Below are 70,757 nucleotides of genomic sequence, written 5' to 3' on the forward strand. Positions count from 1 at the left end.
AATGAAATCAACATTCAGAACACCATCGTTGGCATGCAAGATAAGTTCAACAAGAACTTGGAACTTTTATTAAATCAACATTGTGACGAGATGCAAACCCACAGTGGTGAAATGTAGGCTCTCCATTTGCAAATGTCATACTACATCAAAATCAGACTACACACTAGTCCAAAAAGTAATTGCAACCACAACATACAGAGCAGGTCGTTGAGTCTCATTCTATTTTCCTTGATAAATTGGCCGAGGATATGGGTCGATTAGCACATGGTTCTTGACGAAAAAGGGTAACTACAAAATCATGCACCCAATGGATTTAGACTAGAAGTTAATCCTGAGCTCCCGACAAAACTATCAACTTAGCACAATCGGTAGGTCGGATCCAAGGGTCCACCACACACAAGGAATCACGAGCGTGAAATCAACATATGTCTTTTAAAGTTTTGTCGATTCCCTCATTGGATGCAAAAATGTGAGCTAACTTAGCTGATTTCACCCTTTCACACCCGAAGTCATGAAAGTTCGACTCCCAGACAAATGGAAGTGGTTCTGTGTTGAAAAATACTTGAACCTAGAGGGACATGTCAAAGCCTATCTCACCCAAGACAACCTTTTCTGAAGAGTTGTTTCTCACTACTCTCAAGAGACCAACCCTCGAATGGTATTACTCTTTGCCTCAAAATTCCATTGACTCATTTGATACTTTGTGCATTAGGTTCTTAACTCGGTTTTTTTATTACAAGTTGATGGTCACATGCTCACCCTCGCTCCAACACATCACTCAAGGAGATGTTGAGCCCCTACGACACTCAATTGTCTAAGGCATCCACTAGCATTCCCTATTTCATCCAGTTGTAGTGATGCATTCTCTATTAGTATGACTTTATCCAGAGACTTTTATGGACTCTTTGTATGCAGACCCACCCGCCAATATGGATGCATTTTGATCCCGCAGAACCAGTTATATCAATATTAGCGATAACTCATAAGCCAGGAAAAGGGTGAAAAAAAGCATAAGTACAATAAAGGATTTATGATATTTATAAAGCGAAGGGTAGATGAAGTGTTTAAAAATGCTTTGTCTTTTTAAACGTGAAACATTACGACTATAGAACGTTGTGTTGTAGGGCAACATGACAAGTTAAGTAAAACATCAGAACATCAACCACCTAAGTGACATAAAGCTTCAAAACCATTGATATTCATCATTAAGTATGAAAACCCCTCATTAATGCTTATAGGGGTTCATACGGTTTCAAAATAGGTTATAATTAAACCAAGATAGACTCTTTGAACTATAAATGGTTACAAAGTTCAACTCCAAAGCTAATAGTGAAAAGATGTCTTGAAATAATGTTTCAAGCTCATGGGAAAAAAATGACCTTTGAGTTGAATGAATTCAAACTAAAGTCCGATCACCCTTTCAATTGGGTGACGAGCTTAGGGGTTTTGTGCACCACCCAATATTAAAATTTAAAGAGATTATATTACTTGCTTGTGAGAGTCAGAGTAAAATCACTTGGAAATTCAAATAACTTAGATTGACTTAGACTAAACAACCCGATAACTAGTAACGACTTGTATTTGATTTGGATACTAATCTAGGCTAAAAACCTTATAAATCACTACATACTTTTCATATATTACTCTAAGTTCTTACTAACTTGAATGTCAAAAAAATTTCTGCATGAAAATCTCCACTTGGTGCTTCACTAACAAAGCTCGACAATCATTCTGAAAAAGAATTAACTCAATTTTCTCAAAATCTCTCTAATTCACCTTGAACGATCTCAACTCAATTTCGGTATAAGAAAATTACTGAATAATAAGTTTGAATAAATTTTTTAAATATCATGTCTAGATCATAAATTTCCACAAAATTTCAAAATAAATCTTTTAAATAATATCCTGATTTTTTTATACAATGCATGTCGAGAATTTGTGACTTTACATGTGTTATTTCTCTCTCACTCAATTTCGCTAAAACAAGCAAAGATAGTTGTAATGAAGAACTGTAAATACACAAAAAGAGTCCAGACTATAAAAAAAAAAACAGAAGAAATGAGATCTAAAAGAAGATGATCAAGTGGGCTACCATATTTTTAATTACTAATTTGAATAATAATTTATTATCTTAGCCGTTGAAACTGCTTTTGAGGGTGTTTATGGCATTACCTTGGTCACTCCAATTCTCACTGATTAGAACAATGTCTCAGTCCCTTTGATTTTCCAAATACTATGTCATCACCACCAAGAATCGAATCAGAATTTGGAATAATCAGTGAATTGAGTTTTCATCCCTCTCATCTCTGCCTTTCTCCGTTGTGTTTAGAAAGAGAAAAAAAGACAGCCTCAAAAAGCAACACGAGCATTATTACACAGTACTTGCTCGGTTGCTTCACACTTTCACAGTCTGCCTTTTCTTTTGGCTAGATATTATAAAAACAAAAACACCCTCTTCACCATATATATATATATATATGTATGTATATATATCTGATTGAATAGTTACGAAAAGGATCTTTTATATAGTTCATTCTGAGTCTCTGAACCAAAAACAAAAACCACCAACTTTGTAACTCTGCAGAGTTTTCTCTTCTCTCTCCCTTCTGCTTTGGCAGTCTCTGGGGGATTTTGCTTTGCAGTTTTTGTGTCAATTGGTGGGGGCTTTATAACGGTGACTATTTTATTGTGCTGAGTTTTCGTGTTTTTGCAAGCTCCATAGGGCATGGTTTAAAGTTTGGCACATCCTATGAACAAGAGATTCATATCATAGTCATCATCACTACCCATCACTGGCAGCGAACTAAGCTCAATTGAGAACAAAGAAAAAGTAAGGTGGGAAAGAAAATAAATAAAAAGGGTACTAAGAGCCAAGACATTCAGAAGAAGGAGGATCTGTCATCTGAATTTTCTTCCTTCAAGCTTTAGGAGAAAGAGACATCTCTGCCAAGGTTACTAGAAAGCGATTATTATTATTATTCTTATTATTATTAATATTGGATTTTCTTCAGCTTTTGCTCTCTTATTAGTGAGTAAAACGTATATGTAAGGAGTCTGTGCCCACTTGTTTTTCTTTTTCTTTTCTTTTCTCTCTTGCCAGCATCTCTTTTCTTTTGGATTTGTGTGGGGGAGAAACCTGAAGTTGTTCTATTTTTGTTATTATTTTTTATTTGGAATTCTGCAAAGGAATTTCGAGTTATGTGGATCTGGGGTCTTTCTTGGCTTTCGTTTTCTGGGGCTGCGTTTTATATCATGATTTTTGTCTCATTTAGTGTCCTTTTATGTATTTCAGATCTAGACACTGCTTTTGTGGATAAGGGAGACAATGTTGTCTCAGAAGCAAGCAGAGGAAGCAATAGTCACAAACCTCAACGAGACAGAACATGAAGTGGGAAGAACAAGGGATGAAGAGAGGGAGCAAGACCACTCCATGTTCAGCCTCAAAAGCATCCTCTGGCATGGTGGTTCTGTTTGGGATGCATGGTTCAGCTGTGCCTCAAATCAAGTAAATCACCCCATTCATCAGACCCAAATAATTAATATTCATCACCAAAAACAGCAAGAAAAGTAGTCCCTTTTAGGCCATGTTTAACTCAGAAAATTTTCCATTTTATAGGTGGCTCAAGTGCTCTTGACACTCCCATACTCCTTCTCTCAACTTGGCATGCTTTCAGGCATCTTGTTTCAGGTGTTCTATGGAATCATTGGAAGCTGGACTGCTTATCTAATCAGTGTCCTCTACGTTGAGTACCGCACCAGAAAGGAAAAGGAAAACGTCAGCTTCAAGAACCATGTCATTCAGGTTGGTCTGTTACCACTGGTTCCTAATCTGTATAAAGAGAAACAACAGTGATTAAATAGAATTGAACTGTTCTGGATTGCAGTGGTTCGAAGTCCTTGATGGGTTACTTGGTCCATATTGGAAAGCAGTGGGGCTAGCCTTCAACTGTACTTTCCTCCTCTTTGGATCTGTGATACAGCTTATAGCATGTGCAAGGTAACACCTTTGCTTCCATTTTTAAGGCAACTAGAACTAATATAAAGTGGGTCTAAACTTTTCCTCTATTTACAACATTGTTTTCTTTTTCTTTTCTCATACAAACAGTAACATCTATTACATAAATGACAAATTGGATAAACGGACTTGGACTTATATTTTTGGAGCTTGCTGTGCCACCACTGTGTTCATACCTTCCTTCCACAATTACCGAATCTGGTCATTTTTGGGCCTTGGAATGACCACTTACACGGCTTGGTACCTTGCTGTAGCATCTATCGTTCATGGCCAGGTGATACACAATTCACCAAATCACTCCTTCGATTCAAACGACCATAACAATTGGTCAATTTGTGTGTCGCATAATAATACCCAACACTTGGAAATCATGTTTTTAGGTGGAAAATGTCACACACTCGGGTCCAGCAAAGCTAGTGCTCTACTTCACTGGAGCCACTAACATACTCTACACGTTTGGAGGACATGCTGTGACTGTGTAAGTTCACCTTTTTCTCATCACGATCTACCTTCTGTCCTCTTTCCCTTGTTCATCTCTGTTTTTTTTTTCACACTGCTTCTCTTTGCAGCTTTTGCCGGTTATCTTGGTTTTCGAGATCTCTCGGCAAAAACAAAAAATCATGCAAAATCTGCTTTCCATTGTGTTGCTTGTTTTTTTTGGCTTCAAAAGTGTTACTACCTCTGTCCCTCCTTATCTCTGGGAAGATTCCACAATTCAATGGCCATTATTTCCATTTTCTGATTCAATGTATTCACTTTCCAAATTAATTCAACTTTGAATTATGTATCAAAATTTACAGTTTTATTGGGTCGTGTTGGTCGGTCCCCTACCTTCACAAAGTTCTACTTGTAGTTAAGTTCATGTCAATAAAGTAAAAAACAAACATACAAAACATCACATTTTTAACCAAAAAAGTGTATTTTTAGTACTTATTTCTTTTTATCAAATTTGGTTTTGATACTCAATAAGTAAATGTAATTTTTTAATATATATATATATATATAAATTTAATTAAAATTATTTATTGTTACAAAATTAGAAAAAAAAACTAATCTTGTATGTGTTTAGAGTTAAAAATCAAGATTAAAAAATTGGGATTTTTTTTTTAATTTTAAAAATACATCTTTAATAACTTTCATTGTCATGTCATGATTTTCATATAATGGGAGATTTAATTAATGATGTGATTTTTATTTAACACTTTAAAAAGAGTATTAATATTATTATCTGGAGGCATATTATAGTATTAATGGCAGTGTCCATTTTGAGAAAAAATTGAGTGTGCAATTTATTTGTGATTATATATTTTTGCTAGATCTTCTGTTGATAAAGTGATAATGGTGACAAATGTTGCAGAGAGATCATGCATGCCATGTGGAAGCCGCAAAAGTTCAAGTACATCTACCTGCTGGCCACTTTGTACGTTTACACACTAACGATTCCCTCCGCCGTCGCCGTCTATTGGGCTTTTGGTGATATGCTTCTTGACCACTCCAACGCCTTCGCTCTCCTCCCCAAGTCTGCCTTCCGTGACGCCGCCGTTATCCTCATGCTCATTCACCAGGTAAATTACCGACGCCTACCCTTTCTCCCTCTTTCATTAAAAAAAGTGCAAGTCACTTCTTAAAACAATTTTTATTTTTGTTTCAGAAAATAATAATAATAATAATAAATAACAAGTAAAACAAAACAACCTAATGCCAAATTTTAAAATGGGTTTAAGCATATTAAAAGTGCTTTATTTTGACGTTACTGCTGACATGTTTTGTCAACAACTTATTTAAATTTTAATAATTATTTATTTGAGAAATTGATATGATAGTTAAATATTTAAATAAATAGATTAGACAAACACATAAAAAGTATATTATTTTATTAAATAAATAATTTTTTCAAATAAACACAAGCAAACGTATTCACTATCATAATCATTTTTCATATATAATAGCTTATTATTATAATATGCAGCAAATTCATATGCTTTACTTTATTAATAAGTGTATATATTTTAAATACATATCAACACATCATTAATTAGAATGGAAAATATTTTAAGCACTGAATTGTTTTTTAATTTAACTCTGATTTGATAAGTAAAACGTATGAAAGGATTTTGTACACCAAAGTCAAAGCTTTCATTTTATTGTACTTTGATCGTTAGAGTGCATGTGCGTAGTTTTTAAATTATTTTTACGCGCAATTTTTTATAGTTCATGTTATTTTTATTAAATTTGTATATAAATTTATACTAAAAGAGCATATTAACATTATTTTAGTTCCAACATTATTTATAGAAATATCAATGTAAAAATAAATATTCTATTTTCCATTTACACGTCAAAAAAATTTAAGTTTAATTGTATATTATTTTAATCTTTTTAAGAAAACATCCACCAACTAATTGTATATGCATCTTTTGTATTAGGTGGAATCAATTTAAATATACATTCATACTCTTTTTACACATTAAATGTATATTTATCATCAAACTCTTTGAATATGACCAAATTATTTAAGATATAATTAAAGTAAATTTGATTTAATGAAATTTGTTGAAATTGTTATCGATTTTTTTTTTTCTATTCTTACATTTGATATCCTTAACATGAATAGATGCCTCGAAAATATTATAACAACTAGATTATAGTTAAATTATAAGATGTAGATCAATGCAAACTTAATTAGTTTTTTTTTATTTAAAAAAATTAAATAAAGGTATTTAAGGGATACTAAATCCTTATAAAAAAAATATTTATAACTTCCTTCAAAACTATGACTGCACAATTACAACACCATCCACAGAAGAACTTGGAGTAAAAACTCTGGACCAAGCAAATACAAAAACATAAGCTACTGACTTTTAGAACAATGCTGCATTGATTACACCAACAACATGTTATAATATCAAATTTTCTCATCAATTTGGTTGGAGATACCGTATTAATTACAATTTGATTTATATATTCTCATGGTTGATGTGATGATTTGTTTTTATGATGGTAAATTATTATAGTAAGTTTATGACTGAGGTAATGGTGAATGATGCAGTTCATAACATTTGGGTTTGCGTGCACTCCGTTGTATTTTGTGTGGGAGAAGGTGATTGGGATGCACGACACAAAAAGCATATGTTTGAGGGCACTTGCACGGTTGCCGGTGGTGATACCTATATGGTTTTTGGCTATAATCTTCCCTTTCTTTGGTCCCATTAATTCTGCTGTTGGATCTCTTCTAGTTAGTTTCACTGTCTACATCATCCCTTCCTTAGCCCATATGCTCACTTACAGAAAACCCTCTGCCAGACAGGTAAATCTTCTTCTTCACTCTCTTCTTCTTTCACAACCATCTCAGATACTCATTAATGTACCAGTGGTAACATTGTTATTCTTATAAAAACTAAAAGATAAAAACTTCTAGTAAGAGAGTTGGGTGGGAGAGTGGAACGTAGCAACAAATGTACAAACGCATTTAAGGCTTGGATTTGGAAATTATACGAGAAGTATTGGAGCTGGTGGTGGGTCATTTTCGTACAGTTGTTCACTGCACCTTCATTATGTACTGTCCTACACCTTCCTCACCAATTCACTCATCTCCATCCCTTATAACTAGAATTACAGGAAGATAAAATCATAAGAAATTCAGTATTTTTTTTTTGTAAAATTGAAGTAAGAACAAGTTACCTAAATTATTGATGCCAAAATTAGTCATTAACATTTTTTATACTTTGATTCGTTTAATAGTTTCACATAGTTCACAAGTTTAGATTAATGATAATTTATATACATATTTCTCCCTTACACTTTAAGAAAATTATGAAATAGAAACCAATTTTAGAGATAAAAAATAATTAGTTCTTATAGTGACTAAATTAGAGACTAAAAATATTTTTGGTTTCTAAATTAGTTTTTACTATTGTTAAATGATTTCTAAATTGATATCTAATTAGCAACCAAAGTTTTTGCTACCAAATTTAGAATCTAAAAATCGGTAGTTAAAATTTTGGTTGCTAAATAAATACCAATTTAAAAATTATTTAACCATAATAGAAACTAATTTAGAAACCAATTTTTTTTAGTTTCTAAAATGGTCTCTAATTTAGTCACTATAACAACTAATTATTTTTTATCTTAAAATTGATTTCTATTTCATGATTTTCTTGTAGTGTTAGTTATTCATATAGTTTAGAAGTTAAAATCAATTACAATTTATATACATATTTTTTCATTAGTCATTCGAGATATTTTTAAAGAAAAAATCGTGACGAAACTCTGAACTTTAGAGCATATAATATCTCAAATGCTATGATTGTTATGATTGATCTTAGTAACGTTATTTCAAGGACCTTGAGAGGGTTCAAAATGATGGTTATGAAAATGATGGAAGTGACAAAAATCCCCATGGGTTTGGACATGGTATTTGGGGGGCCCTCCCTAAGATATCTTAGTTTATCTTCGTACTATATTTGAAAATCTTGTTAAATCTCTTCATTTGCATTATTGTTGGCCCCTTTTTGGGATTTTTGTGAGGGTTACAAGAATAGTAGTGTGGGGGCACCCTAACAAGTATCTAAGTACTTTTACCCTAATTTTGCAGAATGCTGCAGAGAAGCCTCCTTTCTTCATGCCAAGTTGGACTGCAATGTATGTGTTGAATGCATTCATTGTTGTGTGGGTTTTTGTTGTTGGATTTGGGCTTGGAGGATGGGCCAGCATTACAAACTTCATAAGGCAAATTAACTCATTTGGGCTTTTTGCTAAGTGCTACCAGTGCCCTCGACCAGCACCACATGTTGTGGCAGCAGCACCCCCTCATGCCCATAATTAGACCCAATTAAAGCTGACTCATTCACCTCAACATAGTAGAGTTCAGCAACAATCACAATTCCTTTAATACTTTGTATTATACATGGGGAAAATGGTGAACATATACTTCCCCTTCGTATGATGTGTGTGCTGGCTGGGTTTTGCATTATTTTTGTCCTTTTTCTTTGTTATATAGTATTTTGTCTCTCCCTTCTTGTAAGATTAGTTCATTAAAAATAGTGTGTCAAATGTTATCATTCCTTTGCTATGAAATGCACAGCCTAATTAAATTTAAATTAAACACTATGCTTTCGTATCTTTCTTTTACATTTTTTCCCCTTAGGTTAAGACTTTCTTTTTCATTTCCTTTTATTCTCATAGATTGCAATCTCATTATCAGATTTCATGTTTCTGGAATGTTTCTTTCGAAATAAGAGTAACTGTTTTAAATATTTGTTATCTTAAAAAGGTCATTTGGCTTGAGTTCAGAAGGCTCTCACTGTTCAATGGTTCTCTAGCATTTATTTGATTATAATGTTACTTCTGTTATAATGGAAATAAATATAAAGAATAAAAGAAGAAATAAGAAATAATTAAAAGAAAAGAGGTTATTTGATTAAAATGAATTAAGGGAAAAATATGTTTTATTTATTTATTACTAACCATTTTATTTATTTATACTAATATTATTTATTGTTATAATAATAAAAATAAAAAAAAATATTAAAAAACACCTAAGAAAACAACTATAATAGACTTCTCAAATTCACATGTTCTCCATAATAAAGCACTAATATTATTTATTACTCCAAATTTTGGTCTAAGTGGGTGTTTGTGGTGTATGGTTAGTGTCTCGATTGAAAAATTAAAATTATATTACTTTAATTCGTTGTAAGTGGAGTAATTTTTGTCTATGTTAGTAGAGTTGGAGGATTTAGAGTAATCCATATTTTGATAAAAAAATAATCAAGCTATTATTGTTTATTCAACAACATTAATCATTATTAGGATTAGTTAAAATATTATTCAAACAATAATAACAAGTAGTCATGATGCATCATCAATCATGTTGAATATCATTCAAAAATTGATGATAAAAGAAGTAGGAAATGATCTTTTTGTTCTTCAACATTTACTTCAACCTGGTTTTCTTCTTCAACATGGTCTTCAAGGTTTTCTTCATCTATTGTTGACAAAAACGAAATTATGATAACTATTATTTTCAAAATGATAAGGAAGTTAGAGATGTAAACTAATCCAACAATAAAAATCTAAATTTATGACTCATTATTTATCAATAATTAATATTTAATATCAAGTTACATTACATACAATTGCATATTTCAATTTTAAATTGTATAATGAAGGAATGTTAAAGCACTGCATGTGAGTCTAAATATTCCACTTCATAATGGGTTATGACGAGAAGGGTTAGTATGACATGTAGATGAGCTAAATCAGTTTATATTAATATTTCCAAAAGTTACCTTTTTATTTAATTGTTACAAACTTTATTTTCAAAGTTCTTCATCCATCCTTTTCAAATATGCCATAAAATGCTTGGCTAATTACTAACATTTTGCTAAAGAATTCGTAAATACTATAATAGCATTTGTTGTTAGTTTTCTACAATGAATTAAAGGTCTTGAATAAAAGAAACGAACAAAATAAAAGAAAAAATTAAAGGAAAGAACATATGTTTGGAAACTAGAGTAAGTTTTATGGTGTAAAAATTGTTCAATTTGATAAAGTAACTCATCAGAACACATGGAAATAAAATCTTCAATCAAATAAGAAATAGGAAAAGACATATCACGAAGATAAATTAAAGAATATAAACATGTAATAAGAAATACTCCCGCTCTTGCATGACAAAAGAAAAATAAAAAAGACATAGGTTAGAATAATTAGTTTTAGCAATTTTCTTCATAATTTTATATGCTTGTTTTCTAGAATAAAGAGACTGTGTTAAGAGAAGTCTCACATTCAATTTTAGGGTGGGAATGTGTGGCACATAAATGCTATATAAGAAAGTTTTCCCTTCATGTAAAATCACACCATTGAAATAGAAAACAAGTTTAATCTGAGTAGCTTTATGAGTTCTGTTATTGGAGTTGTGCTGACTTGGTTGAGTTTTTCTATGTTTTTTTTCATCGGCAAGAAAAAATAAATAAATGTGACCCACTTAAGAGGTGATCCAACCATCATACAGATCACAGGAACATACATGTCTCACTCTAGGCACAACAAACCCCACAATTTTATCACTAACTACCTACACAGCAGCACCAGCCAAAACACCCTACTACTCAAAGCTACTACAAAGCTAGAACCCCTCAAAGACGCCAAAAACCATCCTACCTACCTAAAAACATCATAAGTTTTTCTATGTGGCCTCTCCTTTTCTTGTCTTCTTCGAGCATCAGACAAGAGACCCTCCAAAGGTCCTAGCCATCCACATTAGTGTATACACTTTGTAAGGTAATCACCACCCTACCTTATTCCTCTTCCCATTTACTTGTTTCATGTTCAATGTCTTCCATTGTCTTTTTCCAATCCATTTATTTCAACTTTAGTTCACCCTGGTCTAACCAAGCATGAACCAACCTAAGACATTCTGATCCTAGCTCGACCTAGACTAACCAAGACTCGACCCAAACTAACCTACAGTCAACCCAAATTGATTTGGGTTTGACTTGACTTAGTGCCATCCTGACCTAGTCTAGACCCAACCCATTTCAACCTGACTTAGGCCCAATCCAATCTATCCTGATTTTGACTCGACCTAACTCAACCTTCTTGAGCTTAGCTTGACCCGGACCTGACCCAATTCATCTTGGACCAAATGCAACTTGACCTTTCTTACCTAGGACCGAACCTGACCTAAGCCTAACTTGACTTGGTTGATTTTGGACCTAAGACAACATGGCTTGACCTTGGTGTAGCCCGACTCAACTTCACTCAAGCTTGACTAAAGGTGGGCTATATAATAGTTGGACCTGTCTAAACCTAACTCGACATTGCCAAAGTCTGACTGAGGCTTGACTTGACTCAACATGAAGTGGACCTAAACCTAAACGAACGAAACCATGCCCACTTGAACTCAATATGACTCAGTTTGACCCAATCTAACCAACTTAATTATTTTAATGAATGATTATATATCCATATATATATTTACCTTCCTGATCTGGTTGAGCAGCATCTTCAGGAGATGTCTCCTTGTATGTGTATCTGAAGGAGTAGTAGGCATAAACTAGGAGGAGGGCAGCGTTCAATATGGCCAACATGAGATAGAATCTGTCTAAATGGCTAGTGTTGATACTCTCCTTTAACCAACTGCCACCCAAAGCTAAGACGAGTGGAATAAGGAGGAGTTTGCCAATACCATTCACCAATTCGATATACGAATCCACAAAGCTCCACATTGATTTTGCTACGTGGGCATGAAATAATTTCTTTAACCCCCCTTCAACAAGTGCGTCCGTCATTCCCAACAATATAAACTGCGGAACTAGGGCTGCCATTTTCACTTCTTTGTTCTGATTTAATATCCAAAACAATCTATGAAGCTCCACCTTCCGTGCTACGAAGCAGCAAATTACGGCACACACCATTCCAAAACCAATCCTTATAATCGAAGTTGTCACTACAAATGTTTTCGTCGTAGAATATGTGGTTCTCATACTTAGCAAGCAGGCCATGATCAAAAAGCAGATGAATCTCGACACTTTTTCTGCGGCAACTTTGATCAAAAAGAGTTTAGAGATATCATAGCCTTGGGTAGTTGTCATGCTGCCTGCTTGTGCGACAAAGAAAGTGTTCCCAGTAGCCACGAGTAAACTGTAAGCAAAGAAGGAAAAGCACAGGTAGTTCATAGGAACAAGGCTCTTCACTTCCCTCACCTCCTTTACCGAGCAAACCTTCCCATCCCTTTCTTGCGTGTCCAGACTCACATCAGGAACAAGTATAGCTGCTTTGTCCAACCACCTGAAGAGCCGTGGAACTCGTGGCTTTAATCTCACTCCTTTACCATAGACATAACATAAATTGGTCCGCACATTACCTTTCCAGTAATAACCATTCTCTGAGGCTGGATAATCTGATTCTCGTCTGCCACAAGCTGCTTTGCAGATTCTCAAGATCTTTCCTAGATTGCTTTCATCACATACTTGTTCGTGTCTATACTTCGTACTACCAAAGAGGAACAAAAGATAACACCCTCCCATCAGAACTGCTGAATTTCTGAAGATAATATTGTAATCTTGATTGAAAAAGTCAGTAAATACTATTACCACGTATCCAACAACCAATGGAGCTAACAACCACGTACTTTTAAGAATTATACGTATGAGGTCATGCTCATTTTGTTTTCCTGTTCTTCCATCGTTTATTGCGATTTCTTGTCTTGCTTCAAGTATTTCTTCCACCTTATTTTCAAGAAAACTTCCTAAAAGCGTTTGACCACTTTTTCCTGCTGCAAGTAACAATATGGCTGCATAGAGTGCTCCATATGATTCTGAATAAGCTGATATCCATATTAGCATTAAACCCTGCCATTAGAATAAGAGTTTTTTTGTTTTGTCACGTGTTGATTTCTGATAGAAACAGGAACATCAAAGAATATATGATCAGTAATTCGAAAATCTCTAATACACAAGATATTCACTGCTTAGGTAGAGTACAAGATGAATTTAACTCTTGTTCTATTTCTTCTGAAGATTGACGCATGGAAATCTCTGATGTTATCAAGCATTACTCCGATGCAGTAACTCTTTCTCCCATCTTTGGTGACATGGACAACGTCAAACTTCGTCGGATCCTCGTCTCGAATTATCGGACCAAACAAACAAGGAAAAAGAAACAGAGTTTGAGACTTCTTGAAGAGAGAGAGAAAAACACTCTTCTAAAAGATTTCTAACAATAATTCAGTCTAATTCTCCCTACTCTTCTCTCTTCCCAGATTTCGAACTTCTCACTACATGTCCATCATGTCACCTCACTCATTTACTAACTAACTCTTATTCTCTCAACTTGGAGACTACTCTTATTCAGTTTTTTTAGAGTATATTAGGCGCATAAGCATATTGATAGCTAGGAGGTAGGCATAAAAAATTATATATATGCATATATTACCTCGATGGAAGCTGCAGCGCAAATACTGATCATAGTGACGGGACCCGTATATGTTTCTGAGATTAGAGAAGCAAAAATGAACAGTAGTGACGATAGACCATCTTGTAGATTTGTTAAAATAGCACTTCTTCGTAGATCCTCCATCAGACCTGAAACTTTGTAGTAATCCATCATAGTAGAGAACACCGAGAATTCCACAATGCTGTAGCATGCAGCCAAAGCTGAAAAAAGTTAAGGGTGAAAGAGTTAAGTTAAAATTTAGTTTCCATAAACAACACAAATAGTTGCATATACTTTAATGATTACCGCCCATGAAGAGAAGGGTCTTAGAGTTGACTAATAGATGACTGAGTTGATGCAAAAAATTCTTCATTAGAGGAAATGAGAATTTTATTTCTGAACTGTTTTCTTTGAGCGCCATGGAGATGATAGCATGAAACTAGTTACACAACAGAGCTAACAGAACAAATAAACTTATTGAAAGAAAGAGACTTCTTTTATCCAATATCGAAGAATTTGAACAAAGATTTTCAGATGTAGGATAACATATATTCGTATAGCTCAATTTTTGGAAACAAATACAGACATAGGCAAGAAGACAAATCAAAACACATTAAAATTGGCATCGGGTATATTGAGACATGATGTAACTTAAGGTAGAGAACAAGTGTGATCATCGTAGTTCCTTCCTGGTGGATTCTGAGAAAAACAGAGGAAACTGTCATGTTTTTTCTCTTGAGTGGATCATATTCGAGAAAGACGTGTCATCAACTCAGACACACATAAGTAATAAATTCTACACACGTTTAGTCTAAAGAAAAGTATTATTTGTAGATTTTAAAAGTTGACTTAAATATCCTTTTAGTTGACTAAATCTTTCTTTTTTACAGTAGGGCAGCATGGTTACAAAAGTCATGAGACCATTTCCAACCATCATCTAAAGATTTTGGTATATTATGATATATTTAAAAATGATCTAAAGTAACCTTTTAGTTCGATAATATAATGATAACACCAAAAATAAGTTTATTAATATAGGTTCAGTTTAAAAAAAGTTCACTATTTTTCATAATTTTAGGACAATTCTTGAATTGTTTTTATTTATTTAAAATATGATATTTATAAGTGTTTTTTTATCTACAAAAATAAAATAAAATAAAAAAAATCCTTTAAGACATGTTTGAATCCTTGTATAAAAGTACAAAGAAATATCTCTAAACTTGACTTTTGCATTACTTATTGATAATACCTCAATTAAAAACAACCTTAAATATGTCTTACCTAAAATAATCAAAAGTTAACATATCTCAACAAATTACAACTACTACTCTTTAAACCTGCATAGATAGACAATCACAACAACTTTATATAGAACATCACAAGAATCTTCGCAAGTGTTAATTTTTAGTTAACATATATTTATATAAATTATGATATTTTTAACTGTGATTTAAAAAATAAAGATGACAATATTTTTTTATTTTATGCCTCAAATTTCAATTTCAATTTTCCTTCTTTTCAATTTTCGCTCCAAATTTAGTTAAAGAGAAAATACACTCCCTTCCTAATATTTTGAACTCAAATTATCACTACAACTATAATGTCGTGTAACAATAACTTGTGATGACAATCATTCATTCATAAAGTATGATGAATTGTATAACGCAATTGTAAAACTAGTCACGATCAACAATTAGTATATAATTGTAAGAAATTTTGTGATGAAACTATATTGTCGCTAAGTTCCATTAAAAAATGAGTTTGTGCTATGTTAATTATTTAGATTTGATTCGAACGACTAACTAAAATGATTTGATATAATTTTTGTCAATTTCCTTATAGCAAGAATACGGTCTCTTTAAGCATTATAACTTGAGTAATATCATTCTAAAAGTAGATACAAGTTTGTGACACAAACTTAAAAGGAAGGAATGATTACAAGAAATCGAGTTTATGTTAAAGGGTAACAATATCATTCATATCAAGTTAATTATTGTGGAATCTTAATAGATAAAGGAAGGGTGTACATATTGGTCGAATAAAAAACACTACAAAAAAACGTGTATAATGTGGCGGTTATTTTCATAAAAACTAGCGTTTTTAATCGCCGCATTATACGTCTGTGGCGGTATTGTGTATCGCCAGAATTCTTGCCGCCACAAAGTTTAATGTGGCGGTCAAATGAGAACCTTTGTAGCAGACGCCATAGTATGCATTATATAATGTGGCGGTTTTAAGTGTGCAATTGACGTCAGTTATAAATGTCGTAATTTTAAAACTGGGTAAACCAATTCTTACGTAAATAGTGACAGTTTTAACCACTACTTAATACAGTATAGTATGACATTTATAATACACTTTATAATTGATATTAAATATTTAATTTTATTTTTAATATTTATAATAATTTATTTAATTCTATTTTATAATTTGATTTCATAATATTATTTAATTTGATATTATAATTAAACTTTAATTTCATTTTTAATATTTATAATAATTTATTTAATTCTATTTTATAATTTAATTTTATAATATTAATTAATTTGATATTATGTTTCATAATATATATAATTAAGTTATAACATAAACTAATTTCATAATATAATTAAAATTGAGAAATATAATATTCAGATGATTTCATTGATTGAAATAACAAAGTTGATAATATGAAACTAATCCTGTTATACTTTTCTTTCGAGTAAACGTGTCTAGAATTTATTACTTTAGGTGTGAGTTGTCGAAACATGTTTCTCGAATTTATTACTCACATCTCACAATTATGATCCACACACTATTCTCATGAGAAAAACATAGACAATTTCCTCTGTCTTTCTCAGCTTCCACCAGGAAGGAACTACGATAAAAATATCAAGTGGTGAACAAATCACACTTGTCTCTAAAAGTTTATTTATTCTGTTAGCTATGTTGTGTAACTAGTTTCAGACTATTATCACTCATTCTTCTATTCCCGTCAAACTTTCATCTCCATGGCGCTGCAAGAAAACGGTTCAGAAAAAAAATTCTCATTTGCTCTAGTGAAGAACTTTTTGCATCAACTCCGTCATCTATTCGTCAACTCTAAGGCCCTATTCTTCATGGGCGGTAATCATTAAAGTATATGCAACTAATTGTGTTGTTTATGGGAACTAAATTTTAACTTAACTCTTTCACCCTTAACTTTTTTTCAGCTTTGGCTGCAAGCTACATCATTGTGGAATTCTCGGTGTTCTCTACTATGATGGATTACTACGAAGAATCAGTGATGGTAGAGGATCTAGGAAGAAGTGCTATTTTAAGAAATCTACAAGATGGTCTATCGTCACTCCTGTTCATTTTTGTTTCTCTAATCTCAGAAGCATATACGGGTCCCGTCACTATGATCAGTATTTGCGCTGCAGCTTCGATCGAGGTAGTATATGCATATACTCTAAAAAAATTGAAAGGCTCATAACAGGGCAAGTTTACATTAAGGGAAAAAGAGTAGTCTCCAAGTTGAGAGAATAAGATTTAGTTAGTAAATGAGTGAGGTGTTATGATGGACATGTAGTGAGAAGTTCGATATTTGGGAAGAGAGAAGAGTAGGGAGAATTAGACTGAATTATTGTTAGAAATCTTTTAGAAGAGTACTTTTCTCTCTCTTTTCAAGAAGTCTCAAACTCTGTTTCTTTTTTCTTGTTTGTAGAGTCACCCAAACTCACTGAGCTTTTGAATTACTAATAATATATATAGCCTCTGGTATTCCTTTTTCTGCATGTTACTAATAATAAACTGGTTAGGCAATGGTTTGTTAGATGGAAGGGAAAGAACCTTGTTCCTATGATCTACATGGAGGATGAAGCTCCGTTGCATACTCAGTTTCCTGATATTAGCCTTGAGGACAAGGCTGCTATCTCAGGGAAGGAAATTATAAGACACCTATGCATCAACAAGATGGTTATGCATTTAATATACTTGGGAAAAATGAAAGACCCAAAATATGACAAGGGTATCCTAGGAGAAAGAGAATGAGACACACTAGTAGAGAGAATGAGTTAGTTAGTGGAAATCAGTTAGAAGAGTATTGTACTCTTTTGAAAGAGTTTTAGACTCTTTTTCTTTTTCGTATATCTCACTGGATTCTCGAATTGCTAATTATATATTCTTTGATATTCCTTTTTCTATCAGTAATCAACACGTGACAAAACAAAAAAACTCTTATTCTAATGACAGGGTTTAATGCTAATATGGATATCAGCTTATTCAGAATCATCTGGTGCACTCTATGCAGCCATATTGTTCCTTACAATAGGGAAAAGTGGTCAAACGCTTTTAGACAGTTTTCTTGAAAATAAGGTGGAAGAGATATTTGAAGCAAGAGAAAAAATCGAAATAAAAGATGGAAGCACAGAAAAACAAAATGAGCTTGACCTCATACGTATAATTCTTACAAATACGTGGTTGTTAGCTCCATTGGCTGTTGGATACGTGGTAATAGTATTTACTGACTTTTTCAATCAAGATTACGATATTATCTTCAGAAATTCAGCAGTTCTGATGGGAGGGTGTTATCTTTTGTTCCTCTTTGGTAGTACGAAGTATAGACACGAACAAGTATGTGATGAAAGCAATCTAGGAAAGATCTTGAGAATCTGCAAAGCAGCTTGTGGCAGACGAGAATCAGATTATCCAGCCTCAGAGAATGGTTATTACTGGAAGGGTAATGTGCGGACCAATTTATGTTATGTCTACGGTAAAGGAGTGAGATTAAAGCCACGAGTTCCACGGCTCTTCAGGTGGTTGGACAAAGCAGCTATACTTGTTCCTGATGTGAGTCTGGACACACAAGAAAGGGATGGGAAGGTTTGCTCGGTAAAGGAGGTGAGGGAAGTGAAGAACCTTGTTCCTATGAACTACCTGTGCTTTTCCTTCTTTGCTTACAGTTTACTCGTGGCTACTGGCAACACTTTTTTTGTTGCACAAGCAAGCAGCATGACAACTACCAATGGCTATGATATCTCTAAACTCTTTTTGATCGAGGTTGCCGCGGAAAAAGTGTCGCGATTCATCTGCTTTTTGATCATGGTCGGCTTGCGTAGTATGAGAACCACACATTCTACGTCGAAAACATTTGTAGTGACGACTTCGATTATAAGGATTGGTTTTGGAATGGTGTGTGCCGTAATTTGCTGCTTCGTAGCACGGAAGGTGGAGCTTCATAGATTGTCTTGGATATTAAATCAGACCAAAGAACTGAAAATCGCAGCCCTATATCCGCAGTTTATATTGTTGGGAATGACGGAGGCACTTGTTGAAGGGGGATTAAAGAAATTATTTCATGCCCACGTAGCAAAATCAATGTGGAGTTTTGTGGATTCGTATATTGAATTGGTGAATGGTATTGGCAAACTCCTCCTTATTCCACTCGTCTTAATGTTCCGTGGCAGTTGGTTCAAGAAGACTATCGACACTAGCCATTTAGACAGGTTCTATCTGATGTTGGGAATATTGAATGCTGCGCTCCTTCTAGTTTGTGGCTACTACTCCTTCAGATACACATACAAGGAGACATCTCCAGAAGATGCTGCTCAACCCGATCAGGAAGGTATATGTATATATATATATATATATATATATATATATATATATATATATATATATATGGATAAATAATCATTCATTAAAATACATATTGATATTTAATTTTTTTTACCATCAAGAAAAGTTGTGTGGAGGCGGGTAAGGAGGAGTCTAGTTTAAACATAGTCAGGTTGGGATGAGATGATGTCAAACTATCTCGAATTAAGTCGAACTACACTAAGCTAAATCTGGTTCGGTCCAAGTTAGCTTGAGTTAGATCTAGTTGGTCCTAGATTAGTATGAGCGAGTAAAAACATATACTTCACACACTTTAATAAATTAATATTTTATTCATTTAAATTTTATTTTTTAATTAAAAATATTATTATAAATGTTAAATATATTTTTTTTTACTGCGTTTATGATTTCAAGGAAACTTTTCTCTTAATACAATCAAGAAAAGTTCGTATAATATAAAATTAGAATATTCTATTAGTTTTGTTTAAATTTAGTGAATGGTTTAGGTAAGTAAGCATATATTTGATATGTAATAATTGTGTGTTTATTAAAAGGAAAAATTAACATTAATATATTAATATGTAATTAATCTTTATAAATAGGTAGGTTAGAATGTGGATTTAGAATAAATATAAGTAGAGTTAGGATAGGTCAATTGCATATTAACCTTAAATTTTTCTTTAATAGGCACACATATCCTCAATTATCTCAACTATTAACTGAATTCAAGCAAAACTAATGGAATTACAAAATTTGTAGAAGACATTTTTTTCATATATATGCAAAACTAACATACCTAAAACTTATTGTTCTTTTGTTTGTGTGGAGGCGGGTCAGGTTGAGTTTAGTTTAAGTCAAGTGAGGTTGGAATGGGATGACCTCAACCATTGTTGAACTCAGTCGAACTACACTGGGCCGAATCTGGTTCGATCTAAGTTTGGTCGACCCCATATTAGCACTTGATTTGGACCTAGTTGGTCCTAGATTAGTATGAGCGAGGTTAGGTCGAGCCTATGTCAAGTTTGATTGATTCAAGACCATGATAAGTTGGTTAGGTTGGGCCCAAGTCAACCTGAGTCATATTGAGTTCAAGTCGGCATAGTTGTGTTTGTTTAGGGAGTTGGACCAACCCACTTCATGTTGAGTCAAGTAAAGCCTCAGTTAGACTTTGGCAACATCAGGTTAGGTTTAGACGGATCCAACCATTGTATAACCCACCTTCAGTCAGGCTTGGGTCAAGCTGAGTCAGGCTAGACCAAGGTTAAGCCATGTTGTCTTGGGTCCAAGATCAACCAAGTCGAGTTAGGCTTAGGTCAGGTTAGGTCGGTATGAAAGGTCAAGTTGCGTTTGGCCCAACTTGAGTTGGATTAGGCCTGGGTCAAGCTCAATTGGGCTGAGCCAAGGTCAGGCCAAGTTGTCTTGACCCTAAGACTAACCGAGTCAATTAGGCTTAGGTTAGGCTTGATAAGGCCCAAATTAGGAAATGTTAGGTCAGGTTAGGCCCAAGTTATGCAATGTTAGGTCAGGCCAAGCCTAAATCAAGTTGGGTCAAGCTAATTAAGCTCAAGAAGGTTGGGTTAGGTTGAGTTAAAATCAGGATAGGTTGGATTGGGCCTAAGTCAGGTTGAAATGGGTTGGGTTTAGACTAGGTCAAGATGGCACTAAGTCAGGTTGAACCTAAATCAATTTGGGTTGACTCTAAGTCGGTTTGGGTCGAGTCTTGGCCAGTCTAGGCTGAGTTAGGGTGAGAATGTCTTAGGTTGGGTCATGCTTGGTTAGGACAGGGTGAACTAAAGTTACAATAAATGGATTGGAAAAAGACAATGGAAGACATTAAACATGAAACAAGTAAATGGGAAGAGTAGTAAGGTAGGGTGGTGATTACCTTACAAAGTGTACACACCAATGTGGATGTCTAGGACCTTTGGAGGGTCTCTTGTCTCATGCTCAAAGAAGACAAAAAAAGGAGATGCCACATAGAAAATTCAACTAACACAACTCGCATAAAAGAACTCAAAAAGCTATTCAAACTAAACTTGTTTTCTATTTCAAAGGTGTGATTTTACATGAAAGGGAGACTTTCTTATATAGCCTTTATGTGACACACATTCCCATCCTAAAAGTGAATGTAAGACTTTTCTTAACACATAGTCTCTCTATTCAAGAAAACAAGCATATAAAACTATGAAGAAAATTGCTAAAATGAACTATTCTAATATATGCCTTTTTTTATTTTTCTTTTGTAATGTAAAAGTAGAAGAATTTCTTATTACGTGTTTATATTCTTTAATTTATCTACTTAATATGTATTTTCCTATTTCTTATTTGATTGAAGACATCATTTGCAACTAATGAGTTACTTTATCAAGTTGAACAATCTTTACACAATAGAACTTACTCTAATTTACAAACGTATGTTCTTTCCTTTAATTTTTTTGCTTTTATTTTGTTAGTTTATTTTATTCAAAACCTTTAATTCATTGTAGAAAACTAACAACAAATGCTATTATAGTATTTACGATTTCTTTAGCCAAAGTTAGTCGTTAGGCATGCATTTTATGACATGAATTTGAAAAGGATGGATGAAGAACTTTGAAAATAAAGTTTGTAGAAGTTAAATAAAAAGGTACTTTTTGGGAATATTAATATGAACTGATTTGGCTTATCTACATGTCATACTAATCTTTATCGTCATAACCTATTATGAAGTGGAATATTTGGACTCACATGCAGTGCTTTAACATTCCTTCGTTATACAACTTAAAATTGAAATATGTAATTTTGTTTTAATGTAACTTGACATTAAATATTAATTATTGATAAATAATGAGTCATGTAGATTTTTATTACTGAATTAGTTTACATCTCTAACTTCCTTATCATTTTGAAAATAATAGTTATCATAATTCCGTTTTTTGTCAACAATAGATGAAGAAAACCCTGAAGGCCATGTTGAAGAAGAAGAGAACCAGGTTGAAGCAAATGTTGAAGAACAAGAAGATCATCTAGGCCATTTTGAAGAAGAAGACCAGGTTGAAGAAAATGTTTAAGAACAAAAAGATCATCTAGGCCATGTTGAAGAAGAAGAGGAGCATCTCCTACATTTTTATGATGAATCTTTGAATGATATTCAACATCATCAATGATGCATCATGACTACTTGTTATTATTGTGCAAATAATATTTTAACTAATCATGATAATGATTATTTCTTTTATCAATAAAGAATCAATTGAATTAAAAAAAAACACTTCAGGGATATCCAACCCTTATACAAAATCCCTCATCCTTTCTATCTCTTACTCTAACTAACACTACTAACAACCAATACAACACTTCCATTGGTTGTCCTGTTGAATAGTGTTTATGGATCCTTTGAAGCTCAACACTTGTACACCCTTGCATACCATATAATTCAGCTTCAGACTTACTAGTCTCTCCAGCACCTACATCAGTCACTGCTCTTGAATATAAGCCCCTGCATGTTCACACTTCCTGAACCAAATATCATTCACTTGCTTCTTCATTTGCCTTGACCAAAAGTAATTCTGAAATGCACAGCCTAATTAAATTAAAATTAAACACTATGCTTTCGTATCTTTCTTTTACATTTTTTAGGATAAGACTTTCTTTTTCATTTCCTTTTATGCTCATAGACTGCAATCTCATTATCAGATTTCATGTTTCTGGAATATTCCTTCCAAATAAGAGTAACTGTTTGCAATATTTGTTATCTTAAAAAGGTCACTTGGCTTGAGTTCAGAAGGCTCTCACTGTTCAATGGTTCTCTAGCACTTATTTGACTATAATGTTACTTCTCTTATAATGGAAAGAAATATAAAGAAATAAGAAATAATTAAAAGAAAAGAGGTTATTTGATTAAAATGAATTAAGTAAAAAAATATATAAAAAAACACCTATAATTAACTGTATTGCCTTATAATCATAATTAATCATGAGTGTCACATAATCATTGATTGAAATAAAAATAATACATATTTAAACTAAAGCTTTTACTATAAAAAATTATAGAATATAAATTAATTTAAAGATAAAATATAATAAATTATTATATAGATTAAATTAATTATTATTTTATAATAAAAAATTATAGCATTTACAATAATTTCTACTATTGATAAAAGTTTATAATAATTTTTAAATTGATAAGTTAGTAATTAAAATTTTAGATAAAAGTTATTTTATAAATTTTTATTAATGATAAAAATTATTTTAAATATTAATAATTTATAATTTATAAAATAATTTTTAACTTAATTAACTTAATTAATTTAATAATTACCAAAAGGTAAGAAGGCAATTGGGTGCAAATGGGTATTTGCAAAGAAAGAAGAATTTCCTAATAAAGAAGATGTTCGCTACAAGGCAAGGTGGTTACAAGGGCCAAGTTTGAACATTATTTAGACTTGGTTAATATTTTGCACATTTGAAGTTGGCGCCCAGAAGGCGCAAATTTGAAGCACTGCAAAGTTTGTTTTTGTTATGTTTTGAGAAGATTTGTTTTAGGTGGGACTTGAAATTAAGCCAAGGTGGAGATTTGTTGATTTTGGCTTAACCCAAGTCCTACATCGGTGGGTTCATTGTTTGTGAAGGAGGTTTGAGGGTTATATATTAACATCCCCTCCTTCACTATTATATATCCCAATTTGTAATATCTTCTCTCATAATAATAAAAGTAAGTTGTTTTTGCTGTGCTCGGAGATTAGGCTAAACTGGCCGAACTCCGTTAACAATTTTCGGGTGTGTTTTTCCTTCTTTATCTCTTTTATTATTCCGCTTTATTTATTCAATATTATTTGTCGGGTAGCTCTGTTAGGATTTTGTTTTAGTGGGAAAATTACCCGTTTTTCCCAACACATACTACAAAGGAACAAAAGATAACACCCTCCCATCAGAACTGCTGAATTTCTGAAGATAATATCGTAATCTTGATTGAAAAAGTCAGTAAATAGTATAACCACGTATCCAACAGCCAATGGAGCTAACAACCACGTATTTGTAAGAATTATACGTATGAGGTCAAGCTCATTTTGTTTTTCTGTGCTTCCATCTTTTATTTCGATTTTTTCTTTTGCTTCAAATATCTCTTCCACCTTATTTTCAAGAAAATTGTATAAAAGCGTTTGACCACTTTTCCTTATTGTAAGGAACAATATGGCTGCATAGAGTGCACCAGATGATGATTCTGAATAAGCTGATATCCATATTAGCATTAAACCCTGCCATTAGAATAAGAGTTTTTTTTGTTTTGTCACGTGTTGATTTCTGATAGAAAAAGAAATATCAAAGAATATATATTAGTAATTCGAAAATGCACTGAGATAAAGGAAAAAGAAATAAAACTTTTGGTAAGTAAATAACAATTTAAAAACTCTAATTTAGGAACAAATAATTTTTTTTAGTTTATAAAATTCTCTCTAATAACTTCAGAAAATATTCGTAGTAACCTTCATCCATCGTAGAAGTTTTCTATGCAGATCTTCATCCCCTATTAGTATCTGATGGTACCGGACTTCAAATACAATTTTAAAAAATAAGATGATCTATGTAACTCATCCAACAACTGCTCAACAATGCGAACCATATACTTATCTGGTATAATCACCTTATTTAATTTCATGTAGTCCACACACAAATGACAAGAAACATCTTTCTTCTTAACCAAAATGATCAAACTGAAGAAAACACTAGAGTTGTGCTTGACGATACCATGTTGCAGCATCTCATCCACATGTCTCTCAATCCCATCCTTATGGTGGTACAAGTAGCGTTAAGGTCGAACATTCACTGATCTAGCTTGCTTATGCAACTCAAACGAATGAACAATGTCTTAGGGTGGTGGTAAATCATCTGGCTATCTAAATACTTTATTGAATTTTAGCTTATTGCCTCTCAGGTAGTAGTTGTTCTTCCCTAGGTTCAGAATCCATCATATTGCCCTGCATCAAATTGTAGAACGATGTGGATTGGAACCTTACAAGCTTAATTAGATTCCACGAACCCAAATAAAACCATACATCTATAATCCAAACTATCTTCGTCCTCTTCCTCCTTAACTTGAATTACAATAATTTCACCTTCTTTGTTCACCGTTTCATTGTCTTCTAATACCAATGAACGTAGTTGCTTTTTCGCACACTGATGTAAGCGATGATAGCATTCTCCACAACTAAAGCATAGGATCTTTACTTTGTGATTCATTAGCTCCAATATGGGAGATATTTAGTGCCACAACTCCATAGCGATCAATCAAAGCACTTTTTAGCTTCTCCCTACTCTAATTATGCTTTGTTTCGTGAAGGAAATTGAACAAGTGGATGGTTGCTCCTTCCAATAAATCTTGTACTTCGAAATACTTTCCTTTAATGTGATCCATTTGACTAGATCATCACCATTAAAAGGTGGCATAAACATCTTAGGAAGAAGGCATAAAATATATATATATATATATATATATATATATATATATATATGTATGTGTGTGTATATAATACCTCGATGGTAACTGCAGCGCAAATAGTGATCATAGTGACGGGACTCGTATATACTTCTGAGATTAGAGAAGCAAAAATGAACAGGAGTGACGATAGACCATCTTGTAGATTTGTTAAAATAGCACTTATTGGTAGATCCTCCACCACCTTTGAATCTGCGTAGTAATCCATTATAGTAGAGAACACCGAGAATTCCACAATGAGGTAGCTTGCAGTCAAAGCTGACAAAAGTTCAGGGTGAAAGTTAAGTTAAAATTTAGTTCCATAAATAACACAATTAGTTGCATACTTTAATCATTACTTTTTTTTTTTTTTTTTTTATCAGCAACTTTAATCATTACGTGTGAACTTATAATTTTTCAAATAATAATACAATCTCTTTAAATAATCTTATAATACACTTCTCAAATTTATCTTTTTTTCTCATAAAATCTATACTATAAATTATATTTAAAATTATAGTATAAATGACATTCAAAATTAGAATTAAAAGTAATAATTATTGGTTATTCAAATTTTAAAATAAAATTAATGATGACTTTGAGTTTAATGCTAACATACCGCTCATGAAAAGTAAGGTCTTAGAGTTGACAAATAGATGACGAAGTTGATGCAAAAAATTCTTCATTAGAGCAAATGAGAATTTTAGTTCTGAATCGTTTTCTTGCAGCGCCATGGAGATGAAAGCTTGATGGGAGTAGAAGAAACAATAGAGGAAACTGTCATGTTTTTCTCTTGAGAATAATGTGGATCATAATTGTCACATTTGAGTAATAAATTTGAGAAACACGTTTCATCAACTCACACACATAAGTAATCAATTCTACACACATTTATTCAAAAGAGAGAGTGTTGAGATATCGAGATATCATAACTTAATACGGTTGATTCATATTCATATATAAGAATTTAAAGTTTAGGGTTTACCCTGCAAATTCAAATAAGAAATAGTTAGTAAAAAAACAAATGATCTACTGAATATTGACTTATAATTAACATTGACCAAGAAAAAAAAGTAGACCTTTGTACTTGTAATTATTGTTTAAACTTCTATTATAATATAGTTGTTCTGATCAGCTTCTGCTACAAAATTGTAATAAATATTTCTCTTATCAAAATATTCTATTTATATGTTTGTATTTGGATAAAATAATACATCTATGTCCTGTTTTCTTTTTTTTTCTAATACTTAATAGTACAAGTATGACCAATACAAAATTAGAATCTCTTATCTTTCATATATTTCCTTCCATCAGTTTTACATTCAAGTGTGGTGATTGAAATGTGTTGACATTGAAATCCAATATTGCTCAACACTTAATTTATTTATGGCCGCTAAAGTAAGAAAATTATCTAATTCACTTCATATTGTTGGTTGCTTGACATGTTTTTTTTTTATTTTTCAGTAAGCTTGTCTTTTTAGTCATCTATTGATATTTATTACGTTTTTTTCTTCAAAAACTTTATGCAATAGTTATTAGATTAAATTTGTTAATCAGTTGATTATTTTAAATTTTTTTATTAAATAATATAATGAGCTTTAAATTACAAATTGAATATATACACATGACTTATGACTATATTAATAATTACATTTCAACTATATTTATGTATTTTCTTTTTACTTTTTTTTTATAATAGTTTAAGTTTTAGGTGCTGTCGTTAACACTTTAAATTTGACAACTACATTAAATAAATATAATTTATAATTATGTTTTTAATTACTATTGTTATATCTAATTTTTTTTATTTATGGTTACATCTTTTTTTTTTTAATTTATTGTAAAATGTAGTTGCAGAAATGTTGGTAAAATTTTCATTGTTAAAGTAGTCATAAAAGAAAAAAAAGGAAAGAAGGGAAACACAATCCAACCGTGAACTAAGATTTGAGTTGACTTAAATAACCTTTTTGTTGATTAAATCTTTCATTGTTACCGTAGTCGGCAAAGAAAGAAGGGAAAAACATAGGGAATATGTTAAAAAATATGAGACCATTTTCCCCCATCATCTAAAGATTTGTGTATATTATGATTTTTTTTTATCAGCAAAGAATGAATAAAATTAAAATAGGTCACTTCAGGGGTGTCCCAACCCGTATATCTTATTAGCTAAGATAAATCTTAAGTACCTGACTAGCATGCAAAGAGCATCCAAGACCTACTGATCAAAGCATGAGCATAACCTAAAAAGCTATTAAGATCAAAAATGCCTTTTCCACCACACTATACCCACATCCAGCAAAAACCAACATATCAGGCCCACAGATGTAAAACCAATGAGATTGATATTCTGGTCTCTCAATCTCATAAAGCCAAATGCAAAACAAAATGATATTATGACTGCATCATACCAGTCCAAAAATTAAGATCAAGATCCATATTCCGCAAGCATCTCTCCTATTCTACACATTAAACCAAACCTATGTCCAAAACTCCCATCAACTAAAATCTTATAGAAGCATGTTAAGCTCATCGTTTGTATTTCGGAGATGTAGTAGGTCCTTCCCCTAGAACCATAAATTGTTTTCCATGTGAGTTATATCACACGCCTACAAACCCCCGAAACCTGCACCTGCATAAGGTTCATGAGACCAGCTCCCACAAGCATCCTAACTCCATCTTCAGTTGCTAAAAGGTTGTGACCTGCAACACTCTTCCTTCTTCTCAGTGACATCCCTTTATCTTTAGTATCCTTCGAGGTCTGGCGCACACCCTCCTCTTTACCGTGAGCACTACGTTTTACTCACAATTCTTTATAAGCTAGGATTGTGGAATAGATTGTGGACAATGTGTATTGCTGGTCTCTTTTGCCTACAAGCAATAACTGCCAACCACCCAGCCCACCTTCCAGGCCATACTCTAACTACAAACAGCATAGCATATATCAGGAAAATGCCCCAAACATCTTAGGCATCCTGGCAGGGCTTAACTAGGCCAACCGACCTTGCTGGATTTCCATCTGCACACATTAGTGAGTACCTACAGCGTATCATGGCCTCTTCTTACCACATTTCCCTTCAACACCATATACCTTCTTCCAGTTCCAACAACGCATCAGATCAGATATGCATGACCATGATTCTGGATTGGGGAAGCACCTTGGCCTTTTCACCTCTTTCCAACTTGACTAAGCTCCCCCTTTGACATCCCGCTGACTCCCCCATCCTTGTCACAACCATTAGGTCTTCCTAAGAATTGCATCAACTTTGTTTTTGCCACTGCTTACAGAGTACATTTCACCTCTGTTTCCATCTTTCTCCTGCATATAGCTCATGCAGACTACCTTCACCTCCCATCAGTTACGTGACACTACCGATGCAGGGCAAAGGGTTCAAAATCCAGTCTGTAAAGGAATAGTTAAAATTGTGTGCCTTATGTTTCATCTATAACCATGTCTTAAGCTGAGCGTTTTGGAATACTTCTTCTGCATCTACGACTCCTTGGTTAAACACAACTGAGTTTCTATGCTCCCATATACACGGAACAACAGCTGCCCACACTCCTTTCCAAACCAGATTTTGTTTACTGGTGTGCTGGATCAAATAAAAACTCTCAAAATTGATCATAAGGTTATTATGTTGGACAGACAAAATGCCTACCCATCTAAAGCACAAAGCCCAGACGCGCAGCGCATGTTCACACTCCAAGAAGAGGTGCTGACATGATTCCTCCTTAGTCTAACAGAGGCTGCACACTGTCAAGTTCATCATCACCCCCTCCTACTCAGACACTCCCTTGTTGGTATTCTCCCCAGAAGTACTCTCCATGTTGTGACCATTACATTAGGGAACGCCTTAATCTTCCACAAATACCCGAAGCCCAATATTTGTGGGCCCCTTCCGGACTCTTCTAGGCATTCGTAAGCGGATCTTACCGTAAAACTCCCAGAGTCATCACATTTCCACACCTGCATATCATTTTCATCCTTTATTACAGTGACCCTTGATATATGCATTCGCAGGTCAAATTCTAAGGGAACCTCCCACGCAAACCTCTCACGTCTCCACCTTAACTTCCACTGCCACACTGATTCCTCCCACACACCAACCTCACCCACCTTTTGGCCCTTGTTCAGCGACAAAGAGAACAATCTAGGATACATAGTTTTGAGATTAGCATTTCCAACCCACACATCCTCCCAAAATGTCACTTTATCTCCACACCCTACATTCCATCCAACTTCTTTTTGAAACCACCCTTCTCCTTCTCCCTCCCTGCAGACCTTCATTAAATCTCTCCACCACCACGATTGAAGTTTCAGTGGTGTGTGATCTGCATCCTGATCTTTGCCATACTTTGACTCCAGACACTCTTTCCATTTCCCTTTCTCATCACATATACAACGCCACTTCCACTTAGCCAAGAGCGCCACATTAAACTTTCGAATATCTCGGATGCCGAGACCTCCTTCCTCTCTCGGTTTGCATATGTTTTTCCAACTAACCCATGAAATCGGTTTGTTGTCCTTTCCCCATCCCCACAGAAACCTCCTTTGGATACTGATAATGCTTTTACATACGGACTCCGGTGCTTTGTACAAGGACTGATAGTAGAGTGGTACAGCGGTGATGACAGACTTGATTAGGCATATTCTACCTGCCATAGATAAGAATCTACCTTTCCAGACGCTCAGTCTTGATTTCAATTTATTCAGAACAGGCTCCCAAAACTTTTTCTTCCTTGGATTACCCCTTACCTCGAGGCCCAGGTAATTAAATGGTGTTCCCATCTTAGAACAGTTCAAAGTCCTGGTGTAACAATCAATATCTCTGCTAAGGACGTTAAGACCTGCTAACTTTGACTTATGAAAGTTAATTTTTAGACCTGAAGCTAACTCAAAGCCTCTTAGGATCGCCTTCAAAGTCACCACATTGGTGAAGGAGTTCTCACACAGGAACAGAGTGTCATCTGCAAACTGGAGGAGGCTCAGTTCAATCTTCTTTCTTCCTACCTTAAGACCAGTTAACAGATTGGCCTTCACAGCCTCCCTTACTAGTCCAGTTAGGCCTTCCGCTACCACAAGAAAGAGGAATGGTGCTAGAGGATCACCCTGCCTCAAACCTCTCGATGGTTTAAATTCTTCCGTTGGACTTCCATTGACCAACACTGATACTGTTGCACTTTCCAGGCATCCTCGAACCCACTTAATCCACCTACAGTGGAATCCCATCCTATGTAGCATATCATAAAGGAATTCCCATCTGACTGAGTCATAGGCTTTTTCAAAGTCCACTTTTAAGCACAAACCACTTCTCCATCCTCTCCTTAAGTCCTCTACCACCTCATTAGCCAAGAGAACACTGTCAAGGATTCCTCTACCCCTCAGGAAGGCCGATTAACTCTCGTCAATTACAGAAGGGAGGACTTTCTTGATCCTGTCCGCCATCACCTTGACTATGATCTTATACATGGCACCCACTAAAGAGATTGGTCTATATTGCTCAAGCTTGGAGGGGTCCCTTACTTTGGGTATCATAGCAATAAAAGAGGCATTGCAACCCTTCGGTATACACCCAGTTTCGTAAAAAAGTGACACTACTATCACAACTTCATCCTTTATGACTTCCCAGGTTTTCTTAAAGAAGTTAAAGTTGTATCCATCAGGGCCTGGACTCTTTGTGCCTTCACACTGCCACACAACATCTCTTATTTCTTCCTCCGTGAAGCTAGCTATCAAACTCAGGTTCTCTTCTGCCGATAGGGATTTGAACTCCACCGCATCAAGTGTTTCTCCAAAATCTCTTGTTGCCTTGAATCTATTCTCAAAGAGCTTCTTTGCTTCTAATCGCACAGTACTAGGTTCCTCGCACCATTGGCCTCCAACCTCAACACCCTTTACTTCATTTCTAATTCCTCTCCATCTCAGAGTCGAGTGATAGAACCTGGTACATGAGTCACCATTCTTGAACTAGCTTGCTCTAGCTTTTTGGCATATCAGAGAGTCTAGCTTTTTATCAAGTTCCTTCATGCAGATTACCAGCTCACGCCTTTTCACCCTATCACCTTCCGTAAGGGTTGTATTGCAATATTGACAATCAAGATCCTCAATTTCTTGTAAAATCCTCCTCTTTCTTGTGTTAATGTTGCCAAACACATTCCTATTCCATACTTTTAGATCACCCTTCAGACACTTCAACTTCTCTTTAAACCTTACAAAAGCATTCCCCTGAACAGAGTAGGAGTTCCAATTATTCTTCACCAGCTCACTGAAGCCCCTCTTTGTAAGCCAGGCATCGATGGTACGGAATGGCTTCGGGCCCCAATCTTTATCCAACGACTTGACCACTATAGTACAGTGATCAGAAACTTCCCTGGGTTGCACATACTGTTTGCACATGGGTCATTTGTCCATCCACTCCATAAAGACAAGCACCCAGTCAAGTCTGCTCTTTGCCGACCCATTAGATTTAAACCATGTAAATTTTTTACCGACAATAGGAAGATCAATCAGTAGGTTAGAATCAATGAACGTATTAAAGCCTCTAATCTCACTTGAGTGATCATCTCTGTCATGAATTCCTCTCCTTTCACTTCGACTTCTTGTGGCATTAAAATCCCCACACAAGCACCATACCGTAACCTGTGATGTAGCTTTGATATTAGACAATTCCGTCCAGAGCATCTTCTTATCATTCAAATTGCAATTGACATAAACGTTTACCACTGCACATGTGATATTGGATTTGAGGTAGATACCAATAACTACTATGAAACCCTTCCCCATCAAGTGACTCATATAACTAAAATCTTCTTTACTCCACATCGTCAACAAGCTTCCACTACCATTATCACCTTCATTATGTAACCATCCAATTTTATTGTCCCCCCATAAGGAATAACACTTAGCATCCGATAACTCCTTAGTTTTCGTTTCTTGTATACATACAACTTCCGCTCCCTCACACGCTATTATTTTCCTCATGTACCTCGCTTTGGTACTCCCCCCCATACCCCTAATATTCAGGTTGACAATTATCATGGAATACCTTCGTCAGTACCCTCCTTATAACAATTTCGGACCTCCATGTCTCTTGCTTCCATACTTCCATATTCTTTGAGAACCTCCTCTTCTTCCTCTCGACAGGCCAACCCACACCTTTTTCCAGTCTCCCATAGATTAGGTGATTCCTCCATGGCACACGGGGATTGCATGCGAAAATTGCAATTTTGAATATCCTTATCGGAGATAGAAGCTAAGGATATTTCGATTCTATGGCTGGACGATGAAACCGTCTGGATACGTCTACCCATTAGCCTTGACGACCGTCTCGGTTGGGAGAAAGGGTCTCCCAAATCTGCGTGCCCTTTCTTCTTCCTTCTTCGTGGTGGAGAACAAGTCTTACTTCTCACCTTTGCCCCGTCATCTCTTACAGGACTAGGTAAGGGTAGCGTACCTGGAAACTTGACTCCTACCTCTCCACCATCTTCACCATCTCCATTCTCGCGCTGCACCCCGTTGATCTCCCTCGACCATGATCACAATCCACTCATTGGCTCACGGTCCCCTACAATTCTGCCTTCTGAGATTGCCAAATGTACAGCTTTACTATCACCCTCTTTCGTGCCTCCAATAGAGCTTCCACACATCACATATGTGTTACGAGAGAGGTCTATCCGCCGGGAATCCTCTTCCATTGCCCTGAGCACAGACCCACTAACTTCCACTGCTTGTTGGGCTGAGAAAGGTCCCTCTGCTAAACGGGCCTCCACTTTCTCAAGGCCCAACACCCCAACATTTTCGAATAGTTTATTTTTACACTCAACATCCATAACCACTTCTGCCAACTCAGCTTGTTCAGAATTACCTAGCAAAGCTGCTCCGCCCCCAAAATCAGAATCAGGGGGCAGGTCAACTCCTTCCAATCCCTTATACCCCTTTTTTTCCGCTTTCGTTATAGCTTTTTCTTCTTTCCACTGTCCTCTTGTATTTTTCGACAGAGAGACCATAAATATCATTTTTGTCTTATGTGGGCACTGTTCATCTTCTTCCTCCTCCCCCTTCGAACGGCTACCCTTCGCATCCCATAGTTTGTTCTCCTCCTCGCCATTAACCACGAAGAAATCTGTTTCTTCTATGTAGGTTTCTGAAGACGAAACGCTGTCAGAAGAATCGAAGGAAGGATGGTTATCCTTTTCTCCTATCTCCATACAGCTTCGGAGGTTCCTCCTCTATAAGAATGTTTCTTCATGTATATTATGATATATTTAAAAATGATCTAAAGTAACCTTTTAGTTTGGTAATAAAATGATAACCCCAAAACTAAGTTTATTAACACACTACAATAAAAAATAAAAATTTTAATGAAATTATATTTAGTATTTTCGGTAATTTTAATTTTGGTTAAATGTGTTATTTGTGATTTATTGTCGTTAATAAATTATCGACCATTTTAACTAATTCCTATAATCACAGTTACTTCCCAACAGTTTATCAAATTCTTGATATTTTTAAAAGTCTTCAAATTCTTGATATTTTTAACGATTTCTAAATTCCTAATATTCAAATATTTAGTATTTCTGACGATTTCCAAACCTTCATTACTTCCAACAATTTTCAAATATCATTACTTCTTCCATTGTTTTTGACACTTATCAAGATTATTAAATAATGATAGAACTATATATAGAGGATATATATACGGTATGAAATATTGCAGAAGAATGTTTGTTGTGTTTTTTTACGTTGTGTGGGAAATGAAAATAGTTATAAAAAAAATTATCATTTTAAAATAAGTTAATAATGAAATGCATTATTGAAATACCTTTTAAAGGCACATGAAGAGGCCGATTGGCTCCCCGTCAAAGGCTGTTTGTCCACTGTCACAATACAACACCCATGGCCACCAAAAAAAAGCACCCATGGCCACCAAAAAAAGCATGTAAGAAATGATACCCAAAAGTTTAAACTTTTTCTTACTCCTTACTAATAATACTAATTTTAGTTTCATTATGTACAAAATTGTATCTCATTGATTTAGACCCTTATACATTGTATTTTTTTTTAATATATATATAAAGAAGACGCACAGTATAAAGAAAACAAAAAAAGCATGAAAGGCGAAAAAATGAAAGGTGAGAAGGGAAGAGACAGAGAGAAGAAAAGAAAAAGAAAAAAGAAGAGTAAAAAAGACAGCATAAGAAAAGATGGAGTTGGCTGAGAGAATGAACAAAAATATTTGAGACCCAAAGGCTGTCGTTCTGCCATTGCCGCCGACCACGCTCTCTCCACTGCAGGACTCCAACTCTCTTTCTTAAGTTGCAGTAAAAATTATTATTATTAAATAACATAAGGCTCTGCTCATAATTGCAGCAAGAGAAAAGGGATACATGAAACATGCATCATGCATGTCTTGGTATTTTTCTTTATATCAAACATACATCCATATAGTCTATTTAAAGAATTAACACTATCTTTAACTTAAAACATCAAGTTAAGCTATTAAGTTTGCGATTTTTACTGTTTTCATGAATTATAAAGAATTTGATGTTTTGTTTATTTACCTGAAAGAGCAAGGAATGAAATCGCAGAAGGTCGTAGCTTCAGTGTGCGTAGAGTGAGTCCGTCATTCCTGGCATAGGCTTTGGCTAACGGCGATGGCGTCGCTGCGAAATGAATGAGATTGTGAAGCTTTGGAAAGGAGTAGTTGCTGTGGTGGTGAAAAGGTAGGAGAGAGCGGAAAACGAGACTCGGAAATGAAATGAGATTGCGAAGCTTTGGAGAGAAGTGGAAGAGAAGGAGGAAATGAAATCCACTCACGAAAACGACACATGGAAATCAAATCCACTCACCTTTGCTACACACTTTGCCTGGCTCCCGATGACCAACACACTTTTCACAAACTCCAGCTGGCATGACGTGACACAAGCGGATGATGTGGCAATTGAAGTGAAATCGTCTGGGCTCACAATTAATTTATTTGGTTGTTAGGAAGGGTGATGTTTTGGATTTTATTTGGCATTCCGCTTATCCTCTTCCTTCTTTTTCTTCCCTTTTCTAGTCTAAGGTGTTCTTAGGGTTGGGAAGCGTTAAAGAAATGATGGAACCAAGATTATGAAGGTATTGATAATTATTATTAGAAATATATTTTATTATCACTCTCTACCACTAACACAGACTTGACACTGCTTGTGTGGTATTAATAGACGTTGCAGACGTAATATTTGGTGAAGATGTGGTACTGGCTTTATATTATAATATATGACCCGTAACACTATCTAGAGTGACGCCTTCATCTTCTATCTCATCTTTCTCAACTAAATTTTCATTTTCTTCCACTCTCTTCTTGGCATAGAAATCCTTTGCGTAATGTCCATATTTTCTGCAATTGTAACATTCAACATTTGCATGATTTAAACAATCATCTCTTCCATGATCGCGACCTCGTTCACACTAGCTTTGTTGGTTCATTTCTCCCCTCTCTTCATTGTTGTTTTCATGACCACGACCTCCGTTGCGACCAAAACCGCAAACTCCCCGTCCATGTTTTCTTCCTCGGTTATGTTGCATGTAAATCACCTTGTCCTCCTTGATGGACATCTTTGTTTGTAAGGCTTCCTCCAAGACGTCTTCTTTCTTTTTTTTCTTTCGTTGTTTATGTGCTTCAAGAAAAATCGTGAGATCATCAACATCCATTTCTTCCAAATTTCTTGACTCCTCAATTGCACATACAACATTTTCAAAGTGATCGATTAATGATCGAAAAATTTTCTCCACAACCCTTGCATCTGTTAGAGTTTTTCCATTGTATTTGAGTTGATTGGCTACTATTTGCACACAGGTAATGCAAGTAGATACATATTCTGAATCCTTCATCTTCATGGCCTCCAACTCACCTTGTAGAGTTTGAAGACGTATTTGTTTAACTCAGACGACACTCTTAAACACCTTTTCCAAAATGTATCACGCTTTCTTTGAAGTTGATGCATCAGTAATCTTCTCAAAAATTGTCTCATCAACCGCTCGTACAACATATACAAAGTTGCTTTATCTTTCTATCGTGTATCTTTTAATGTTTTGTTTTGGGTTGTCGAGTATCCTATGGTCTTTTCCGGTTCTTCAAAACCTTCTAGAACCACCACCTCCCAAGAATCTTGAGGTCAAAGAAGCGCTTTCATTTGGATGGTCCAATTTTCATAGTTTGTTGTCTTTGTTAATTTAGACAGTGACATATTATTGGTTATACTGGTCATAACTATGCTAATTTGTGAGCAAACAATATATTTTAGTTTTGCTTTTCAAATGGAGAATACAATCTCTACAAACAGTTTCACAATAGCCTTCTTAAATTCACATATTCTCTAATAACAATTGTACTATAAATTACATTAAAAATAATACTATACATAACATTCAAAATTAGAATTAAAGATAATAATTATTGACCATTTAAATTTTCAAACAAAATTAATGGTGTTTTTGAATTTAATGCTTAACAGGTTTGTATGGTCACCTCGAAACAGTGTGGAAAAGCTCCAAATTTTGGCTTAAGTATGAGTGTTTGTGGTGTATGGTTAGTGTCTAGAGTGAAAAAGTAAAACTATATGACTTTAATGCGTTGGAAGAGGAGTAATTTTTGTATGTGTCTATATGAGTTGGAGGATTTAGAGTAGTCCAACTATATTTTGATAAAAAAATAATCAAGTTATTACTGTTTATTCAACAACATTAATCATTATTAGGGTTAGTTAAACTATTATTCGCCCAATAATAACAAGTAGTCATGATGCATCATCAATGATGTAGAATATCATTCAAAGATTCATGATAAAAAAGTAGGAGATGATCTTCTTCTTCTTCAACATGGCCTAAATGATCTTCTTGTTCTTCATCATTTACTTCAACTTGGTCTTCTTCTTCAAAAAGACTTAGATGATCTTCTTGTTCTTCAACATTTGCTTCAACCTGGTTTTCTTCTTCTTCAACATGGCCTTCAGGGTTTTCTTCATCTATTATTGACAAAAACGGAACTATGATAACTATTATTTTCAAAATGATAAGAAAGTTGGAGATGTAAACTAATCAATAAAAATCTACATTTATGACTCATTATTTAGAAATCATTAATATTTAATTTCAAGCTACATTACTATAAAAAATTGCATATTTCAAGAAAGGTTAGTATGACATGTAGATGAGCCAAATCGGTTGATATCAATATTTCCAAAAAGTATCTTTTTATTTAACTGTTACAAACTTTATTTTCAAAGTTCTTCATCCATCCTTTTCAAATTCATGCCATAAAATGCATGGCTAACGACTTACTTTTGCTAAAGAATTCGTAAATACTATAATAGGATTTGTTGTTAGTTTTCTACAATTAATTAAAGGTCTTGAATAAAAGAAACGAACAAAATAAAAACAAAAAAAAGTTAAAGTAAAGAACATGTGTTTGTAAACTGGAGTAAGTTCTATTGTATAAAGATTGTTCAACTTGATAAAGTAACTCATCATAACACATGCAAATGAAGTCTTCAATCAAATAAGAAATAGGAAAAGACATATCAAGAAGATAAATTAAAGAATATAAACATGTAAAAAGAAATCATACTGCTCTTGCATGACAAAAGAAAAATAAAAAAAGGCATAGGTTAGAATAGTTCGCTTTAACAATTTTCTTCGTAGTTTTATATGCTTGTTTTCTAGAATAAGGAGACTACATGTTAAGAGAAAGTCCCACATTCACATATAGGATGAGAATCTGTGGCACATAAAGGTTATTTAAGAAAGTCTCCACTCTATGTAAAAACACTTCTTTGACATAGAAAATAAGTTTAGTTTGAAAAGCTTTATGATTTCTTTTATGCTAATTGTGTTGACTTAGTTGAGTTTTTCTATGTGTTTGATCCAAGCTAACTTGTAGTCAACCAAACTTGGGCTGAACCAGACTTGGTCCATTATAGTTCAACTTAGTTTGATATGAGTTGATGTCATCTCATCCCAACTTGACCTAAACCTACCTCGTCTCCAGACGATTGAGTTCGACCCAACTCATCTTGACTCAAACCCTACTCTCGACCCAACTCATCTTGACTCAAACCCTACTCACCTACGCTTAACCGAAACTTATCTCAACTCAATTAGACTTAGATGTTTGACCATAAATATATTTACCTTGCAGATCTGGTTGAGCAGCATCTTCTGGAGATGTCTCCTTGTATGTGTATCTGAAGGAGTAGTAGCCACAAACTTGGAGGAGGGCAGCGTTCAATATTCCCAACATTAGATAGAACCTGTCTAAATGGCTAGTGTCCATACTCTTCTTGAACCACCTGCCACGGAACACTAAGACGAATGGAATAAGGAGGAGTTTGCCAATACCATTCACCAATTCAATATACGAATCCACAAAACTCCACATTGATTTTGCTACGTGGGCATGAAATAATTTCTTTAACCCCCCTTCAACGAGTGCCTCCGTCGTTCCCAACAATATAAACTGCGGAACTAGGGCTTCGATTTTCAGTTCTTTGTTCTGATTTAATATCCAAGACAATCTATGAAGCTCCACCTTCCGTGCTACGAAGCAGCAAATTACGGCAGACACCATTCCAAAACCAATCCTTATAATCGAAGTCGTCACTACAAATGTTTTCGACGTAGAATATGTGGTTCTGTTACTACGCAAGCCGACCATGATCAAAAAGCAGATGAATTGCGACACTCTTTCCACACCGGCCTTGATCAAAAAGAGTTCAGAGATACCAAAACTATTGGTAGTTGTCATGCTGCTTGCTTGTGCAACAAAAAAAGTGTTCCCAGTAGCCACGAGTAAACTGTAAGCAAAGAAGGAAAAACACAGGTAGATCATAGGAACAAGGCTCTTCACTTCCCTCACCTCCTTCACCATGCAAACTTTCACATCCCTTTCTTTTTCATTCAGTATAGCTGCTTTGTCCAACCACCTGAAGAGCCGTGGAACTCGTGGCTTTAATCTCACTCCTTTACCATAGACATAACATAAATTGGTCCGCACATTACCCTTCCAGTAATAACCATTCTCTGAGGCTGGATAATCTGATCTTCGTCTCCCACAAGCTGCTTTGCAGATTCTAAAGATCTTGCCAAAATAGCTTTCATCAGACACTTGTTCGTGCCTATACTTCATACTACCAAAGAGGAACAAAAGATAACACCCTCCCATCAGAACTGCTGAATTTCTGAAGATAATATCGTAATCTTGATTGAAAAAGTCAGTAAATACTATTACCACGTATCCAACAGCCAATGGAGCTAACAACCACGTATTTGTAAGAATTATACGTATGAGGTCAAGCTCATTTTGTTTTTCTGTGCTTCCATCTTTTATTTCGATTTTTTCTCTTGCTTCAAATATCTCTTCCACCTTATTTTCAAGAAAACTGTCTAAAAGCGTTTGACCACTTTTCCCTATTGTAAGGAACAATATGGCTGCATAGAGTGCACCAGATGATTCTGAATAAGCTGATATCCATATTAGCATTAAACCCTGTCATTAGAATAAGAGTTTTTTTGTTTTGTCACGTGTTGATTACTGATAGAAAAAGGAATATCAAAGAATATATTATTAGTAATTCGAAAATTCAGTGAGATAAAGAAAAAAGAAAAAGAGTCTAAAACTCTTCCCAAAGAGAACAATACTCTTCTAACTCATTTCCACTAACTAACTCATTCTCTCTACTAGTGTGGCTCATTCTCTTTCTCCTTGGATACACTTGTTGGGTCTTTCATTTTTCCCAAGTATTTAAATGCATAAGCATCTCGTTGATGCCTAGGAGTCCTATAAATGCTTTCCCTGACATAGCAACTTCGTCCTCAAGGCTAATATCAGGAAACTGAGTATGCAACAGAGCTTCATACTCTAACCCTCTAAGTGTATGGTTGCAAGTTCTAGGAGGGATGATTATTCTAGTTCAAAATATCCTAGCTCATATTACCGTAGGGAGGGACATACGAGGGAGGGTCACTCTTCCAAACCATCAGCTAAGGTTTCAAAAGAAAAAGAAAATTGTTTTTCAAAGAAAACAAAAATGGAGTATTTTTCAAACTTTCATGGTCATGATAATGAACACTTTATTTCTGAATATCCAAAAGAAAACTTTCTTTTTAAAAAAGCATGATGATGAAAGTTTGAGTAATACTATATTTTTTCAAAAGAAAATTTTAGACTCAAAAGAAAAAGCAGAGAGAAGTAAGAAGGTTAGAGATTAGATGAAAGAGTTTCTCAGAATAGGAAGAAATTTATAGATGGAGAAAAAGTGTATGTCAAAAAAGATAAAGAATTTTGAAAAAAGTTACAAACTATTAGAAAGAAAGACAAAGCTCCATCTAAAGACGATTCAAAGGAGGTATCTCAATAGCAGGGGCCATATTATTACCTCGATGGAAGCTGCAGCGCAAATAGTGATCATAGTGACGGGACCCGTATATGCTTCTGAGATTAGAGAAGCAAAAATGAACAGGAGTGACGATAGACCATCTTGTAGATTTGTTAAAATAGCACTTATTGGTAGATCCTCCACCACCTTTGAATCTGCGTAGTAATCCATCATAGTAGAAAACACCGAGAATTCCAGAATGCTGTAGCATGCAGCCAAAGCTGAAAAAAGTTAAGGGTGAAAGAGTTAAGTTAAAATTTAGTTCCCATAAACAACACAATTAGTTGCATATACTTTAATGATTACCTCCCATGAAGAGTAGGGTCTTAGAGTTGACGAATAGATGACGGAGTTGATGCAAAAAATTCTTCATTAGAGGAAATGAGAATTTTATTTCTGAACCGTTTTCTTGCAGCGCCATGGAGATGATAGCATGCAACTAGTTACACAACAGAGCTAACAGAATAAATAAACTTTTAGAGACAGGTGTGATTTGTTCACCACTTGATATTTATCGTAGCTCCTTTCTGGTGGATTCTGAGAGAAACTGAGGTGTCATGTTTTTCTCTTGAGAATAATGTGTTGATCATAATTGTGACATGTGAGTAAAAAATTCGAGAAGCACGTTTCGTCAACTCACACCTAAAGTAATAAATTATAGACACGTTTAGTGGAAAGAAAGGTAAAGCTGGGGAAAAATTTATCATTTGGAGACCCGTCAACAAAGGTATATTGACGACATTTTTAATTGTTAAAGCAGTCATCAAAGAAACAACAAGGAAAGAAGGAAAGATTTGAGTATATAATGATATATTTAAAAATTATCTAAAGTAACCCTTTAGTTCGGTAATATAATGTTAACACCAAAAATAAGTTTATTAATAGTTGGTGGCAGTTTAATAAAAATTTCAACTTTTTTCATTATTTTAGGACAATTCTTGAATTGTTTTTATTTATTTAAAATATGATATTTATAAGTGTTTTTTTATTGACAAAAAATAAAATAAAATAAGTCTTTAAGACATGATTGAATCCTTGTATAAAAGTACAAAGAAAAATCTCTAAACTTGACTTTTGCATTATTAAGCAATAATACTCAAGTACTTAAATTTATCTTGCTTACAAGGGACCAATAACTAACAAATCTCAACAAATTACAATTAACACTCTTTAAACCTACATATAGATAGAGAATCACAACAACTATAGAACATCACAAGAATCTTTACAAGTGTTAATATTTTAGTTAACATATATTTATGTAAATTATGATATTTTTAACAGTGATTTAAAAAATAAATATGTCATTTTTTTTATCTTATGCCTCAAATTTCAATTTTTCTTCTTATTAATTTTCGTTCCAAATGTAATTAAAGAGAAAATACACTCCCTTCCTAATATTTCGAACTCAAATTATCACTAAATCTATAATGTCCTATGACAAGAACTTGTGATGACAATCATTCCATCACACCTAATGAAGTAAAACGTGTACAGGGGGTGTCTGAGGGAGGGGCAACTTTCTCTGCTGCAAGACAAGTCAACGAAGCATGCGAGAACATCAAGTCTTCGTTAGTAAACCTAATTGAAGGGGTTCAGGTCTTCAATACTCTATCTTCTGGGCCTAAGTTGGAAACAGCCCAAGAAAAAAATAATGGTGCGTTTAGAAGAAAGGGTTTCTCTGGGGTCAAGTGGCTGGGGGCGAAGTGGGACCAAACGTTAATGACGAGGGAGGAGTCATGGTAGGGTCAGAAGTAGATTCATCGGCACCGGAGCTCAACCAAGGTCTGAGGTCAGATGGGCATGGTGACCTTCATGGAACGACGCTATTGCAGGAAAACGACTGAAATTTATCCATGCCACGCAATTCGTAGCTGTAGCAAAGGAGTGGGCTCTTCGTCGGGAAGCTCAGATCCTTAATCTAGTGGCAGTACTAAGTCGTGTAAGGAGGGGCACAAGGAAGGTGTGGAGAGGAGGAAGTTATTTGTGGAGGAGGAACCACCCCAAACAAAGGAACCTAGCAAAAATTCACTGGAGTGTAGAAGGTTGCGGGAATTGCGAGAGCAGGTGGCGCCAGTTGCTCAACCGAAATGGAGGTCCAAAGGAGGAATTGGGGCCTTGCACCATGGGGCATCTTCTTCGTCTAGGTTAAGTTGTTGTTCATTTGGGGAATCAGTGAATGATATCTTTCAATGTAATAATCGCCTGAGGATAGAAGAAAATGATGCTGAATCAGTTAGAATATGGAATTTGAGTCATAATCTGGGGCTGCAATGCCCAGGGGATGAGGGAAGCTTGGTTAGAGAGTTGGATCGATTGGAGGTTAGGGACAATGAAATCAAAAAGGTGTCTCGTGTGGGAAATAGAAAACGTATACCATGATCATTATTAATCTCAATATCAGAGGATTGGGGGGGGGGGGCGGGGGACGAAGGCACGGTATCTAAATCATCTTGTGGCTAAGGAGGGGGAAGAATTCCTATGTTTGCAGGAGACTAAAGCAGCGATCTTAACAGAGGCCAAATGTTGTGCAATCTGGAGTGACAGTAACATAGGTTGGATTCATAACAAAGGGAATAATGGGGCAGGTAGCATTGTAACAATGTGGCACAAAGACGCCTTCTCTTATGGCAGTCATGTTGGTGGAACTGTGTTTATTGCTGTTGTGGGTCAATATCTCAAAACGAATAGCCAGTGCATAGTTGTGAACGTTTATGCTCCGTGTGATCAGAAGGAAAAGTTGGTATTGTGGGACACCCTCACGACCCTCAAGCAACAGTACCATTATATGGCTTGGTGTTTTTGTGGAGATTTCAATGCTGTAAGGAGGGATGATGAGAGAAAAGGGGTCAGAGGTTGCTCAAGACAAAAGAAGGAGATTGATAACTTCAATTGTTTCATTGAGAATAATGGACTAATAGACATTCCTTTTGTTGGGAAAAAGTATACATGGTTCAAACCAAATGGAACAGCTAAGAGCAGGTTAGATAGAATCATGGTGTCGGAAGAGTGGCTTCAAAGGTGGCCAGCATCTAAGCAGTGCCTTGGTGGTGAAATCGCGTGTTAAAGACTTGGGCCCTAAACCCTTTAGATCTTTTGATGCATGGTTCATGGAGCCGAATTTTAAGTTGATGGTAAAGGAAAAGTGGAATTCGTATAATGTTCAAGGTAACAACATGTCTAAACTCAAAGATAAGCTGAAGCTTCTGAAGGCGGATCTTAAAGTGTGGAATAGAAACAACTTTGGTTGTTTAGAATCTACCAAGAAGCGTATTGTGAAGGAAATTGAGGAGCTGGATGGTAAAGATGATAATGACGAACTTACGGGAGACGAGAATATGAGACAGATGGAATTATTTAGTCAGTTGGGGTTGGTTGAGAAAAAGATAGACTTTTTGTACAGACAAAAAGCAAGAGTGAACTGGCTCAAATACGGGGATACCAACTCAAAGTTCATCCACTCGGCAATTAGATGGAGAAGATTAAGGAGTGAGGTTAAAGGGGTATAAGTCGACGCTCAATGGTGTGAGGAGCCGAAAGTTGTGCGCAGGGAGACAAAGCTGCTATTTGAAAACAGATTCAAAGCTACGCATGACTATGGTTTTAATATGGGGTCAGTGGAGTTCAAATCTTTAACCTCGGAGGTGAGCAGGAACATGATAGCTGGTTTCTCTGAGGAAGAAGTGAAGGAAGCCGTGTGGCAGTGCGGAGGGACAAAGAGTCCGGGTCCGGACGAATTCAATTTTAATTTCATTAAGAACTGTTGAGAGGTCATGAAATCTGACATTATGGAAGCTATGCATTTTTTCCATGCGTCAGGGTCATTTCCAAAGGGGTGTAATGCGTCTTTCATTGCACTTGTTCTCAAGGTAAGGGATCCCTCGTCACTCGAACAATTTAGACCCATTTCCCTAGTCGGGGCAATCTATAAGATTATCACAAAGGTTTTATCCGGTCGTATGAAGAAAGTTCTGCCTATGATCATAGATGAGTGTCAGTCAGCCTTTCTAAGTAACAGAGGCCTAATGGATAGTGTGGTTATGGCAAATGAAGTGCTTGAGGGGATTAGGAGGAACCGCAGGAGCGGGGTGTGTTTTAAGGTGGACTTTGAGAAGGCGTACGACTCCGTTAGGTGGAGTTTCTTGTATGACATGCTCGGGAGGATGGGGTTTCATGACAAGTGGATCCAGTGGATAAAAGGGTGTTTGGTATCGTCTTCCGTATCGGTGTTGGTAAATGGGAGTCTTACGGAGGAATTTAAACCAACTCGGGGATTGAGACAGGGCGATCCCCTAGCTCCGTTTTTGTTCCTAGTGGTAGCTGAGGGTCTATCAGGGCTGGTGAGGCAAGCGTTGAGAAAAGAGGTACTTCGGGGTGTAAAGGTAGGAAGAAACGAAATTGAGTGTTGTCTTCTACAATTTGCAGATGATACTCTGTTTCTATGTGAAGACTCGTTCAGTAATATTTTTGCTATAAAGGCAATTCTACGATGCTATGAGATTATGTCAGGCCTGAAAGTTAATTTTCATAAGTCGAAGGTGGCTGGTGTTAATATTGACGAGTATGCCTTAACCACTTATGCGAAGACACTTAATTGTAATTCTATGCGGCTACCATTCTAATACCTGGGGGTAGAAGTGGGCGGAAATCCGATGACGAAGCAGTTTTGGGAGCCGGTTGTAAAGAAAATAAAAGCTAGACTAACCGCTTTGAAAGGCAGATTGTTATCTATGGCAGGACGGGTATGCCTACTTAAATCGGTCTTCAATTCTATTCCTTTGTTCTACTTGTCCATCTTCAGAGCTCCAGTAGCAGTGTGCAATAGAATCAATAGTATTCAAAGGAGATTCCTATGGGCATGGGGAAAAGAAAATAAAGCGATTGCTTGGGTAAGTTGGGAGAACGTCTACAAGCCATGTGAGGAAGGTGGGTTGGGGGTCAAAGAGACTAGGAACTTTAATTCCGCTCTATTGACCAAGTGGAAATGGCGGTTGTTGAGTGAGGCGGGAGGGAAATGGAAAGAAATTCTAATATCCTTCTATGGATAAGAAACGGGTAGAAGTCCTGCAAGGTTGAAATATCAGTCGTGGTGGTGGAGGGATCTAGCTAAAGTGTGTGGGGAAAGGGACTAAGAACAAGGATGGTTCGGTAAAGCCACAGGGTGGAAAACTGGTGATGGGAGCAGAGTTAAGTTATGGGAGGATGTGTGGTTACAAAGTAGTAGTCTTAAATCAATGTTCCCTAGACTATACTCCCTGTCACTAGATCAAGGCAAGACGGTGGGAGAGGTAGGAACATGGGAGGAAGGGAGGTGGAGGTTTCAGCCTACTTGGAGAAGGGAGAGGTTTGAATGGGAATCAAAAATGGAGGAAGAACTGTTAGCAATTCTGGGTACAGGCAATTTGTGTCAGGAAATCCATGATCGCCTGGTCTGGAGGGAGGATCCAAAAGGGGCGTTCTCGGTTAAGTCAGTCTACCAAACCCTGACAAAGCAAATAACCACTGGTTCTTTGGAAAGTGTCTATGGTGTTCTATGGCAAGCGAAAGCTATGCGTAAAGCGCTTATCACTGCTTGGAGAGTCCTACTTGATAGAGTCCCAACCAATGCTAACCTTATTAGGAGAGGAGTTCCTGTGGACTCACCGATTTGTGTCATGTGCAATCTCTCACAAGAAACATCTCAACATCTTTTCATAGATTGCGCAGTTGCACAACGAGTATGGTTTGGTTGTTACCGCTGGGTTGGCATAGTGGGGGTTCAAAACAAGGAAATTAGGAATCACTTGGAGAACTTCTATCTAATTCACCTATCAAGTAAGCAAAACCAGGTGTGGCGAGGAGTATGGGTGGTAATTATTTGGAGTATTTGGGAGCAACGAAATCAGGTTGTATTCAAGGGAGGGGTTCCAGACCCAGAAGAAATTCTTCAAAATGCTCAGTTGCTGTCCTGGTTGTGGCTAAAAAACAAAACAACTGGATTCGTTTATGCGTTTTCAGATTAGGTCCTGAACCCCAATGAGTGCCTCCTCGCAGTTCTTTGAAAGTGTACAAGCATATAAATGCACAAGAGTAACTTGCTATGTATCACTGCTTAAGTTATGCATATCAGAGGCAAATGTAGGATGGCAGATAGAGTTGGAGATGAGGTGGGGGTATAAGAACTATGGTGGCAGGTCAGGTGTAACTACAAAAGTGGGGTTGGTCTAAGCAGGGCTCCGGTTAACTCGTGTGTAGACCTGGCAGGGCGTGATAATAAACCTTTGTTTTTTGGTTGTTTCGCTAAAAGTGTAATTCAACAAGCCTTTTCTGGGGGTACTTGGTACATAAGACATGCAGGCCGAAACCAAAGCTCTGAGAAGAAAGTCTCTACGCAACAGCAGCCAGAATCAACAATTGATAGCTAACCTTATTTGTAGTTTTTGCAGGTACATCTTTAATCATACGCGCAATGCAGTAGAATGCTGAATGATGTTACAATAGCAACCTACCGCAATCGCCAAGGTTACGTTAAGCAGCCTAATATGAGGTTTCTGTTTATGGTGAGGCAGTGGCCTAGTTTCTGGTTTGTTGACTGATTGTAAAAGGTGTATAAAAACACTGGAACTGGTTATATGGTGCTTATCTTGTGCGCTGCGAAGGCTGTAAAGGGCTAGGAGGTGGGAGGTTTCCCCTAGGATCTTAGTTACATCAGTATGAGGCCAGCAGCAAACCTTGGCTCTTGAGGGGAATTATTAGAACATGCATGTTTCATTACTGAACTTTCAAGCTGGTCCAAATATAGAATTATAAGCAGGGACGAAGGTTGATTTGCTGGTTTAGCTGGATGCATTTTAGCCAATGAGCTTTGTAGGTGATGACATGATGGAATGGAAGGGAATATTATATGTTGCAGTGTAGCTGGTATAAGCATTTGGTTGCTGTTATAAGCATTTAGTCTCTTTACTTGTGCATACTTTCTGAGGTCCAGTGGTAAGCTAGGAATTAGACCTTAACTTGTATGCGGAACTAGTTATAACAAGCAAAGCTGCTAGGATTGGTCCTAATGTGTAATAATATTGTTGCTGTTTTCTTAAGGTAGAGATTAGTTTGTAAAAGGGTTGGGACATCCCTTAAGTGTCTCTTTTATTTTATTAATTCATTGCTGATAAAAAAAAAAACTGTAATGAATTGTATAACACAATTGTAAAACAGGTCACGGTCACCAATTAGTATATAATTGTAAGAAATTTTGTGATAGAAACTATATTGTCACTAAGCACTCGTTAAAAAATGAGTTTGTGCTATGATAATTATGGAGGTTTGTGATGCTCGTCTTTCATCACTAACAAGATTTGTCACAAAAATCATCACAAATTATATAAAAAAACATGACATTATGATGACAACTACAACCATCACAAAAATATCATTACAAATATTAAGCTTATAAATAGTGTGGAAAAGCTCCAAAATTTGGCTTAAATATGGGTGTTTGGGGTGTATGGTTAGTGTCTAGGTTGCAAAATTAAAACTATATGACTTTAATTTGTTGTAAGTGGAGTAATTTTTGTATGTGTCTAAACGAGTTGGAGGATTTAGAGTAGTCCATCTATATTTTGATCAAAAAAATAATCAATTATTAGGATTATAGTTAAACTATTATTGGCACAATTATAACAAGTAGTCATGATGCATCATCAATGATGTCAAATATCATTCAAAGATTCATGATAAAAAAAGTAGGAGATTATCTTCTTGTTCTTCAACATTTACTTCAACCTAGTCTTCTTCTTCTTCAACATGGCCTAGATTATCTTCTTATTCTTCATCATTTACTTCAACCTGGTCATCTTCTTCTTCAAAAAGACCAAGATGATCTTCAAAAAGACCCAGATGATCTTCTTGTTCTTCAACATTTGCTTCAACCCGATTTTCTTCATCTATTATTGACAAAAAATAGAACTATGATAACTATTATTTTCAAAATGATAAGAAAGTTAGAGATGTAAACTAATCAATAAAAATATACATTTATGACTCATTATTTAGAAATCATTAATATTTAATGTCAAGTTACATTACTATAAGAAAATTGTATATTTCAATTTTAAACTGTATAACGAAGGAATGTTATATAAAGCACTGCATGTGAGTCCAAATATTTCACTTCATGATGGATTATGACGAGAAAGGTTAGTATGACATGTAGATGAGCCAAATTAGTTCATATTAATATTCCCAAAAAGTACCTCTTTATTTAACTGTTACAAACTTTATTTTCAAAGTTCTTCATCCATCCTTTTCAAATTCATGCCATAAAATGCATGACTAACGACTAACTTTTGCTAAAGAATTCATAAATACTATAATAGCATTTGTTAGTTTTCTATAATGAATTAAAGGTCTTGAATAAAAGAAACGAACAAAATAAAAGCAAACAAAAATTAAAGGTAAGAACATGTGTTTGTAAACTAGAGTAAGTTCTTTTGTGTAAAGATTGTTCAACTTGATAAAGTAACTCATCATAACAAATGCAAATGAAGTCTTCAATCAAATAAGAAATAGGAAAAGACATATCAAAAAGATAAATTAAAGAATATAAACATCTAAAAAGAAATCCTACTTGCATGACAAAAGAAAAATAAAAAAGGCATAGGTTAGAATATATCGTTTTAGCAATTTTCTTCATAGTTTTATATGCTTGTTTTCTAGAATAAGGAGACTACATGTTAAGAGAAGTCCCACATTCACTTTTAGGGTAGCAATGTGTGGCACATAAAGGCTATATAAGAAAGTCTCCCCTCTATGTAAAATCACATCTTTGAAATAGAAAACAAGTTAAGTCTGAATAGCTTTTTGAGTTCTTTTATGCGAACTGTGCTGACTAAATTGAGTTTTTTTTATGTGTTCGACCAAAGCTAACTTGGGGTCAACCAAACTTGGGCCAAACCATACTTGGGTCAAACCATACTTGGCCCAGTGTAGTTCAACTAAGTTCGACATGAGTTGAGGTCATCTCATCCCAACTTGACTTGGCTTAAACTAGACTCGACTTGACATAAACCTGGCTCGCCTCCACACAACTTGAGTTCGACCCAACTCAGCCTGACCCAAACCCTACTCAACTACGCTTAACCGAAACCTATCTGAACTCAATTAGACTTAGAAATATTTGACCAGTTGGTCATGGTTCAAGTTTGGTCTAACTTGACGTGAGCTCGACCTTACCCATATTGTCATGAGTTTAAATTTGGATTGAGTAAATAATTTTCATGTGTATAAATATTTTTTAAAATAAATGTTTTTCTTTTCATTTTCATTTTTGAGAATATTTTTATATAAAATATGCCTTATGGACCTTTTTATTCGGCATACCTTTTTATGGGCCTTTTCCCCTTATACAATTTTTATTATGTGAAATTTTTTATGTATAAACTTGTTTGACTATGGTGTATCTTGATTAGAAACTCTAGGTTCGCATTGGGAAAAAGAAGCGCATATTCATTGATTTAGACAATATCTACGTGTATTTGTTGTAAAATGTTTTAAAAGAAACAAAAATATTGAAAGAAAAAGAAAAGACAATAAATATATCCATATATAGGGTATAGTCGGTTTAATATGTCTTTCTACTAATTTTGTAATTTTATTACAACAAAAAAATTATGAAATAGAAATTAATTTTAGAAACTAAAACTAATTAGTTGCTATATTGACTAAATTAGAGACATTTTAAAAATTAAAAAAAAAATTGTTTTTAAATTAGTTTCTACCAAGGTTTTAACTACCAATTATATAGATTCTAAATTTGGTAGCAAAAACTTTGGTTGTTAATTAGTTACCAATTCATAAACCATTTAACAATAATAGAAACAAATTTAGAAATCAAAAATATTTTTAGTATCCATAGTCTTTAAGTTAGTCACTATAACAACTAATTATTTTTTATTTCTAAAAGTGGTTTTTATTTCATGATTTTCTTGTATTGTCAATTTGGTTTGAATTCATGATATGTGACTATTAAAGGAAAATTTATTAAAGGGAAATTTAAGGTTAATATGCAATTGACCTGTGAGGTGTGAGGTATCCCAACTCTACTAATATCTATTCTAATCCACATTTTGTCCACCTATTAATGAAAGATGTTAATTTTTTCTTTTAATAAACACACAATTATTACATGTCAAATATATGCTTACTTACCTAAACTATTAACTAAAGTTAAACAAAACTAATAGAATTATAATTTTTATATTAAACGAACCTTTTTCGATTGTAATAAAAATTAAATATCAATATGTATTTTAATGAATGATTATTTATCCATAGATATATTTTACCTTGCAGATCTGGTTGAGCAGCATCTTCTGGAGATGTCTCCTTGTATGTGTATTTGACGGAGTAGTAGCCACAAACTAGAAAGAGCGCAGCGTTCAATATTCCCAACATCAGATAGAACCTGTCTAATTGGCTAGTGTCGATACTCTTCTTGAACCAACTGCCACGGAACACTAAGACGAGTGGAATAAGGAGGAGTTTGCCAATACCATTCACCAATTCAATATACGAATCCACAAAATTCCACATTGATTTTGCTACGTGGGCATGGAATAATTTCTTTAACCCCCCTTCAACAAGTGCCTCCGTCATTCCCAACAATATAAACTGCGGAACTAGGGCTTCGATTTTCAGTTCTTTGTTCTGATTTAATATCCAAGACAATCTATGAAGCTCCACCTTCCGTGCTACGAAGCAGCAAATTACGGCAGACACCATTCCAAAACCAATCCTTATAATCGAAGTCGTCACTACAAATGTTTTCGACGTAGAATATGTGGTTCTGTTACTACGCAAGCCGACCATGATCAAAAAGCAGATGAATTGCGACACTCTTTCCACACCGGCCTTGATCAAAAAGAGTTCAGAGATACCAAAACTATTGGTAGTTGTCATGCTGCTTGCTTGTGCAACAAAAAAAGTGTTCCCAGTAGCCACGAGTAAACTGTAAGCAAAGAAGGAAAAACACAGGTAGATCATAGGAACAAGGCTCTTCACTTCCCTCACCTCCTTCACCATGCAAACTTTCACATCCCTTTCTTTTTCATTCAGTATAGCTGCTTTGTCCAACCACCTGAAGAGCCGTGGAACTCGTGGCTTTAATCTCACTCCTTTACCATAGACATAACATAAATTGGTCCGCACATTACCCTTCCAGTAATAACCATTCTCTGAGGCTGGATAATCTGATCTTCGTCTCCCACAAGCTGCTTTGCAGATTCTAAAGATCTTGCCAAAATAGCTTTCATCAGACACTTGTTCGTGCCTATACTTCATACTACCAAAGAGGAACAAAAGATAACACCCTCCCATCAGAACTGCTGAATTTCTGAAGATAATATCGTAATCTTGATTGAAAAAGTCAGTAAATACTATTACCACGTATCCAACAACCAATGGACCTAACAACCACGTATTTGTAAGAATTGTAGGTATGAGGTCATTCTCATTTTGTTTTTCTGTTCTTCCATCTTTTATTTCGATTTTTTCTCTTGCTTCAAATATCTCTTCCACCTTATTTTCAAGAAAACTGTCTAAAAGCGTTTGACCACTTTCCCCTATTGTAAGGAACAATATGGCTACATAGAGTGCACCAGATGATTCTGAATAAGCTGATATCCATATTAGCATTAAACCCTGCCATTAGAATAAGAGTTTTTCTTTTGTCACGTGTGGATTTCTGATAGAAACAGGAATATCAAAGAATATATTATTAGTAATTCGAGAATCTAGTGAGATAAACGAAAAAGAAAAAGTGTCTAAAACTCTTCCAAAAGAGAACAAAGCTCTTCTAACTGACTTCTAGCAAGAAAGGTGATGGTTGAACAACTGAGTTGCTGTAACAAACAACCGTCACGTGACTAGAATAATAATATTTTATTTTTATTGTAAGGCCATGAAAATATTCTCAAAAGATTTAAAATTTGGATGCTTACGCTACATTGTGAGTTTAGGTTTAAAGAATTGGGGCTTAATGCGACTGTTCACTTTCATGTTCATCTCAATTCTTTTTCAATTCTCCACTGCTGTGCTATTTTTCTTTAACATCGTCTTCCACCTTCTCCTCAAGCTTTCTTTTCCACCTTCTCTTCTAGTGTTTGTTGTCGTCGTGGGTGTTTGCAAGGGAGATCCATGCATCTCTTTTCATGCTGGTTGGGTGACGCTATTGGTCACCAAATGTAATATATTTTCTATTTATTAAGTGAAACGTTGAATAGAAATGAGTGTAGAGACCATGAGTGTTGAGACCATGAGTGTTGAGGCCATGAGTGTAGGGCAGTGTGAAGTAACCACAAAATTCACTTAACTTAAAGAGTTATAGTATGTGGTGACCCTGGTAGGAATATGTTGTGACCCACATTGCATTTCCTGCATAGACCCAGGGAATCTTTTTTCTGGAAATGTTAAGTGAGTGTTTGTGTTGGTTAGGGTTGGGCATGAGGTGGGGGGGAGTGAGTTAAAATATTATTATTTTAACCATGTGGACAGTTGTATGCTGGAGCAACTAAAATATCAAGACTCTTCTAACAATAGTCCAGTTTCATTCTCTCTCTCCTCTCACCCTAAATATCGAACTTTTCATTACACCTCTCTCATGCCACTCAGACATTCACTAACTAACTCATTCTCTCTACTACTGTGTCTCATTTCTCCTAGGATACACTTGTTATATTTTGGGTCTTTCATTTTTCCCAAGTATATTAAATGCATAAGCATCTCGTTGATGCTTAGGAGTCCTATAATTGTCTTCTCTAACATAGCAACTTTGTCCTCAAGGCTAATATCAGGAACAAGGTTTGTTTCCTTCCATCTAACAAATCATTGCCTAACCAGTTTACCTCCCTGGTGAATATCTCTAGCAACTAAAATCGTTTCAGGCTGTTCAATCTTGTCTAGCTCATCTTTCAACTTGGTTGGTATGGATGATTTCATAACATAATCTCCAACAACTATCTTTAATTGGGAAATATGAAACACAAGATGAATTTCTGCTATGTTTGATAGGTGTATGAAGGATGATCGTCCCAACCACCTAAGTAATTAGGCTAAGAAGTTTTTCCTTTTCACTAGTGTAATTAAGATTTTAATTTCAATCTTTTAATTTTTGTGTAGGAATTTTGAGCCCCGTATTTGGGTCAATTTTAGTCTACAATAAAAAAACTTGAAGGGAACACACTTGGGACCCACCTAGGCGCCACATGGACACCTACATGGCGCCAATTCCTTCTTTTTTCCAAAGTGACTCTTCCTTCTCCTTCATGAAGACTTGGGCGCCTCCTACCTTGTCCACTCCTCTCCTTTGTGTACATTTCCTTTTATGGCATGGATTGCCACATGAAAAACCATGAATAAAGAGTTTTAGAGGTGCCACATGTCATTCCATAAATGAAGAGTGTTAATTAGACCCCAAAGATCCATTGGATCCCGTTGAACTGGTAACTGCTGTAACCGTTCCGGACCAACTGTCAGGCAAAAACGATAACAGTAGTAAAGCTTGAACTTCATCATCGAACTTAATGCCCACTGACATAAGTCTGGTTAAGATCGAATTCGTTTTATTGATGTGCTCAGTAACTGAATTGTCTTCCTTCATCCTTGTGTTTACCAATTCTCTAATCAGAAACACCTTGTTTGCAGCAGATGGCTTCTCGTACATGTTAAACAATGCTTCCATGATACCTTTCGTTGTCTTCTCCTTCAAAATGTTGAACGCAACATTCTTGCTCAAAGAGAGTCAGATAACGGACATAGCTTTCCGATCCAAACCTGCCCACTCTACATCAGACATCTTTTCTGGCTTGTCACCCAAAGCCACGTCCAAATCTTTCTGAACTAGCAAATCCTCAATTTGCATTTTCCACCAACTGAAATCTATACCATCGAATTTTTCAATTCCGAATCTCCATTCTTCTGTCATCTCAAATGACTAGACGAGATACTCGGTACAACTGATTTCAGATCTTGGCAATCTTTTTTTTTTAAATCAAGAACACAAAAATTGCACCACCCAAAATCACTCATCAATAGACCTGGTCGCAATCCCCACTGCACTGGCGCTCCACACCACCATCGTCGCTGGTCACCACTTTTGTGTGGCAGATCTGGGAGCCTCCTCCTTGCACCGCTGTGAAACCCTAAGCCTTGGGACGCTGCTGCAGCCCCTGCAAAACCCTAGCTTTGGGATGCTGCTGTCGCCTCTGTGAAACCCTAGCTTTGAGACACTACTGCAGCCGCAATTTTCACGTCTCGTCGATTAATTTTTGCTGATCGGATCTCTATTGTGTAAACGAACCAAAGATCTTGATACCACTAGTTGGGAAAAACGCATGCGGAAGCAACACCTACAATCACGAATCAATTGCAGAAGAATAAACGACACTAGATTTAACGTGGTTCGGTCGCCAACTGCAACCTACATCCACACGAGCAACTATTAGATTTTATTTCTTTCCTGTTGCGTACCAATTACAAGTACAATGATCTATTTAAATAGAGATTATAAAAGGGACACAATGATTAAGCCCACCCACTAAACATGGTGTCTAGTCAGCCCAACCCAATTGGTTCTAGCTTCATACCCAACAATCTCTCACTTGAAGCCACGAAACAATGTTCACCTGCGCTTCAACTGTATACATGGTGTCTTGTCAGCCTAACCTAATTGGTCTTGACTTCATACCCAACAAAATCTTCATCTAAAGAAGATTAAACGAGGTACATAAATCTAGGAAAAGTAAAAGTAAGAAAACAGGGCGATCCTTCTACCTCCATTAAAACACAAGACATTCCCTGCTTAGTGCTTAGGTAGAGTAGAAAATGAATTCAACTCTTGTTCTATTTCTTCTGAAGATTGACGCATGGAAATCTCTAATGTTATCAAGCGTTACTCCAACGCAGTGACTCTTTCTCCCATCTTTGGTGACATGGACAACGTTAAACTTCGTTGGATCCTCGTCTCGAATTATCGGACCAAACAAACAAGGAAAAAGAAACAGAGTTTGAGGACTTCTTGAAGAGAGAGAGAAAAATACTCTTCTAAAATATTTCTAACAGTAACTACTCTTCTCTCTTCCCAAATTTCGAACTTCTCACTACATGTCCATGTCACCGCACTCATTTACTAACTAACTCTTATTCTCTCAACTTGGAGACTACACTTTTTCCCTTAAGGGCCTTTGAGTTTTTTTAGAGTATATTAGGCGATAAGCATATTGATAGCTAGGAGGTAGGCATAAAAAATTATATATATGCATATATTACCTCGATGGAAGCTGCAGTGCAAATACTGATCATAGTGACAGGACCCGTATATGCTTCTGAGATTAGAGAAACAAAAATGAACAGGAGTGACGATAGACCATCTTGTAGATTTCTTAAAATAGCACTTATTCGTAGATCCTCCACCAGCACTGAATCTTCGTAGTAACCCATCATAATAGAGAACACTGAGAATTCCACAATGATGTAGCTTGCAGCCAAAGCTGAAAAAAGATAAGGGTGAAAGAGTTAAGTTAAAATTTAGTTCCCATAACACCATTAGTTGCATATACTTTAATGATTACCGCCCATGAAGCATAGGGCCTTAGAGTTGACTAATAGATGATTGAGTTGATGCAAAAAGTTCTTCATTAGAGCAAATGAGAATTTTTTTTCTGAACCGTTTTCTTGCAGCGCCATGGAGATGAAAGTTTGATGAGAATAGAAGAATCAGTGATAATAGTCTGAAACCAGTTACACAACAGAGCTAACAGAATAAATAAACTTTTAGAGACAAGTGTGATTTGTTCACCACTTGATATTTTATTCTAGTTCCTTCCTGGTGGATTCTTAGAAAAAACAGTGAAAACTGTCATGTTTTTTCTCTTGAGAATAATGTGTTGATCATAATTGTGACATGTGAGTAAAAAATTCGAGAAGCACGTTTCGTCAAGTCATAGGTAATAAATTATAGACACGTTCAGTCGAAAGAAAGGTATTGCTGGGGAAAAATTCATCATACCCTTCAACAACGGTATATAGACGGCAATAAAAAAGCTGCTACTGATTGACGACATTTTTAATTTTTTTAAGCAGTCATCAAAGAAACAACAAGGAAAGAAGGAAATATTTGAGTATATAATGATATATTTAAAAATTATCTAAAGTAACCCTTTAGTTTGGTAATATAATGATAACACCAAAAATAAGTTTATTAATAGTTGGTGGCAGTTTAATAAAATTTTCACTATTTTTCATAATTTTAGGACAATTCTTGAATTGTTTTTTTTTATTTAAAATATGATATTTATAAGTGTTTCTTTATTGACAAAAAATAAAATAAAATAAGTCTTTAAGACATGATTGAATCCTTTTATAAAAGTACAAAGAAATATCTCTAAACTTGGCTTTTGTATTATTAAGCAATAATACCTTAAATAAAAATAACCTTAAATTTATTGTCTACAAGGACCTATAACTAACAAATCTCAACAAATTACAACTAATACTCTTTAAACCTACATAGATAAGACAATCACAACAACTATATAACATCACAAGAATCTTTATAAGTGTTAATATTTTAGTTAACATATATTTATGTAAATTATGATATTATTAATAGTGATTTAAAAAATAAAGATGTCAATTTTTTTTATCTGCCTCAAATTTCAATTTCAATTTTCCTTCTTTTTATTTTTCGCTCCAAATTTAATTAAAGAGAAAATACACTCCCTTCCTAATATTTCGAACTCAAAGTTCTATGACAAGAACTTGTGATGACAATCATTCCATCACAAACTGTAATGAATTGTATAATGCAATTGTTTTTTTTTATTGGCAATAATAAATAAATAAAATAAAATGGAACCACTTCAGGGGTGATTCAACCCTTATACACATAAACTCAATACCAAACTCGCTATAGGCCACCAAAACTAACTAAACAAAGCCATGCCCTTACTAAACCTAAAAAGAACTTCAGGAAACTAACCTCATACACTCCATTGGTTCCAAACACCAATCAGAAAAGGAGGATGAAACACATCGGGACTTTGTAGAGACCCAGTGCCAAACTTTAACTTGTACCAATGCAAAAACTTCAGACGCATCAGCCACTCCTCCTTTGAAAATTATGCGATTCCTGTGACTCCAGATTTCACTAACCACCCCTACCCAAATTGTGTTCCAAACAATACGAATTGACTCAGAAGGTATATTCAACCTAAATTGATCGAAGTTAGACCTCGGCTCAATGTGAGACACACAAACAGAACCCCAAGCCATCTGTAACATAAACTCCAAACTCGCCAAGCGAAACTGCACCCGAAGAACAAATGACTACAAGACTCTTCCTCCTTCCCACACAAAACACACCTCAAGCTTTCTATCTGCACCCCTCTTCTACTTAGATTTACCCTAGTGGCAAGCTTGTTTTCCAACACCCTCCAAGCCATAAGCACTGCAGAAGGAACAGCCTTGCACCTCCATAACTTACTAAAAACCGGCGAAGTATCCGCCTCATTGTCCTTCCTGACAAGGTTGTATGCAGAACTAACTGTAAAAGTTTGGAGACCCCCATCCTTCCAAATCCAACTATCAACCTCTCCTGAGGCAGCCCCAACCCCAAGCAGAAGTTGGCTCATCTGATCCGCCATCGAATTCTCCCACTCGAAGAACGGTCTTCTCCAAGCTAGTTGCCACACCCATCTTCCATTAGACCAAAAACCACACTCCAACAATTTTGCGTTTTTATTAGAGCTAATCGAAAACAGTCTTGGAAAAACGTTCTTTAGCGCCTCACCCTTCAGCCAGCTATCCTTCCAGAAGTAAATATCCTTCCCGTCACCTACTTTCCACTCAAAACTATCTTCGAAACTTCTCCCCCAACCCTCCGAAGACCAAACCTCTTTCAAATCTTTCCACCAAAGAGAACAACTCCTACCTTTACCTTCCTCTCCCAGAAATCTCCACCCACCATACTTAGAAATGAGAACTTCCTTCCAAAGGCCACCCTCGACCGAACCCAACCTCCAAATCCACTTCCCCAACAAAGCCAAGTTGAACAGCTTTGGATCTATAATTCCTAACCCCCCGAACTGACGAGGCTTACAAGCCAAGTTCCAGGAAGCCCAAGCGATCTTCCTTCCGTCTGCACCCCAACCAGAGAAAATTTCTTTGTATCTTAACCAACTTCCCTGCCACCCCAGAAGGCAATTTGAAAAGCGACATAAAGAATAACGAAATAGACGAAAGCACAGACCTTATAAGGCAAATCCTCCCAGCCATCGACAAACATCTTCCCTTCCACCTACTTAATCTGGCCTGAACTTTCTCAATCACCCCATTCCAAAAAGCACCGTGCTTATGACTCCCTCCAACTGGCATACCCAAGTATAAGAACGTAGATGTCATCGTATCACAGTTAAGAATCGTTGCAAAACTCTGAAGCGTTACCTGATCCATCCCAGTCCCTCCAATCCTACTCTTCGCAAAATTAACCCTCAATCCGGAAGAGAGCTCGAAACATTGCAAAATCGCCTTGATACTAAATGCACTTTTGGTATTTGCTTCACAGAAGAAGGGTGTCGTCCGCATATTGTAACATATTTACCTTTACTTTATCCTTTCCGACTTTCAAACTATCAATCAACTTCTTTTCTTCTGCTACCCTTGTCACCCCAGCTAACCCTTCTGCCACAATGAGGAAGAGAAAAGGCTCACGATCACCAATTAGTATATAATTGTAAGAAATTTTGTGATGAAACTATATTGTCGCTAAATACTCATTAAAAAATGAGTTGGTGCTATGTTAATTATGGAGGTTTGTGATGCCCGTCTTTCATTACTAACAAGATTTGTCACAAAAATCATCACAATTTATATAAAAAATATGACATTATGATGACAATTAAAAGCATCACAAAAATATCATTACAAATATTAAGCTTTATAAATGTTTGATTCGAACGACTAACTATATAGAGTTGATATAATTTTTGTTTATTTCCTTATAGCAAGAATGCAGTCTCTTTAAGCAGTATTACTTGAGCGATTTCATTCTAAAAATAGATGCCATTTTGTGATAATATCATACTTATCAAGTTAATTATTGTGGAATTTTAATAGATAAAGGAGGGGTGTACATATTGGTCGAACAAAAAAGTGATTTTATTTAAATTTGAGTGGTTTAACTCTAGTTCTTATGGCACAAGGTGATGTGAATCTTAGGATGATGATAAGATCTTGTTTAACTTAAGAGTTGTTAGAGAAGAAGTTTGCAAAAGCATGTCCTATGGTGATATCATTGTTATCTTGCAAAACCCTTTCAATTTCAAAATTTGAAGAAGCTCTTGAATCTCTCCTTCCTCTTTTCTCTCTTTTTTAAGATTTTGGATTTCCAACCTTTATTAATCGATTAAGTGTTAAAATTGCTCAAGGGTCACTTGTCGTATTTCTGTATTAACACTCCCTTCTTTCCTAAAGCTTATTGGGAGACTTAGATACATCTTTGCAAATCTACACAAAAACAACACAAGAAAATACAAAAACTAGTGTATGGGTTGGTAAAGTTTTTCCTAATCACTATCCTAAGTGTTTTCACTAAAAAAAAAGTGATTAGGCTTTTCTCAAAAAGATGTATTAAAATCACGATAAAGGTGGATTGCACTGAAATCACTTAAAAGAATGTCCCAAAGCTTACTAAAACTACCTCAAAATTCAAATCATGAATTACTTTCTCTAAAGTGAAATAGGCACAAATATAAACCCTCTAATAGAATTTTTTTGGATTAAAAACTACAATACAAAATTAAATAATTTAAAAATACAATATAAAAATTGTAAGCAAAGAAATTGTACACAAAAGGTACCATAATATGACAAAAGACTTAAAAAATACAAAAGAAAAAGTTATAATCGGACATTTGGAAAAGCACAATTAAAGCAACACTTTTACTTATTGGATTCATGCTAGAACTTGTGATGAAAGCTTCCTGAAACAAACATATTATAGAAGACAACCCAAAAAAAAAAAATAGTAGTTACAATCTCAAAGAAGTTTTGAACATTTTTATCGTAAACTTTAGGCAACGATTTTTTAACTGGAAATCGAATTCAGGTTCTATGGGTAAACATAACACCTATGACCATTATACTAGATAAATTTTATTTTGATGTTACAATCATTACTATTATTGTCATTGGTAAAGTTTCGGTTGAAATTGAAGGTGCAATAAAGGGAAAGAGGTGTGACCAACTTTCCTTAGATTTACTAGATCAATTAGACTCTGTAGCAAGAGAAATTTGGGAGAGAATGATTAAGCTCTTCATTCAATAATAGCAAATTTTAATACATGAGCTTTGTTTAAGGTTTAAATGATTGCGAAAATGGTTTTATCAATTTTTAATGTTTTTTTACCTGAAGAAATCATTAGTTTTTCAATTGATAAAAAGTAGGGCCAAGTTTCAGCATAGTACGAACGTAGAATAAAAATTATAGAAAGTAGGGCGAAATTTCACAAGTCTCGGTAGTGGATACCCTTGGTTTGAGCAAAAATTTCTGAAAAATTCTCCCGGAATAGTTTTTTCTTGAAATTCCACGTAAGAATCTCCACTGAATTCGGGACAAAACGCGACAAATTTCAGGTCAAACGGATGAGTATTCACCCACGAAAAAAATCAAATACTTTCACACACGAACAAACCTTCCTTTCAGCCCTGACAGTGATCAATAAAAAGCTTATTGCCAATTCGGTGGGACGAATCTCGGGCTCAAATCTCAGCCAAAACTCAATATACACAGTGACGAACGTCTAGTAAAGTTTTCAGACCAAAACATCCAAGGAGTAAGGCGTAGTAAGTCCCAGACCGAGAGTGAACAAAACTGGTTTTCCGAAAACAAAATGTCATGGCTTTTCTTCCCCGTATCTTCTTTTTGTGATTCGTTTATGGACGTGCCTCCTTGCTTGGGTGCAAACAACATATGAAAGTACTTGTGTGAAATTTTCAGCGCAGTACAGACGCAGAATAAAAATTGCAGATAGTAGGGCAAAATTTCACAAGTTTTGGTAGTGGATAGCATTGGTTTGCGCGAAAATTTCTAAAAAATTCTCCCAAAATAATTTTTTCCTGAAATTCCACGTAAGAATCTCCACTGAATTCGAGACAAAACGTGACAAATTTTAGGTCAAACGGATGAGTATTCATACACGAAAAAAATCAAAAAGTTTCACACACGAACGAACCTTCCTTTTAGCCCTAAGAGTGATCAATAAAAAGTTTATTGCCAATCTTGTGGGACAAATCAGGGGTTCAAATCTCAGCCAAAACTCAATAGACACACTGAGGACTGGAAAAGATTTTAGACCAAAACACCCAAGGAGTAAGGCGTAGTAGGTCCCAAACCGAGAATGAACAAAACTAGTTTTCCGAAAACAAAACGTCCTGACTTTTCTTCGTCGTATCTTCTTTTTGTGATTCGTTTATGGACGTGCCTCCTTACCTAGGTGCAAACAAAATATGAAAGTACTTGTGTGAATTTTTTCAGCGCAGTACGAATGCAAAATAAAAATTGCAAAAAGTAGGGCGAAATTTCGCAAGTTTTGTACCCTTGGTTTGCGCGAAAAATTCTCCCGAAATAGTTTTTTCCTAAACTTCCACGTAAGAATCTCCACAGAATTCGGGACAAAACGCGACAAATTTTCAGTCAAACGAATGAGTATTCACCCACGAAAAAAATTAAACAGTTTCACACACGAAAGAACCTTCCTTTTAGCCCTAGCAGAGATCAATAAAAAGGTTATTGCCAATCTTGTGGGACGAATCTGGGGCTCAAATCTCACCCAAAACTTAATAGACACAGTGACGAACGTCTGGTAAAGATTTCAGACCAAAACACCCGAGGAGTAAGGCGTAATTAGGGTTTCTTTCACGCTCATGGTGCCATCTTCCTCACTACCGTCAAGCCTCCTCGTCGCAGCGCACTTCGCCGCTCGTCGCACCTCGCCGCGAATTATCGTCGTACCTCGCCGCACATCGTCGTCGCACCTCCTGCTGCTCTTCGCAACTCGCCGCGCATGTACGTGTTGTTGCTGCGGTGGATTTTTAGGGTTAGGACATATTGGGTTTGGGTTTAGGGTTAGGGTTGTTTAAATTAGGTTTGGGCTTTTTAAATTGGGTTGGGTTTTTCAATTTGGGTTGGAGCAGATTGGATTTTTTTAAAACATTTAATGGAGGTATTAGATGAATGAGACTTTTAACCTGATAACATTTGTACTGTTTTAGTTATTTTATTGGTGTATGAAATTATTTATTTCAATATTATGAAAATTATATCATGAATTATTTTTTTATTAAATTTTTTATGTAAAGTACAAGTCTACGAGTCGAGTTTACGAGTCGAGTTTACGAGTCGAGTTTAGGAGTCGAGTTTAGGAGTCGAGTTTACTGGGCTCCCACGAGTCTAAGTAGACTCTCGAGTCTGATAACCTTGCTTCAAATCTTACCTCATTTATATCTTACGTCATTTATATGATGAATTCATCATCAATATACTAAATAACAATATTGATGTATTGATGTATATACAATTTAGGTTATTGTCGAGTTATTATATATTTTAATTTAAATTAAAAATAAAACAAATATTTTAAAAATATTATTTTGAATTGTAAAAATGAGTGCTTTTTTTAATGGTTGTAAAAATATGACCCCCTTACAAACCATTGCATCTGCAGGGTTTAATGATACTATGGAGATCTGCATCATCAGCTTCAGGAGAACGTTTGATCTATGCAGGCATAGTCTTCCTTGCATTAGGGAAGAGTGGACAAAAGCTTGCAGAAAATTTTCTTCATTATCAGTTGCAACAGAAAATCAATTCAAAAGATCAGGATACAATTCCTCCCAATATCTGGTTGACTGCTCCATCGATAGTGGGATACATCATGGTTATCAAACTCGCGAGTCAACTCGTTGACTCGTCCGAGTTTACGTGTCCACATACCCTTACCGAGTTAACTCGGTAGTAAACTCGGTTTTGGAGTAAACTCGGCAGACTCGGAATGAACTCGGTGAACTCGTTCAAACTCGCGAGTCTGATCCGAGTTGGCGAGTTCAACTGGGTTTTCGTTTTAACCCAAAACGGTGCCTTTAGGGTTCGCGTTTCGTTCGTTTTGATGGTGTTGCGTCTTCTCTGGAGTGCGGAGGTCACACATCTTTGAACAAGTGCGGCGGTGGGGGCAATCGAGCGGCAGGTCGCGCGGTGGTGGTGGTTCGTCCGGTCGTGCGGTTGCGGGTGGCAGGTCGATGGTGGTGCTGTTCATCATATAAGATTATTGAGATGGATGGTGCTAGAATTAAGCTGGTGCTGGATTAGGGTTTCTGTAATGTAATGTGATTTAGGAAATTAGGGCCTTTTTTATTGGACTGCATATTGGGTTTTTTTTATTGGACTGCATATTGGGTTTTTTTTTATTGGGCTGCACTAAATTGGGTTCTTTTATTTAATTGAGGGGCAGATTTTTTTTTTGTTTGCAGTGCTTTCTTTTTTATTTGGAAAAACTTGCAGCAAATATTTTTAACTTTTTTTTTCATGTGAACGAGTTTACGAGTCCACGAGTCGAGTCTACTGACCTCTCACGAGTCTACGTAGACTCGCGAGTTTGACAACCTTGGGATACATCATAACAATTTCTACTTTTTTCATTGAAAATGACAAAACCTACGAGCAAGTCTTCAGATTCGCTGCACTACTCATGGGAGGGGCGTTTCTATTGTTCCTTTTTGGTTGTGTGTGGTACAGGCGCGAAGAACTAGCCGGAGAGAGCAATGTACGGAAGATTCAAAGAATCTGCAAAGCAGGTTTACGCAAACGAAAATCAAACTACCCGACCACAGGGGATTCTTATTACTGGAAGGGTTACAAGCAGGCCCATTTGTACGAGCACGGTGAGGGACTAAGGTTACTGCCACGAGTTCCACGTCAGTTCAGGTGGTTGGACAAACCAGCTATACTCAAAGCAGAAGAAGATCATGAAGATGTGAGTGATGCTGAGACGCAGGAAAAGAAAGGAAACCTTTGCACGGTGAAGGACGTGAGGGAAGTGAAGAGCCTTGTTCCTATGATTTACCTTTTCGTTGCCTTCTTTGCTCATAGCTTACTTATGGCTTCTCGGAACACTTTCTTTATTGCACAAGCGGGTTCAATCGAGGATACTGAAAATAGAAACTATGTCTGGATTCTCATTTTGATCACGGATGGCATGAACAAAATCTCACGGTTCGTCTGCTTTGTTATCGCTTCTGCATTTGGATGGTTTAAAGGTATGGAAAACGGTGGTGGTAGGTTGAAGAGAAAATCCGGAACAATTATAAGGATTGGTTTTGGCATGTCTTGTGCAGTAGTTTGCGGTGTCGTAGCATGGTACTTCGAACATCGTAGGCGGGATTCGAAAAAAGGTGTCACGACAGTTACGTTAATTCCGCAGTTTTTGTTGCTGGGAATGTCGGAGGGGCTTGTTAATGGTGGATTAGAGAATTTGTTCAAAGGCCACGTGGCGAAGTCGATGTGGCGTTTTGAGGATTCTTTTATAGAAGTGGTGTTTGGCGTTGGTGAACTTCTGATTATACCATTTATCTTCACTAGCTGGATCCAGAATAGTGTGGAAGAAAGCCATTTAGAAAATCTGTATCTCATGTTGGCAATATTGAACGCTGTTTTCCTTCTTGGTTTTGCATACTACTCCATCAGATATACATACGGGTAATTTACACATTAATAACCTCAATTTTTTATACAATTATATTATAATTTTTAATATTATTATTTTAACATTTTTTATATTATTTAATTACAAATTTATCTTTTATTATATATATTTATTTATAAACAAAGTATTATTTTCTTATGCTGTATACAGGGAAGAGTGTCCAGAGGATGAAAAAGTTACGGTGGAAGAAACATCGGAAACTGCATAACAGCCTGTTTACGGAGGTAATTCTTGTATTTACAATAGTAGTGTTGGATTATAATTAAAAAGAGATAATAATTTTTAATTAAATAATTTTAAAATTATATTAGTTTTAGTATATAATTTTTAAAGAATATTTTCCATTTTTTTATTTTTTTAAAACAAATTGAATAAAAGTCTCAAAACAAATTCACAAAATATTTATTATTTTTAAATTTTAATTTATGCTAATATAAAATTATTAAATATTATGTCAGTTAATTATTTTTATTAATAATAATTTTAAGGTTTAATAAAATTATAGTTTTAATATTTGGATAAATATTTATATTTGTTATCTTTATAAACATAAATGGTTATATTACAATTACTATTATTTCTCTCCCATACTTCCCTTTTATCATTGATTAAGTTGTTAAGTTGATAAAGACTTGTGTTATAAGTTGTAACATTTATCTTACTCTTATTTTATTTTATTTTTGTATAGAAAAGTTTAGGTCATATGAACGACCTTACGAAGATAATGAAGAGGTTGTGGCTGACTAAATTTGGAATGCTCTGAATGTTGTGTTTGGATAAGTATACATTTTCAATCGAGGTTACTTTGGTTCTTGTAAACATAAGACTTGGAGATTGAATTAAGTTATTCTTTTCTCGGTTTAAGTTATCAAATGTTGATTTGTAATTTCGAAGCATATTTAATAAAGACCTTGTTCGTTTCTACTTGGGATTATTTTTCTTGGTTTTTATAGGTTACACACTTCAATCATATTAACAATCAATTAGTTGCTAGCGTTCATTGTTTATGTAAATTAACTAATTCTAATTTAATTTATTTGTAATACTTATTAAAATTAGTGTTAATTTAGTCAATAATAATTTTATTTAATTTTAATATTTATAGTTATTAAATTAAACTCAACTTCACCAAACTAGTTTAATTTTTTATATTTATTTTAATTATTATTTCTTTTGACAAAGAATAAAATTAAATTAAAAAGAACAGAAATGTCTCAATTTTTATCTTTATATAACATTCACACGAAGAACATAATGAATAAAAAAAATAATTATAGATAATAATTGAATAGATATTTAGGTTACTATTTATTAAGTTAAAGTTGATGTATAGTTCACACTAATTTTGTTTATGTATTGTAAATTCATGAGACCACTCAATGAAAATCATGAAATAGAAACCAATTTTTAGAGACCAAAATAATTAGTTGCAATAATAACTAAATTAGAGACCATTTTGGAAACTAAAACAAAAATTGGTTTCTAAATTAGTTTCTATTATTTTCTATTATTGTTAAATAGTTTCTAAATTGGTCTCTAATTAGCAACCAAGGTTTTAGAGACTAAATTTAGAAACTAAATAATTGGTAGATAAAACCTTAGTTGCTAATTAGATACCAATTTAGAAACTATTTAAAAATAATATAAAATAATAGAAACTAATTTAGAAACTAATTTTTGTTTTAGTTTCTAAAATGGTTTCTAATTTAGTTACTATTGCGACTAATTATTTTGGTTTCTAAAAATTAGTTTCAATTTCATGATTTTCTTGTAGTGGACCAATTTCAACCATCATCTAAAGAATTTAGTATATTATGATATATTTAAAAATTATCTAAAGTAACCTTTTAGTTCGGTAATATATAATGATAACACCAAAAATAAGTTTATTAATAGTAGGTTCCAGTTTCAAAAAAGTTCACTATTTTTCATAATTTTAGGACAATTCTTGAATTGTTTTTTTTTTATTTAAAATATGATATTTATAAGTGTTTTTATATCTACAAAAATAAAAGATAAGGACATTTCATAATATATAAGTGGGTGCAAACCTCATCTCATTGAGCCGGTTTTATGGGGTTGAGTTAGGCTTAAAGTTCACTTCGTAATATGGTATCAGAGCCATTTCGAGCCTATCCTAGCGAGTATTTGTTGGGCCTATCGTGCCACCCGCTATCGGACCGCTATCGGACCACCCAAAATATATAGTCCCACGCACGAGCTTCTATCTATCACTCTCGGCGTGAGGGGGGTGTGTTGGAGATCCCACATCGACTAGAGATAAGGACATTTCATAATATATAAATGGGTGCAGACCTCAACCTCATGAGCCGGTTTTATGGGTTGAGTTAGGCTTAAAGTCCACTTCGTAACAGAAATATCTCTAAACTTGACTTTTGCATTACTTAGCCATAATACCTTAAGTAAAAACAATCTTAAACATGTCTTACCTAAAAGGACCTAAAGCTAACAAATCTCAACAAATTACAATTAATACTCCTTAAACCTAAATAGATAGAGAATCACAATAACTATAGACCATCTTTACAAGTGTTAATATTTTAGTTAACATATATTTATGGAAATTATGATATTTTTAACAGTGATTTAAAAAATAAAGATGTCATTTTTTTTATCATACGCCTCAAATTTCAATTTCAATTTTCTTTCTTTTTAATTTTTCTCCAAATTTAGTTAAAGAGAAAATACACTCCCTTCCTAATATGAAGGCGCAGTTTTGTTGGTATTTTTTAGGTATTCTCAGTTTTCAAGCTCATGCCTATTTAGGATTAAGGAAGCAAACCCTTTGTTATGCGTTATCTTTGTATCATGCTAGTTTATTAATTCTGGTTTTATATTGTAAGCATGAGAGAAAAGCGTTGGTTATAGTATAAGGGTTGGGATATTCTTGAAATATTCCATAAATTCAATTTAATTCATTTTTTCTGATAAAAAAAATGTATACGAGTTGGAATACTCTAAATTCTCTCTCTATATATATATATATGGGGGATTTAAAGTAGTACAACTATATTTTGATAAAAAAATAATAAAGTTATTGTTGTTTACATGTTCAACAACATTAATCATTATTAGGATTAGTTAAAATATTATCCGCATAATAATAAGTAGTCATGATTCATCATCATGTCGAATATCATTCTAAGATTCAGGATAAACAAAAAATAGGAGATGATCTTCTTCTTCAACATGATCTAGATAATCTTCTTGTTCTTCAACATTTGCTTCAACTTGGTGTTCTTCTTCTTTAATATGACCCATATGGTCTTATTAATTGTTCTTCAACATGGCCCAGACGATCTTGTTCTTCAACATGGCCTGTATGATCTTCTTGTTCTTTAACATTTACTTCAACATGGTTTTCTTCTTCAGCATGGCCTTTTGGGGTTTCTTCATCTATTGTATACAAAAACGGAATTATGATAACTATTATTTTCAAAATGATAAGGAAGTTAGAGATGTAATCTAATCCTGCAATAAAAATCAACATTTATGACTCGTTATTTAATAATAATTAATATTTAATTTCAAGTTACATTACTATAAGAAAATTGCATATTTCAATTTTAAATTGTATAACAAAGTAATGTTAAAGCACTCCATGTGAGTCTAAATATTCCACTAATGTTAGTATGGCATGTAGATAAGCCAAAATATTTCCAGAAAAATACCTCTTTATTTAAGTGTTACAAACTTTATTTTCAAAGTTCTTCCTCCATCATTTTCAAATTCATGCCATAAAATGCATGGCTAATGACTAACTTTGGTTAAAGAATTCATAAATAATATAATAGCATTTGTTGTTAGTTTTCTACAATGAATTAAAGGTCTTGAATAAAAGAAACGAACAAAATAAAAGCAAAAAAAATTAAAGGAAAGAACATGTGTTTGTAAACTAGAATAAGTTCTATGGTGTAAAGATTGCTCAACTTGATAAAGTAACTCATAAAAAAACATGCAAATGAAGTCTTCCATTAAAGAAGAAATAGGAAAAGACATATCAAGAAGATAAATTAAAGAATACAAACATGTAATAAGAAATTCTCCTACTCTTTTATGACAAAAGAAAAATAAAAAAGACATAGGTTAGAATAGTCATTTTTAGCAATTTTCTTCATAATTTTATGTTTTTTTTCTAGAATAATGAGACTATGTGTTAAGAGAAGTCCGACATTTACTTTAAGGGTGGGAATGTGTGGCCCATAAAGGCTATATAAGAAAGTGAACCATCCATGTAAAATACATCTTTTTAATAGTAAACAAGTTTAGTATGAATAGCTTTTTGAGTTCCTTTTATGTGAGTTGTGTTGACTTGTTGAGTTTTTCTAAGTGATCTCCTTTTCTTGTCTTCTTCGAGCCTCAAACAAGAGACCTTCCAAGGGTCCTAGCCATCCACATTGGTGTGTACATTTTGTAAGGTAATCACCACCCTACCTTACTCTTCTTCCCATTTACTTGTTTCATGTTCAATGTCTTCCATTGTCTTTTTCCAATCAATTTATTGCAACTTCCGTTCACCCTGGCCTAACCAAGCATGACCCAACCTAAGACG

At 35.0% G+C, this 70,757-nt stretch overlaps 8 protein-coding genes across 9 annotated transcripts; 3 read left to right on the plus strand and 5 right to left on the minus strand.

Moving 5' to 3' along the window:
• The first annotated feature begins 2,067 nt into the window (after positions 1–2,067).
• LOC137818376 (auxin transporter-like protein 2) lies at positions 2,068–9,119 on the plus strand. 2 transcript variants are annotated; one of them, XM_068621763.1, is made up of 9 exons: positions 2,068–2,951; positions 3,293–3,505; positions 3,617–3,802; positions 3,885–3,997; positions 4,106–4,289; positions 4,396–4,493; positions 5,373–5,580; positions 7,065–7,322; positions 8,610–9,119. In XM_068621763.1, the coding sequence occupies exons 2-9, from the start codon at positions 3,326–3,328 to the stop codon at positions 8,838–8,840; spliced, it is 1,458 nt and encodes a 485-aa protein (XP_068477864.1). In that variant the 5' UTR covers positions 2,068–2,951; positions 3,293–3,325; the 3' UTR covers positions 8,841–9,119. The 2 variants fall into 2 exon arrangements, with proteins under 2 accessions (XP_068477864.1, XP_068477865.1); XM_068621764.1 differs by lacking the exon at positions 2,068–2,951 and adding an exon at positions 3,042–3,195.
• Positions 9,120–9,772: 653 nt separating this feature from the next.
• LOC137819006 (protein NRT1/ PTR FAMILY 5.5-like) lies at positions 9,773–13,635 on the minus strand. The gene is made up of 2 exons (XM_068622702.1): positions 12,000–13,635; positions 9,773–10,001 (listed from the first exon to the last, which is right to left on the minus strand). The coding sequence occupies exons 1-2, from the start codon at positions 13,363–13,365 to the stop codon at positions 9,895–9,897; spliced, it is 1,473 nt and encodes a 490-aa protein (XP_068478803.1). The 5' UTR covers positions 13,366–13,635; the 3' UTR covers positions 9,773–9,894.
• A 4,507-nt stretch (positions 13,636–18,142) lies between these two features.
• On the plus strand, positions 18,143–22,581 carry LOC137819071 (protein NRT1/ PTR FAMILY 5.5-like). The gene is made up of 2 exons (XM_068622810.1): positions 18,143–19,538; positions 22,460–22,581. The coding sequence occupies exons 1-2, from the start codon at positions 18,173–18,175 to the stop codon at positions 22,579–22,581; spliced, it is 1,488 nt and encodes a 495-aa protein (XP_068478911.1). The 5' UTR covers positions 18,143–18,172.
• A 405-nt stretch (positions 22,582–22,986) lies between these two features.
• LOC137819072 (uncharacterized) lies at positions 22,987–35,820 on the minus strand. The gene is made up of 6 exons (XM_068622811.1): positions 35,547–35,820; positions 34,808–34,862; positions 26,608–26,733; positions 26,047–26,267; positions 24,394–24,771; positions 22,987–23,079 (listed from the first exon to the last, which is right to left on the minus strand). The coding sequence occupies exons 3-6, from the start codon at positions 26,720–26,722 to the stop codon at positions 22,987–22,989; spliced, it is 807 nt and encodes a 268-aa protein (XP_068478912.1). The 5' UTR covers positions 26,723–26,733; positions 34,808–34,862; positions 35,547–35,820.
• A 615-nt stretch (positions 35,821–36,435) lies between these two features.
• Positions 36,436–36,864, minus strand: LOC137819074 (uncharacterized). The gene has a single exon (XM_068622814.1). It carries the CDS (start codon positions 36,862–36,864, stop codon positions 36,436–36,438), a length of 429 nt encoding a protein of 142 aa, XP_068478915.1.
• Positions 36,865–37,776: 912 nt separating this feature from the next.
• On the minus strand, positions 37,777–41,653 carry LOC137819075 (protein NRT1/ PTR FAMILY 5.7-like). Its single transcript, XM_068622815.1, has 3 exons — positions 41,400–41,653; positions 39,157–40,510; positions 37,777–37,991 (listed from the first exon to the last, which is right to left on the minus strand). The coding sequence occupies exons 1-3, from the start codon at positions 41,571–41,573 to the stop codon at positions 37,777–37,779; spliced, it is 1,743 nt and encodes a 580-aa protein (XP_068478916.1). The 5' UTR covers positions 41,574–41,653.
• A 7,543-nt stretch (positions 41,654–49,196) lies between these two features.
• On the minus strand, positions 49,197–53,070 carry LOC137819076 (protein NRT1/ PTR FAMILY 5.7-like). Its single transcript, XM_068622817.1, has 2 exons — positions 51,719–53,070; positions 49,197–49,318 (listed from the first exon to the last, which is right to left on the minus strand). The coding sequence occupies exons 1-2, from the start codon at positions 53,064–53,066 to the stop codon at positions 49,197–49,199; spliced, it is 1,470 nt and encodes a 489-aa protein (XP_068478918.1). The 5' UTR covers positions 53,067–53,070.
• Positions 53,071–64,156: 11,086 nt separating this feature from the next.
• Positions 64,157–67,106, plus strand: LOC137818758 (protein NRT1/ PTR FAMILY 5.4-like). The gene is made up of 4 exons (XM_068622356.1): positions 64,157–64,357; positions 65,096–66,177; positions 66,335–66,408; positions 66,873–67,106. The coding sequence occupies exons 1-3, from the start codon at positions 64,157–64,159 to the stop codon at positions 66,390–66,392; spliced, it is 1,341 nt and encodes a 446-aa protein (XP_068478457.1). The 3' UTR covers positions 66,393–66,408; positions 66,873–67,106.
• The last annotated feature ends 3,651 nt before the right edge of the window (positions 67,107–70,757 follow it).

This window comes from Phaseolus vulgaris, chromosome 10, assembly GCF_000499845.2.
Source record: "Phaseolus vulgaris cultivar G19833 chromosome 10, P. vulgaris v2.0, whole genome shotgun sequence".
Classification (NCBI taxonomy): Eukaryota; Viridiplantae; Streptophyta; class Magnoliopsida; order Fabales; family Fabaceae; genus Phaseolus; species Phaseolus vulgaris.

What these genes read in the sequence shown, in the direction of transcription:
- LOC137819075 (XM_068622815.1), bottom strand. Translation starts at nt 41,573, where the DNA reads ATGATGGATTACTACGCAGATTCAAAGGTGGTGGAGGATCTACCAATA. An exon ending in GCGCTGCAGCTTCCATCGAG is followed by an intron (nt 40,511 to 41,399) that starts GTAATAATATGG and finishes TTCTAATGACAG; the next exon opens with GGTTTAATGCTAATATGGAT. An exon ending in TGCTCAACCAGATCTGCAAG is followed by an intron (nt 37,992 to 39,156) that starts GTAAATATATTT and finishes TGTCAATAATAG; the next exon opens with ATGAAGAAAACCCTGAAGGC.
- LOC137819006 (XM_068622702.1), bottom strand. Translation starts at nt 13,365, where the DNA reads ATGCTAATATGGATATCAGCTTATTCAGAATCATATGGAGCACTCTAT. An exon ending in TGCTCAACCAGATCAGGAAG is followed by an intron (nt 10,002 to 11,999) that starts GTAAATATATAT and finishes TGTCAACAATAG; the next exon opens with ATGAAGAAAACCTTGAAGAC.
- LOC137819071 (XM_068622810.1), top strand. Translation starts at nt 18,173, where the DNA reads ATGCTAATATGGATATCAGCTTATTCAGAATCATCTGGTGCACTCTAT. An exon ending in TGCTCAACCCGATCAGGAAG is followed by an intron (nt 19,539 to 22,459) that starts GTATATGTATAT and finishes TGTCAACAATAG; the next exon opens with ATGAAGAAAACCCTGAAGGC.
- LOC137819072 (XM_068622811.1), bottom strand. Translation starts at nt 26,722, where the DNA reads ATGGCGCTGCAAGAAAACGATTCAGAACTAAAATTCTCATTTGCTCTA. An exon ending in GACCTTACTTTTCATGAGCG is followed by an intron (nt 26,268 to 26,607) that starts GTATGTTAGCAT and finishes AACTTTTGTCAG; the next exon opens with CTTTGACTGCAAGCTACCTC. An exon ending in GTATGTGTTGGGAAAAACGG is followed by an intron (nt 23,080 to 24,393) that starts GTAATTTTCCCA and finishes TGTGCATTTCAG; the next exon opens with AATTACTTTTGGTCAAGGCA.
- LOC137818376 (XM_068621763.1), top strand. Translation starts at nt 3,326, where the DNA reads ATGTTGTCTCAGAAGCAAGCAGAGGAAGCAATAGTCACAAACCTCAAC. An exon ending in TCAGCTGTGCCTCAAATCAA is followed by an intron (nt 3,506 to 3,616) that starts GTAAATCACCCC and finishes TCCATTTTATAG; the next exon opens with GTGGCTCAAGTGCTCTTGAC. An exon ending in CATCTATCGTTCATGGCCAG is followed by an intron (nt 4,290 to 4,395) that starts GTGATACACAAT and finishes TCATGTTTTTAG; the next exon opens with GTGGAAAATGTCACACACTC.
- LOC137818758 (XM_068622356.1), top strand. Translation starts at nt 64,157, where the DNA reads ATGATACTATGGAGATCTGCATCATCAGCTTCAGGAGAACGTTTGATC. An exon ending in CTCCATCGATAGTGGGATAC is followed by an intron (nt 64,358 to 65,095) that starts ATCATGGTTATC and finishes ACCTTGGGATAC; the next exon opens with ATCATAACAATTTCTACTTT. An exon ending in TCCATCAGATATACATACGG is followed by an intron (nt 66,178 to 66,334) that starts GTAATTTACACA and finishes TGCTGTATACAG; the next exon opens with GGAAGAGTGTCCAGAGGATG.
- LOC137819074 (XM_068622814.1), bottom strand. Translation starts at nt 36,864, where the DNA reads ATGAAGATGAAGGATTCAGAATATGTATCTACTTGCATTACCTGTGTG.
- LOC137819076 (XM_068622817.1), bottom strand. Translation starts at nt 53,066, where the DNA reads ATGCTAATATGGATATCAGCTTATTCAGAATCATCTGGTGCACTCTAT. An exon ending in TGCTCAACCAGATCTGCAAG is followed by an intron (nt 49,319 to 51,718) that starts GTAAAATATATC and finishes TGTCAATAATAG; the next exon opens with ATGAAGAAAATCGGGTTGAA.